Source organism: Lingula anatina, chromosome 5, assembly GCF_051362555.1.
Source record: "Lingula anatina isolate TDL-2025a chromosome 5, LinAna3.0, whole genome shotgun sequence".
In the NCBI taxonomy this organism is placed as follows: Eukaryota; Metazoa; Brachiopoda; class Lingulata; order Lingulida; family Lingulidae; genus Lingula; species Lingula anatina.
In genome coordinates this window covers 1,865,221-1,926,168 of record NC_141771.1, presented here as the reverse complement: position 1 = coordinate 1,926,168, position 60,948 = coordinate 1,865,221, and the positions used below count along the sequence as shown (strand labels likewise).

Below are 60,948 nucleotides of genomic sequence, written 5' to 3'. Positions count from 1 at the left end.
TGAAGATCACTTAATTGACTCCCAGTAATTGCATGGGCAGTGGCATACAGAAAAATGAGCAAAATACTAAGGTGCACTGTCAAGTTATGATCAGGGTAAATTGGTTTGTCACATGGGTCATCACAGGTATCTCCATTGAAATCATCATCACTGTCACTATAATCACCATCACAGTGCACTTCATTACTCAACTCTTCTTCGCTATAAGAGAAGTTAGGACCACAGTTTTCTTTGCCATTGTCATTTTCACAAACTTCTTTTAGTTGTTTTATTGTGTCAGGTATGTCACATATAGCTGTTGCTTTAATATTCTGTACATCCAACTCTTTGGCATTCTCAGGATAAGGTCTTTATCTTTTGGGTCTCACTCTACCAAGTTGGTCAGCCATCTTGTCTAAAAAAAATAAGAAAAAAAAAAAGAATTATGAAAAATATATGTCACAATAAGCCTAGATTGATCAATTTATTATAACAGGTCTCATTGATTAAAAAAAGATGTACATTTTCAGTCCCCATTTACTATAGATTACTAAGTAGCATTGTATTCAAAGCAGAAAGATTCTCATTTCATTATATAGCACCTACATAAACAAACTGATTTCTATCTAAGCAAAGAACAGTGGTCCTTCAATTGAAATGCATACTAGTAAGGGTGGAACTTCAAATTCAGTGTCCTTGACACATCTGGTCTTTCAAATTTTCATGGATAATTACAGTGCAGCAGAATTTGGTTCTTTTATGGAAACTACACACCTGAGAGATAATTAACTGTCTAAGCAGACCAACACATTACACACTGATTCTTATCTGAGAGGTCTTTCAATTCAATTTGTTAAATCTCTAAGCCCTGTGGTTCATCAGAATGAAACAATGAAAGAATTAAAAGCAAATTATTAAAACTTAAAAAAAAAAAAAAAAAAAAAAAAACAGCAAACCCATGCTTATTAAGTTCAGTTGGATCCTCGGTTTTCAGGATTTTTAGCGTACATAATTAGTGAAGTATGAATAAAGTTTTATTTACAGTTATTTGTGCATTGATTATTTAATTTTACTTGACTTTAACACCCCCCCTCCCCAATCCGACATTCTTAATAGTAAAAATGTATTTCTGCTTAAGCATGCTGTGGAATGGACATTTAAGAATAAAACCCTAGATGTCACTCAAATCATGTAATTCACAGGCTCTTAAACTCTAATTAGTGCCTGAATACCTTTAAATTTCTTCTGCTAGTTTGTACATTGATAGTCTTCATATAGCAATACATGTATATATTCCTTATGTCTGTGGTATTGGCTTGTTCGAATAGAATTGCACTGTAAAATGATCAAGTAAATGTTGATAGTCCTTAATGCTAGAAAATTATATTTTCCTTGGCACTTGTTATTATTTTCTGAATCTTTTCTTGTAGTTTTTTGTTCTTTTTTTTCACTTTTGACCTTCAAATTTTTGCAATGTATTAAACTTATTTTTTAAGAGACACCTGCCAGATTCCCCCACCATCCCCCCCATTCAAGTCTCTGACATGCTCATCTTGCAAGATGCTGAGAGAAAGGATGAAACCTGTTCACACCTGACTGTTAATAACTGATCTGTATCTAGGTAAAGATCATGGACCTTAAAATTCCTACTTGCTAATTAGAGAAGCATTTAACAACAAACAAGTATCTATCCCTTAAGGTACATACTGTCTTTCAACAAGCTTAGCTGAACAATTCCACTTCTAAGAGTATTTACAGGTCATCAAAGCTTAATGTGACTACAACTCAATTTTAAATTCTATATTATCTGACAGATATTTTAGGACTACCTAAGCTATTTAGCTTCACTGGATTATAATGGATTCAATTAAAAGCATTTCACTTCCTGACAAATAACCCAAATGACTGTAGAAGGGGTTCTAATAATGGAAAATTGCATTTTGTTATGCATATACCTAGAGACATCAAAATTTTATCAATTTTAGGATGCATAAATGGTAAATTTTTGCCACAAAAGCTCACCAATTGCTAGTAAAAATTTTAAATAGTACTAAGATAATTACCGCAAGACATCACTTAATACTGCCCGAAAAATGATATTTGAACAATATTTTCTGCTAGCTTGCTATGCCGATATAATCCAGGCAGATAAGTAAGATATGTACTTGTATGTTAAATTTTCAGCCAAAATTTAAAATAAGGAGCAGTTAAAAGCTCCTTTTTGCTGATCAAGTGATTTTTCCTTGTCATGTCTAATAAATTATTCTAGTTGTATACCAAACTAGTAGAAGTAGTTAATAAGCATTTACTGAGAATCCATGTTTCACCACACTCAGTTCAAAATGTACCTTTAACTATGGTAATATACACAGAAACCTACAGCTAATTTTATTAGATTTTGTTAAACTAGAATAAACTAAATAGGGAATAACAGTAGACAAGGGTAATATTTTATACACAGTTAAGTATCAAACTGTCATGTCTTAAGAAACACTAAAGGGAATCCTCCTTCCAAATTCTTAGTTGACACTCACTCTTATAAAGGTGACAATTTTCAATTGGACGACAACTATCTGAAATGCTCAGCCCACAAGATGTGCTGCTAGCAAGGAAGAGCCCTATTCACACCTGACTGTTAATTACTATAGCACTGATCTGTATCAAAGATTCGGGGACTATTGTAAAGTGAATAATTATTTGTTGTTTAGGACAAGCAAGTCCCCATCTCCTAAGACTCAAACTGTCTCTTAATAAGCTTTCCTAAACAATTCCACTTTGAAGAATACAGCACAGCAGAGCCTAATCTAACTGTAACTCAAAAATTTAAAGGACAACTCAGTGGGTTAGATTAATGTATAGAAGCAGGTTCTATGTAAAACTTTGATCAGATTTGTGTTTTGGGAGATTGTTTATTATTATATGAATAAGTCTGGGTCACAAAAGTCCTGTTAAGACAACTAGAATAAAGAATTAGAAAACGAAAACTATTTATCATGATTTCGGAGCACAGCCAGAAGTACTTCCGGCTCAAGGTCACGACCTCGATTTTCCCATGCTTACGACCAATCACAGCAGGCTTCAGTCAGAATGAGATAGACGTCACGACTACACAGCGAAACTTGTCAGACATGTAAGTGCCGCCTGTCCATCTTTTCGGTACATGTACCGATCAAAAACAGAAAAAGTAAAGCCCAAAAACGCTCTTATACACGTAACCAACTTTGTATGAGCACAAATATTGCCATTTATTGTGAACAGGATAATATGATAATGAGACACACTTGAGACCTGTGAAGCGCATACTCACGTGTCGAGGAGTAGTTTCGCCATTGCCTCGTATGTGAGTCCTAACTCAGCTTTAAGTGTCCTCCACCGCCCCACCTCCCTCCCAACATACACAGTCTGAGTGCTTCTTCGTCTGTCTCTAATTTCTTTCGTATCTTTTGAACAGGAGTGGCTATTTTCTTTCGCCCCCTTTTGTCGCTCTCCTCTTCAGACTTGACGCGCGTCTGAGCCATGTTTGCTGTTTTGGCGCCAAATAGTAACATCCGGGTCTCAGCCGTAGTACTTCATTCATAGTAAACCGCGAGACTTAGCGAGAAATTGCGCGTTCTGAAGCCGTACTGTGAGGTGGTAGCTGAGTATTTAAGACGAGTCGTCTTTTATTATTTAATGGAACTTAAAAACGGTATTAGGTAGCTTCATTTTCTGAACGGTTTTGGATAAGATATACCTTGGTCATTATGGGGAAATTGGTGAGTTTTCCAGGAAAATTCATTTTCGTGCTATTTTAAGGGTTTAACGCGCTGAGACTGTCTTTAATGTAACCTGACATATAAGTACATTTGGGCTATTTAACTTCACTGGATTGTTATAGACTTGATTTAAAATGTCATCATTATTTGACACAAAGCTAAAATGTAAGCAGAAAAGATGCTTTTAATGTAAAAATGCATTTTATATGGCATTTATCAGTTTTAAGACATTAAAATTATTTAACTTTTATCAATGTCAATTCATAAAAAATACACAAACCAAATGCTCCTTTTAATAAAACAATGTAAAGATAATATAAATCTGATGGTAACTTAGGAATGGAAAGAAAAAAAAGTAATATTTACTAACACTCACTATTAAACAATGTATCAAACTGTTTCGTGCTTTTTTTTTTTTTTCTGAAGAGACACCTGAGAGACCTCCAACATTCAAGTCTCTGTTGACACCCACTCAAATATTGCGATGATAATTTTCAATCATCTGATAACTATCTTGCTAGATAAGCTGCTACGTACCTTTCACTGCATGGTTTGCTAGTATTGCTGGGATTCATCTTCCGCGAAATAAAGACACGCGCAGCCTTGACGACTTTTCAACAATTCCACCCCAGTAAACAATAGTTGGTCTGGATGCAGGAGCAGATCTGTAGTGGTGTTGGCAGAATCTACCTTTTCTAATAGTTAGATCAAATTTAAGATTCTTGGTCCACGGAGCTCTCATGAACGGCGATTATCTGACAACCGGAAATGGTCATGAAAACGACTAATCGTGATAGGTTGATGCGCGATCTGATGCATCACGGGAAATTTTGAAGAAGAAGACGGTTTGAGATTTACCGGCAGCTGATTTTAAGTTGGTGTAACCAGTTAGAAATTATTATGCGTTGATTGCAAAGCCAGGTGAGTGCAAAGGTTAATCAGAACGTTTGGTTCAAGATAGGATTTTACTACACTCAGAGAATTCTCATCATGCCTGCGAGTAGAAAGTAGAAAGTAAACCGATTCTAAATACAGTTCTAGTATGGGGGCGCTAGTATGGTACTTGTTGGGAAGGCCATCTCGTTCTCTCTCTCTCTCTTTCTCTTCTTATTTTCCTCTCTTTCCCTCTCTCTCTCTCCTTTTTTTCTGCTCTCTCTCTCTCTCTCTCTCCTTCCCCCCCCCTCTCTCTCTCTCTCTCTCTCTCTGTTACGGTTGAATAAGTGTGTAACTATATTCTTTTTAAATTATAGAGACGTGGATTACTATTTGTTTTGACAAGGATGGAGTTGTATCAGTGGAAGACGTTTCGAAGTTTCAGAGGGAGGAAGAGTAAGAAGGGGAAGTCCCTACTGTTGGAGAGACACTCATGGCTCCTTGGGATGGTTGCATGTATTTGGCAAAAGTGATTTACATTTAGTGGTAAGTGTATTCTCAATTAGTATAGTTTGCTTAGGTGAAATAAATTCAAAGGGCAGAAGGGTTCATACGGCACTTAAGGTACATATTTACAGAGCATCGCTGTAACATGGATTTCCAGTAACATATATAAACTACTTCTTCAAATTTCCTAATTACTCAAATAAATTTAACATGACAAGGGGTAAACTGAATAAGTCACCAGATTGGTCATTAAAGAGCTTTAGACTGCTCCTTTCTTTAAATTTTTGGCCAGAAATTAAGCCTTTTTTCATGACCTATTATTATTATTATTATTTATTTATTTATTATTATTATTTATTTTTTTGCCCATTGATATACAGCATAGAGTGCTAGCAGAAAAATCTGTTCAAATATTTTTTCTTTTCTTTTTTTGGAGGGGGGGTTAATTAAACTATGCCTTTTGGTAATCCTCTAAATTATACTACTTGAAACTATATGCTGGCATTTTGTTGGCTTATGTGCATGGCCAAAATTTACTTCATATGCACCTTTAAACTTAGCCCCTTGAAATTACTTTTTATCTTGAAAAAAAAACTTGCACATTCAATCATATCTGCCACAGGAAAAAATTATAGTTTTAATAGTCTTGATGGTTTTAAAAGTCAGTTTTGGTCATTTCCACAGAAAGGAGAAATATCAAAGTGCAAATACATGTGTTTTAAAAGAATGCTTTGAAACCTATTCTCCTTTTATTTTAGATGACAGAAATGCATGTCAGAAAGAAAAGAAGGCATATGTGAAAGGTGAGTAAATGTATTTTCAGTGAGTGTCAAAGACTTCTGAACAAATCTAAGAATTTAAGTGTATCACCCTCATACTGACTTATCTCTTCTTTGTGAAACTAATATGTCTGATAATTCCATAATTATTGTTGTTTTTTTTTTTTTTTTAATAGTAACACAGAATCCAAAATGTTTCAGTGTTGCCTTGCTTCTGAATAACAGGAACCCCACTTTTTTTTTAGTTCAAACAACCATGCAACCTATGATAAACTGTTCATATATATAAATATATATTCTTAATGCATCACTTTTTTGGTAGAATAACATTTTATGTTTTAACTTTTTTAGATAAAAGGACAACCAGAGCAATGGTAGTAGTGTAAGTATATTGTTAATTGACCTGCAATTGCTGTTGCATATCTTTTCCACTAGATGCTGAAAAAAATGTAATTTCCTCTTTCAAATAATAAGTACATTTTACACACATGAATTCAAATTTAATAAAGCTTTCCCTGTGTTATTCAAGGAAAAAAATCAGAGCCAGCTTGTAATGCAGCAGTTGAAGAAAGTGTTTCAGTGCCTCGTGCATCATCTGTCCCCCGTCTTACTCCCACCATCTCCAACCCTGTGCCCTCCATATCTCCCCACACCCATACCATATCCAACCCTGTGCCCTCCATAACTCCCCACACGCATACCCTGTGCCCTCCATATCCATCCCCCCCCCCATCTGTCTCATTTAGTTTTTTAAATTAAGTCATGCTTTCTTTATTTATTGTTTAAATTCTCTTTCTTTCAGTGTATGTTATTAACAACTTGAAAATGGATGGGCCAGCAATTAAGCACACTATGAGTGCAAAAATTCACACTGCAAAGAGGGCCTTAAAAAAGGTAGGAAAAGTATTTTTAACTGTGATTAGATTATACCATGCCTGCTAAATTTAATTTAGTTTTACTTAACAACATAAATCATATATATGTATATATATAGGTGTTTTTATTAATGGAAACTACTAGAAGCTTACTTGACAAACTACCTGTGAGTGCAACAAATTTTACAAGAAATGTCAAGTTTTATTTTTCTTGTCTTTCAGATGTGATATGGTGCTTGTATCCCAGTCGAAATTTGGTCTGACTTCTCTAGCGAGTGAAACAACAGCGGTGATATGTTTTCCAGAGATCAACTACAACCTGCCTGATCTCTACGTTTATTTCTCTGGCTGACAGATTTGGAGTCTCCTAGGACAGCAGGGACTATCTAGCTATCAGTTCAACTGACCAAACTCACTCTGAGCTCTTATACTAAGTTCTACTCCTTATATACTTATACACACAAAATACATTACAGTGAATCATTAACAGGATTGAGATATTGAAGCCAGTTAACAGAATTAAGACATATTACTAAGGACTCAATAATTAAACTCTGACTTCTTTAAACTTGGATGTAAATAAAGTTGTTGAATCCTCTTAAAGATTAAAGCATCCTTTATAGCTTGGTTACTGTTCTTTCCAATGAATAAAATGCATAAGCAGATTCACGTTGTATCATTATATCAGAGACATCTGAACAATCTTTACCAAATGTTGATTTAATTTGATTTAAATGTGCAAGTTTCTAAAATAAAATATTGAAAAATGTTTATGGTGTTTCTTACTGATATTCTGTGTGTGCTATTTTTTCATTCATTTGATAATTTTCTGTATGTGTTCTGCCAGCTGCACTATATGGCTAAAATACAGTAATAATATTTTGCTACTCCATGATTTCAAATATGGCATACATGATTGAGATGTAATTTAAAAAAAAAACTGGCATAAATAAAAGCATAATCACTGGGTTAAATATTAGTTGTCAGTCTACTGCAATAGTGGTACTGCAGAAGAATGTTTTTTCGATTTTTTTTTTTTTTTTTTTTTTTTTTTGGGGGGGGGGGGGAGGGTTCCGGAAAAATTCGCGAGAACAGTTCTGGAGATTTTGCAGCAAATTTGCAAGAAGGATTTCTTATGAGTTTGCAGAGCATTCGCAAGAACAGTTCTGGAGGGTTTGCAGCAAATTTGCAAGAACTTCTAGTGAATTTGCAGAAAATTCGCAAGAACAGTTCTGGAGAGTTTGCAGCAAATTCGCAAGAACTGTAGTAGAGAGTTTGCAGCAAATTCGCATGAATGGTTCTTGAGAGTTTGCAGCAAATTTGCAAGAAACCTGTGACAGATTCCCTTTTGTCATGCTGATTAAGTTTGTGGGGAGTTTGCAGCAAATTTGCAAGAGACTTAATTTACATGGTAAATTTCCTCTTGCAAATTTGTTGCAAATTTGCAGCAACTGTTTGCAAGAAGCCTTAAATTTTGCTAAGGGAAGTGCCACATGTTCTGATAGTTATTTCTTAAGATCCTGCCATATTTATAAAATTCATTTTGAAAAAGATGAAAGATGTCATGTCATTGGATATTTCGCCATATAAAACTGTCATTTGAATTTACTTCAGAAACGTCAATTACATCAACATTATCTCGATAAATTTTGTTTTTTTCATTTCTTAAATTAATTTCCCTTTTTTCTTTTCTGTTTATACTAGCACAAATCGATATTGGCCACTGGAAACTTTCAATCTCGTCTCGCGGGAAATCTCTCAAATGTCAGAAGCCCGGATGTGAGACAATTCCAGGCTTGTCTTGTCGCCACTGTTTTCACTGGTTCATCTCACTCCACTTCAATTTACCGGAATCCAGGAGAATTTTCTTGGCATTTTTCAGGAGTTCTTCTTTGGACACCTGAAATGACAGAATTATTGATACTCTGATAAGAAGTACATAAAGCAGCTTTAAAAACATATTTAACAGTTTACGTAAACAGATCCAATGCCCCTTTGTTCTTTAAGAAAAGCTATCCAAGTGTGTGTGTGTGTGTGTGTGTGTGTGTGTAAAAAGTCTTCAGTTAAAATAAGTGGGTGGCAAATGGGCGTTAGTCAAGAAAAATGACGGGTAAATAATCATATATTTTATTTATGCATTAAGGTGTGAAAAACCTCTAGGCGAGATGACACACACAAACACGCTCACTATTTCAAATAATTAAAACTCACAGCCACTTTTAAACAACTTTCTCCGGCCTCACCTTCTGCCTGATCCCCACCCTGGGGAACGTCTCCATGACAACATAGACACACACACACACACACACACACACACACATTGAATAAGTTAAAACAGTGAATATAGTCACCTTCTGCCTGATCCCCATCCTGGGGAACGTCTCCATGACGACACACACACACACACACACACACACACACACACAGAATAAGTCAAAACAGTGAATATAGTCACCTTCTGCCTGATCCCCACCCTGGGGAACGTCTCCATGACGACATAGACACACACATACACACACACACACACAGAATAGGTCGAAACAGTGAATATAGTCACCTTCTGCCTGATCCCCACCCTGGGGAACGTCTCCATAACGACACACACACACACACACACACACACACAGAGAGAGAGAGAGAGAATAAGTCAAAACAGTGAAGATAGTCACCTTTTGCCTGATCCCCACCCTGGGGAACGTCTCCATGACGACATAGTGGTCCGGCCACATGTGATCCAACAGCTGAAATGAGGAATTGGCGGGCTGTTTTAATATCCATAGTACAGTAAGCAGAAAGCCCGAACACAAACCATATATACATGTAGACTAAATGACGTCATATGGCGACCGTTTCCTCTCACTGGGCCCTATTCTTTGATTTTTTAATAGGTAAATTGACATCTTTCGTAAAACCCCGCCACTACTTAATCTCAGCACTGCTCTCTGCCTTACAATGTTCTAGTAACAGAAAACAGTGCACTGCATACTGTAAGTGTACCTAACACGATGGACATTCACCTACCTCCCTCTCACAGTGAGCTCGTAGTTCGTCCTCTGTGATATCTTGGTTTTTGGCGGGTCTGGGAAAAAACAGAGCAACACAGTTAATTTCCTACATACACACGAACACTACCATACATACACGTCAGCGTACAGTCGTACACTGTACATAGATCCCATTAGTATTATCGAAATAAAAATGATTAAAAAGTACAGATAAAAAGTTGTGATCGTAATGAATACATTATACATTTCATTACTGATACAATATGAATTTGTTAAGAGGTTAAACAGTGTAAGTAAGAGAGTTAAAGAGTACATGTGTTGTTCAATAATAACAAAAGAAAAAGGGAGTATAGTTATCATTCCTTCAGGATGATACAATGAAAAATCTGTATTAATAGAAATTGCGACCTAAGGTCAAGTAACATACCATTGCCTAAGAAGAGAATGATTACATTTTGGTACTGACGTAATGATGGAAAGTTATGGAAAAAGGGATAATCATAGACATTGTGTAAGAGCTGAGGAATTATTACATTACCAAATAAGGTAATGTAGGAGAAAGACTTTGTGATACATCATGACATTGGAATGACGCTCTATAGGATAAAAGAGAATACATTGTATTACTGGAAAATAAGAATATACGAATAATTTTTTTAGGCTCCCAAAAAGATGTATGTTCTACATTAATAGTACTACCGAAAAAGCAGTACTTTAGTATTATATAAATTACATAAAGGCCACTCACATGACACACAAGATGATTGTATCTAAGTCCACCACCCCTGGCTCCTTAAAACCGACAGCCTGCAATACGAAATATGAAGTGGGTTTCTGTTAAAATGTATCATCTATCTCTCTCTCTCTCTCTCTCACTCTCTCTCTCTCTCTCTCTCACCTGTGTCTGGCTAACCTTGGGATGTTTCTCTGCCGCAGCTTCTATAGCAGCAGGATAAACCTTGTCACCCCAGCGGTTAAAATGAAGTACATTGGCTTTTCTGCCAGCGTAGTATGTAAACCCGTACTCGTCCATAGACCCAATGTCCCTAAAATGTAGTTCATTTTTACACTTCAGATAATGTGAGGTACAATATTATTACATCGCGGTATAAACCTAATGTTTTCCTAAGGCGTTCAACTTGTTATTTTACGTGTCGCGAATGAAAAGGATGAAAAAGTCATTCAAGATTTTCAAAAGTTACACTTCTTCTAATTCACAGCCACAACTATCATAACCATCCAGTGTGTTGTCCCAACTGTCAGAATCATCCAGTGTGTTCTATCACAATCATCCAGTGTGTTGTCCCAACTGTCACAATCATCCAGTGTGTTGTCCCAACTGTCACAATCATCCAGTGTGTTGTCACAACTGTCACAATTATCCAGTGTGTTGCCCAACTGTCACAATTATCCAGTGTGTTGTCACAACTGTCACAATCATCCAGTGTGTTGTCACAACTGTCACAATCATCCAGTGTGCTGTCCCAACTGTCACAATTATCCAGTGTTTTGTCACAACTATCACCTTCACCCAGTGTGTTGTCACAACTATCACAATCATCCAGTGTGTTGTCACAACTATCACAATCATCCAATGTGTTGTCACAACTATCACATTCTCCTTCCATGCGGTCAAATTTAACATACCCTGTGTAGTACCAGCCAGACGGGGACATCACTTTCCTGTATAAGTCTTCACAACCGTAATATGTACTGAACATCGAAAATCCCCTTACGCATATTTCCCCTTCAATGCCAATTGGCACGATCTTGTTGTTTTTATCAACAATTTTCACCTAAAAAAAATAATAGAATATTAACAGAAGTAGAATAACGTAACACAAGAGAATATAAATTATTTAGTGTATGATTAATGTGAAAAAATGATTCCGAGTGAATTTTACTGTACAAGATGTCTGCTCCATAGATATGAGCGAACTGTATATTTACCTCAGTATGAGCCATTGGAAATCCTACGCTACGGTATCTGTGGTCGTCATTGTCATCCCTTGGGTACGTTAAAATATTGTACCAGGATTCTGTACTGCCCAGTCCCACCTGAAAACGGATAAGTTAAAGAAGTGTACCAGTATTCTATAGTGCCCTGCCCTACCTGAAAACGGATAGGTTAAAGAAGTGTACCAGTATTCTATAGTGACCTGCCCTACCTGAAAACGGATAGGTTAAAGAAGTGTACCAGTATTCTATAGTGCCCTGCCCTACCTGAAAACGGATAGGTTAAACAAGTGAACCAGTATCCCATAGTGCCCGGTCCCATCTAAATGCCTGTTTCGTCATTCTATAGTTTTGGGAAACTGGCCAGTGTCCTTCAAGTGCAATACCGAGTAGGAGATACACTTACCCCAACTTCTGGAAATAGTTTCGAACAATCCTCCCGCATTTTCCTCGTTATGAGAGTGGATGTGAGGTTAACTGAAAGCGCAAAACATATAACATACACATACATTTGGATGTTTGTTCTGGACTATTGTATTCAAGGATTCACAATTTACAATATCTCGCCCAAAACCCTATAACAGGACCAGAATTTACCAGGTACAAACATTATTTTCTATACCGTTGCAAACGTCTGTTCGTGTTTTTTGTATATTCCATACCATTCATACACTTTGATTTAACACCAAGAAAAAATGCTCGTTTGGTGATTTAATTTCAGACAAACGCACCTCGTTTCGCAGACGATATGTCATATTTCTGCACGATGCCAGCGTCAAGCTCCAACGCCCTGAGTATGAATGTCGGATAGACCTCGAGGTTGGTGATCCTTTAACAACAGCGTACAGGTGAATTGTCTTGTGACAGATGATATTCTATAATGGCGCCTCCAATAAGGTTCAAGTGTAATGGTAATCATTACCTAACTTAATGAAAATAACGCTTTAATCTTCACAGAGTAAATAAATGCAAATATGTGAAAATAAATAGATGAAAGAAAAATACTGATAACGTAACACCTTGCACTATCAAACCTACTTGCACTCATGAATGCTCTTGAACAAATCCTCCGAATGGTAGCCCTCATCTTCGTTTTCCCCCTGGAATTCTGCGTCCCACAGTGTGGACGGTAATATGACCAGCTGGATGTCTTTCTCATACTCCACACTGACCCAGTAAACGTAGTCCACCGTCAACTCATCGTGGACTGGATTGACCACGCCCAATACCACCGGCTGGAGAAACACGACACGAGTATTTTAAGGGATAATAACTGCTCGTATGAGATTCACATTTCACAATAAATACATGGTAAACAACTCACAGAAATATACTAAATATCATTTAATCACTTAAAAAAGTGGTTATCGCAATTATTCTGGAATCTGGCCACGTGGACCTTCATAGATGGCGCTATCTCGGTAATAATCTCTTAAGAAATTATTTCAAAAAGTAAACTTAAAAAAACATGGTCTAGCTTTCAATGTCGGGATGATTTCATTAATCATTGGTTAGAATGGGAAAATCACCCTTTGTCCCAGGAAAATTCTTTTTTAGGGGGGCAAAATCTCTAAACCACCCAGAACACTTACTAATCTCAGACAATGAAGATGAAATTATTCTTATTTGAAAAAAAAACAAATAAATAACAATAATAAGATTTACCTCGTTAAAATTCCCACTTCGCAGCATGGTAAACTTGGTAGTATTCACGGCCTTAAACTGACTGTTGATGGAACATTTTGGTACACCAGTACTACCCTGTTATACCAACAAAAAGTTAAAGGTAATAATTTAGTCTTTGATTTTATTTACAGTCCTAGCAGTATTCTCTGATATAATAAATACCCGTTGTTATACCTTTTGATGCTATGAATGTCCGTCACAATCATCAGTGTTACGGTCACATGCTCAATGAATATCAAGGCGTCGTATTCATTTTTTAAAAACCAAGTACGTAAGCCAAATGTAAATTTAACAGCTAACAATTTGCCCATTTTACATAACTGGTGTAAGTGTGAAATCTAAGGTATCACTAACTTTTCAGTGATAATTGTCGATAAGATATTGTATTGCCAACAAACACTTCAGGGATTAATGGCGTCTTTAAACAAACTTAATCGAACGACCAAAAAAGATGGAATACTGTTATCTAAAAACGTGCCTTCAGATAAAGAAAAGTTAAAGGTTGGCAATATACTCACTGAGGAAAGACCCGTGTTAATTGGATCATCCCCGCCGAAAGCGTCTCGTGCTGCTTGTATTTCCTCTTCTGATACCACTTCTCCAAGTTTGGTGACGTCTTCAAGAGACAACCTGGAAATGTCACGCTTAGTACCATAATAGCTCAATAGGGGATGTAATGATGGTTTCGCGTCATTTGTACATGTACTTTCGCCAAAGAGGTTGCCGCATGTTATCAACGGCGTTGTCAGTTTTTTAGTGGACAAAATACATGTTTCTCACAAATTTTGGGAAAAATTGATGTAAAGTACAATAGTACAGGCAGTAATTCAGAAGGGAAAGAAGTGGTGAAGTTTTCAACTGAATCCGAATCTTCTACACCCTGAGCTTAAAGCACACCTTTACAATAGAGAAACCCCTTGCAATTTCAAGTTACGGAAACGTTAGAGGTTTGTTCTAAGTTATCTATGAAGCTCAAGGCGGGTCTTCTAATATTCTAAAGGGATTTTTGTTTCTGTTCTTCCTGTCAGTAATTGCCCTTGTTTCCCTTGGCGGAGGTCTGTGGTGAATATATTTCTTCCCGTCTGAGACGGTCTCACTCCATAAAAGTGGGTGTGGGAGTCAGCAGAGATTAGATTGATTCTTTGTGGTTAGAAATTAGTTGTCGCAATATGTGCTGAAATAGGACGGAAGTTAAACAGCCAGTAACCCGATTAATTACACATACGTACTATATTTTAAGAGCGACTGATATTAGAGGTTAATATATAGGTAAGGTCCCTTTTCCAACACCCACACCCACACCCACACACATCCCGTTCCTCAGTCTACCAGTGCCGTTATCTAAACTGAAAACAATCCAGAACAACACGACAACAACACTCACCCGTGTGCTGCACTGGACAGGTTTGGAATTACAACAGTCTTCAGGTGGGGTACCCTGAAATAAATGTGATAATATATTGTCATCAGACAATATTATAGTCATCAGAAGTTTAGTGCCGCGAGAGAAGTAGCTGACAAGTTAGCCCTACCATTTGTAAATCCATACACATTTCTGGTTTTCCAGGACGACACATATTGTCTAAAATTAAGCCTCGTTTTATACTATCTCGGATGGTATCCATTCTTTATTGATGCTGTAGGAGGGAGGGGCCCAGCAAACACGTAACGTGGGAAACACGTGGTTAATCCGTGGCTATGACGTTATAATGTGGTAGCAACGTGCTATCCACGTGATCCGAATGTGACGTGTTTGCTGGGGGGGGGGGGGGGGGGGCGGGCGGGGGTCTGCCAACAGATATACCTACCTTTCAGACTGTATGTTTCTTCCACCAAATGTCTCCAAGTCTGGAATAAGTTCCTTCAAAGCAGCGACATTTGTTCCGGCCTCATTTTCTATTATCACCAGTGTTTTTGACTTTAACTGAAATAAGGAATCGATGCCATGGGTTCTATGACAAACGATTTTTTTTTTCGAATTTTATACATTACTCAAAAAAATACAAGTTTGACTGTGTCAGTCGATAGTGTCAGAATCTTTCATGTCAATGCAAAATTGTCAGTTTTTGTGAACATATTCAAAACCTTAAAAATGTTGATTGCTTTGAAATAACACACCTTTTCATTGGAATTTACGTTTTAACAAATTTTGTCGCAATACATACTTGATTGAGAGCTATGTCTAGCAATTTTGAACGTGGTCGGTACGCATACGGCGGCTAAAATGAAAAGACATGAAGTTTCATCGATGTATAACGTCGGTGTATTATTTTGGAACATAAGGTCACATCGGCAGATCTTACATGATAAGATGAATGTATGACACACGTGTTCTATTTCATTTGTTTTTTAAAGACCTGAAGGTTCTACTGTTTCCCAACACAGGCTTCAAACAACTACGCATGCGCGAAAAGTGCGCTGTTTGAGAAGTTGGTGAAATTGACAAAGCCTGCCGGTGTTTACCGTCTGGTTGATTTAATTTCATTTGCTCTCTGGTGTCTTTTTGAAAATTTATATTAGAAATGTTCGAGTGATTTTATCTTGTAAAAAGTAAATCCGTCGAAATTCCTTAGAATAACATTTATTTTACCTTCATTTTAAAGGGATTCCCATTGTATTTATAGTGTTATACATGTATGTGGCCCCAATTGGGATTTTTCACCCCTCCCCCACTCTTGATTAATAAAATTCTTCATGGGCCAGATTGAAAATGATATTGCAAAATACATTCTAAATCGTAGGAAGCTTAATTGCAGATAATGCTGCAAGGACATTCTTGTGCAAGGGCGAACTTGGCCAATATAATTTCTTTTACTTTCTCCCGGTTTCTCCCGGTTTGGAGCGCCTGTTCTAATTTTTGAAAGCGAGGCAATGGAACCAAACAATACGATGCAATATGTAATCTCGTAAAATTTGCTATTTTTAAGTAAAGACCATAGCATGGAGTACATTGAAATGCGACTCGTTTATTATTATGATCTTCAATAATAGTTAATATAAAATATGCTATATAATAAGTTCTTGTTCCCAGCCTATTTATGAACTTAATTTAATCTTTTTAATATTTGGAGATTAAAAACACAAAAGTTGTCTGGTTTCATATCGAGGCACCACATATTGTTCGTTTGCTCTGTTTCCCTATTTTTTGTTTCAATGGAAAACCAATGGATCGCCAGAGGGGCTTTAACATGACAACAGAAACAACTGTCATATTTTTGTAATTCCTTTGAAAATGCATTTCAATATAATTTTCTATGCTTTGTGTTTTTGCTGCTAAAATTGCATATAATTTGAATATAACGTAATTACCGCGTTAAAGACAACGCCAATTTGTGCTGCAGCATATACCATATATGCATATGAAGCGTCCGGAACACTTGTAATGGTGAGAAAATCTCCCTTCTTCATCCCTAGTGCCAGCAGTCCTTTGGCGAGTTCTGTGCTCTGAAAACCAATCAGTTCAGGTTAGCTTTATTCTTGCCGGGTAAACACAGTGATTAAGCTCTGACTATTCCATAATGGCAACTGTGTGACACGCGTCGTCTACAATAGGTATTCATGTATCAGTTATTCTGATTTTGATTTCAGTACCTGTCAGTACCTACTGTGTATTAACAACTCACAGACCTGCCAGGCAGCGTCCGTAATACTTGTCATGGTCGTAAAACGACTCTTTTTCAAAACCTTGGACGAACATAATTTCATCAGTTACTCTAAGGGCTCTGACACTATCGTTCTACGTAGAAGGACCTAACTCTCGCTGAATTCAATCAGGTGTTCAGATTAGCTAACGTCCTCTCGTTTCCAACGTAAGACGTATAATCACCTGGTTTTCTGTTTCTTTTTTCAATTTAACTTTATTCACTCAGCGAAAAAAGAAAATCTACATAAATGAAATATTTAAACAAATAATCAAAAATTAAATGCATATAATAATGATGATAATTACGCTAATTAAATACAGATTATTTCACCAGCTTTTCTGTTTCATATACTCAGCGCCAGAATCTCGAGGATCCTTGCTTATCTGTTGCATTTAACGAGAGTTCCCGCAGAGTTGGTTTGCTCTACGGAGAACGATTGTTTCATGGGGGGTGAGCCCTAATCCTTGGAATACGTTGTCCGTGTAGTTTTCTGTGTAGCATTTCTTATAACAACTGATCTTAGACATGCAACTACATGCCTTGGTATTCCTTGAAAACGCATCTTCAGAAACAACGTCTGCCATACATAGATGGACATACATGTACGACAAATAATACATGTACGATACTATCTTATCAGGTTCACTGGCGGTTTTGTTTCATGTATATATTCATTTATATTCTAGGTGTTGCTGATGGTGCACACATGGGCTTCAACCCCAACTTTTTCGCAAAGTCATATTGCCAAAACAATAATCGCCCTTGTGCAAAGTTTGCATGCTTCTTTGAAAAGATAATCAGTGAAACAACCTTTTCATTGCATATAATGCTCGTTAGACATTTAAATATATAAACATTTTTTTACAAAAAGATCAACACTTAATCTACAATATATATAAACAGTGCATGTGCACTGCTTGTCCTTCCCCGGGGCAAACCTGCACTCCACTCTTATCTCTAACGTGACACGTATCTGACCCTCCCTCTGTCAATTGGAGAAGTCACGTTATGGGCTAGTCCGCCCCTTTTCGTGGTCCCCCGTTCCACCTTTAGACATATATATTTTTATATGTATGCTTGTATGAATGTATGTATGTATGTGTGTGTGCGTGTGTGTTTGTGTTTGTGAGTATGTGTGTGCTTGTGAGTGTGTGTATGTGTGTGCGCCTGTGTGTGTTTGTGAGAGTGTGTATGTGTGTGTGCGTGTGTGTGCGTTTGTGTGCGTTTGTGTGTGTGTGTGTGTTTGTGAGTGTGTGAATGTGCGTGCGCGTGTGTGCGTGTGTGTGTGTGTGTGTAACAACGGTGACTCTGATGGAGAAATCAACACTTTCATTCTAATGTAATTACTAAACCTCTGTCAAAATAACCAAAGGTAGATGAGATAGATTTTTTTTACTAATCGTGTAAGATCGCATTCACAACGAGTTGAGCTAGGCTTTACAAATCCTAGGTACTAAATATGGTGGACGTACATGAAAGAAAAACCGCCTAATCTTTTAATAGCTTCTCCGCCTCTCACACGCCTCCCCATGTGTCGTCCCAATGGAGCAGAAATTTAATGACTGTACCCCCGCAGGGACGACGCAAGTTTTCAGTTGTTTCTGTTACTCAGTTTATCGAGTAAAATGCACAAAAAAAGAAAAATATATACTTCTTTTGGATTTTAGTATGTGTGTCAACTTCCCCCTCGGGGTGCACAAACTTGACCCAGGGTGGTAATTTAAAAAAATGAATTAACTCTTAGATCGCTAACATCCCCCTTCCACCTAACTCGGTTCTGGAGCAGTCTTTTCACTATGCACGAACATACCTTGTCACATATCATTTTATAGGTGAGATCTTGGCCAAACTGCGGCAACCTGATGGCTACCCTGTCCGGCTTTTCCCTGGCCGCTTCCTGCAGGCATTCCCACACCGTGCGTCCCACTAGAGGCTCGCTGCTGGCCCCGTGGATGTAACTGTTCTTTAACGGTTCGTTTGGAGGCGAGGCATCGCTGGATACAGAGGTGAAAAAGAATAATATGAAGTATACTGCAAACACCGATTCTTAAGTAAATAAACAATTGAACCAACCGACAGACAGACCAACAGACAGACAGACAGACAAACAGACAGACAGACAGACGGACAAATACTATACCCTGGGTTTTCAACGATTGACTTCCACATCCTTCCTCTCGCTATGCCAGACAGACGTACTGAATAGACACTGACACAAATACACTCTATACACACCGATATAATAAATATAGTTTATAAATAAAAGTTATCTATGATCTCTCACTCCTGATTGGTGGATTCTTGTCTTTATCCAGAATGACCTGACAGTCGCTGGTTTATACTAATCCGCAGCCCTTGTTATTGGTCGATTTTTTTAAACCACATCCGTAATGTCACATAAATTTTAATGCAAACAGTATTTATGTCTCCTCATTAATAGCATATTCACAAAATTTGTATTCATATTGTCATTTTCATCCACACAAGTGGAAGCATATGTTACAGTGAAATAATTTAAACTAAACTAAACATTAACCCAAGCCAAAGGATAAGTAAATGACAAACACAGATATACATGTATAGTGTACGAAATTTGGCCGGTAGCGGCCGCTTTTATTGAAAGGTCCCTCTATTAAAGGATGGTGTTAGATATTATATAGCACTAAATAATGTTAATTAGTTAAAATAACGTAATGTTATGTCTTAAAAATAAATATCAAAACAAATAGTGCAAATATTTTCATTTGTGGGGTTGCAAAGAGGCCAACAATTGCAACCAGAAAAAATAATGGAAAATAAAAACCAAAATAGCATAAGCCGAAATACTGCAAGCCAAAATATATTCATGTTATTGTGCATGTATATATATACAAACAAAAGCCAAATGAGTTATGTGCCAAAATTATACAGCCGAAAAGAAGTCGAAAGATAGTTGAATGTAAACCAAATATATAATAACAACATGAGCCTAAATAAATATCTTGTCGAAATTGGGATAAGGATGCTAGTAGGCTGACAAAGTGAAACAAATTCCTTTATTTAAGGGCAACTCCTTGAGATCTTCCCTACAAATGGATTTTGCCGGGAAAATAACCAATTTTCTCTTACTCACGGATCTTATATCAACCCCTCTCTGCACTTGAATTCGATCTTAAATTTTAATTTTAATTTTAAAATATTATACAGGTTGATTTAATTTAGAATTTCTGACCAGTCATTATAACCAGCGAACATCTTCTTAAGCTCCCACAGAAGTATCAACATCAGGTACGCTCCAGAAAAACTGTTTAAGGGGTTTAATCGATTTTAAGGTTTATGTAAGGTTTTTACGAAAAACCGTGGAAGGCAAAAATAGACACTTGCGAGATTTTCAAACCCATGGAGTGCACCTTTCATGATCACCTAATAATATATATTTTCACTTGTTTGGTGGGCCTTAGCCTAAGATGACTGGATTTTAGAAAGCCAGATAGCCCCAGGTCTTGGAAAATGTCTGTTTTACGCACAAGCCCTGAGAGACTGTGTCATGTGAGTTGGGAGGATATTTTTGTACATGTGGGTTACAAAGATAAACATACACCCAACCGATCTTATCTCTGTCATTACGTCCCACTTAGGCTGCCTGTCACTGCCTTGTCTTTGACCTTATTTTGGACGGCATTTTTGTTCCATTTGTTTCTCTAACCTTATAATTTCAAAGCGATAAAAATGTCTCCAACTGTGGTTTATTTTATATATATATATATATATATATATATATATATATATATATATATATATATATATATATATATATATATATATATATTTGTAGTGGGTCGCCATATTTGACCCTTTGACAAGTTAGTCCCCTATTCTATGGTAATTGGGCCCAAGAAGCTCGTCCTATCTCGTTTGAGATGCTTTATCAAGTGTACAGTGTACAGTGATGCAACAAAACAGACTTATTTATATGCACCCTTATTTTCAACTTTGTAAATAACACAGGGCCTACAGAAAGGTTTTGGTTAATAATTCCAATAATATCATGTATTAATTGTTTCGCAAATGGTAGACTTAGTGTAGAAAATATTGTTCCGTTTGTTTAGGTTTGTTTTTTCTCCAACTGTTGGGGTGGCAAAGGGGTCAGAGTTAGTCCGCCTGTTGATTTGAAGATTATCACGCGTATATAAGTACATGCTGTATAATAGTATTACAGTAGATGGCGACAGTGTATAAATTGTGTCGAGTGGACAACAGCCCGGCAGCCATGACACATAACAATATGTGATTACGGTATACCCGAGTAAAAAAATATTCAACAAAATGAAATTGAAACATTATTTTCTTTCACAATAATGAACCCGTTAAAGGCAGCAACACAGAAACCTAAAGACCATTTAAAACCTTTACAATCACAGCAAGAATTTCATTTACGTTTTTTTACGTACACATTTTGGTTCATTAAACACAATAAGTGCCACATGTTCTGATAGTTCTTTCTTAAGATCCTGCCATTCTTATAAAATTCATTTTGAAAAAGGTGAAAGATGTCATGTCATTGGACATTTTAATCAATTAAAGCAAACACAATGTATCAAGAATTTTTACCCCTTTATGCAAATTCATCGAGGCCTTTCGCCATATAAAACTGTTATTTGTACTTCAGAAACGTCAATTACATCAACATTATCCCGATAAATGTTGTTGTTGTTGTTGTTGTTGTTGTTTATTATTATTATTATTATTATTATTATCCCTTTTTTCTTTTCTGTTTATATAAGCACAAATCGATATTGGTCACTGGAAACTTTCAATCTCGTCTCGCGAGAAATCTCGCAAATGTCAGAAGTCCCGGATGTGAGACAATTCCAGGCCTGTCTTGTCGCCACTGTTTTCACTGGTTCATCTCACTCAACTTCAATTTACCGGAATCCAGGAGGATACTCTTGGCACTTTTCAGGAGTTCTTCTTTGGAGACCTGAAGGAAGAGAATTATCGATACTCTGACACATGTAAGACGTACATAATAACATAATAACAGTTCACGTGAACAGATCCATTGCCCCTTTATTCTTTACGAAAAAACCATCCAAGGTCACAAATACCATATATATATATATATATACTGTACATATAAGTGGCAAATGGGCGTTAGGCAAGCAAAATGACGGTTAAATAATAATAATTTTTATTCATGCATTAATAAGGTGAGAAAAAACTCTTGACGAGTTGACACACACAAACACGCACACTTTTTTTAAATAACTAAAACTCACAGCCTCTTTTAAACATCATTCTCTGGCCTCACCTTCTGCCTGATCCCCACCCTGGGGAACGTCTCCATAACGACATAGTGGTCCGGCCACATGTGATCCAACAGCTGAAATGGGGAATTACGGGCTGTTATATCCATAGTATAGTAAGCAGAAAGCACGAACACAAACCATATATAGACTAAATGACGTCATATGGCGATCGTTACCTCTCACTTGTCCCTATTCTTCGATCTGTTTATTACGTTCGGCCACATTTAATCCAACAGTTAAAAACAACAGGAGAGAAGAATCATGAGTGTGGCGTCAAATATGGGGTGTTCACACCCAGCCTAACTTGATCCGAAATTAAATGACGTCACCACATGGGCAGATAACACGACAAATTATACAGTGTCGTACAGTGTTCAATCCCACGTTAAGCATCTGGGCCCGGTTGCACCAACAGGGCGTAAATTTACTCGGCTACGACTGTCTTAAACCGCAACGCCTGACGTCCGTGCGCCAGGTTTACTCTCCCTGCTTACGCCCGTTGCACCAAGACAAAAAGTAATCGTCGCAACTATGCCCGAATAACGCTAGATGTTGCATCACTGGCCAACAATACGTGGATGGTATAATTGGGCAAATGAGGAGTTCTCAGCTGCAGTCATAATGGAATGATGACATAAATAAACACAAAAGGAGCATTTCAGTGACGGAGAAATTCATGAGCTAAACTATTCCAATTTGATTTAGAAATAAGAACGTTAAAATACGTTAAAGTCATAATAACTCTTCGTTTTGGCCAAAAATTGGATTATCCTGAAAAAAACGACAATTTTCACGTACTTACCAATGGTCAACGACCCCATTCCTGCATTCAAAGTTAATCCAGGTTTTTTTTCCTAAACGTACGGTGCATTAGATGTTTAAAGATTCTTAAAGTATAATCAACATAGGGACAGACTAAGACCCCCTTCTCATAAAGGTCATAAAGACACCAGCGACCTACGTGCAAGGATAGACCCAACTCTGTGGGGGACTCTTGCTAAATGCAATCAGCACAATTGAATGACATGCCTCCTTTTGTTTCTTAAGTGCTCGCAAAATCACCAGCTTTTTTACTCTTACTGAGGTCATAATTCATTGGATTTTACGTAACTCACTGGATTTTCCACCATCATGGCTCATACTCACCTCGCTCTTGCAATGAGATCGCAGCTCACCTTCTGTTATATTTTGGCCCTGGATAGGTCTGGAGAAATAGAAGAGAAAACGTTTTAGAAATATATCAAGCATGCCTTTTCGCACAGGCACCCACGCACACATTCATTCATCTTCTTACATACGTTTTTACACATTTGAGCGCACCCATGCGCGCGCGCACACACACACACACACACACACACACATGCTCGCGTTAGCACGCACGCACACGCGAACATTCGATGTCATTCCTCCAAATATGTCTGTCCTATTAAACACTACAACACTGTCAATCTTGTTTATAATGATACCAGGACGGTGAGTGTGGAATGACTCAGCGTAAAATGTAAGGTTGCTTTATGGACTGCGGCAAAATAATTGTAGGCCCTACAGTTCGTATAGTAACTATAACTTTATGTTGATAACCGTCAAATTATGTTAAACTTACTAATGCACCTATGGATATCCAAATGTTGTCATAAATTCACGAGTCAAATAAGTCGCTGAAGAGCTCTTGTCATAGGCCCATTCAGAATAGGGGACTAATTGGTCTGAGGGTCAAATATGGCGGACCCACTTGAATACTTCCCCACGGGATATCTATTCAGTGCTTATTAGCGGATTAGACGGCAAGCTTTGTGGTAGGTCGCCATATTTGAACTTCGGACTAGTAAGACCGCTATTCTGAATGGGGCTATAGTCAACGGCATTTTCGCGAGAGGTTTGTATAGATATGCATGTACATGTAGTACTTAATCATTTTGGCAGATTTTGCAGCTAGATACGTACGCGTATTTTAAAGATTGAACATCCACTTCATACGGTTACTTACATAACACACAGAATGATGGTATCAAGGTCATCTTCGCCAGGTTTTCTAAACCCAACTGCCTAAACCAAGGAAAAAGATCATCATTATCATCATCATCATCATCATCATCTTCATCATCTTTATCATAATAAAAATAATTATAATGATTATAATAATAAAATATGCGTTCCGTTCCCAGAAAAGTGAGCCCTTTTGTCGATATATGTCATTGATTTCCGAGGCAATGGATATAATGAGCATCCTTGTGATGGTCGGGAGCACCTTTCAAGAACAATTACAACAGTAAGCGATATAGAGGTGCGTGCATTTTCAGAAACAGGGCCGTTTTTTCCTTTGATTATATTATAGCTATGATTATCACTGTTTCATGACAAAATGTCCTGTTTCAGAACACAAACGTTCGTAAACGACCACTCGACTCTTCCGATCATGCGTGTATTTCTATAATATATGTCGTGAGTCATACAGTTGTAAGTACTGATATCATATTATTAATGGAAATTTTCGTACAGGGGTATTAATGACGTTGCTTATACCAAAAGGAGTTAGTCGAGTTGTTTTAGAGAGTGTGCTCCAGACTTCCCCACAACCGTTCCCCTACAGGCCTTTCTTTCTCTCTTTCTCTCTCTCTCTCACCTGTGCCAGACTGATTTTAGGATGTTTTGCTGCTGCAGTCTCTATAGCAGCAGGATAAACCTTGTCGCCCCAGCGAGAAAAATGGAGTACATGAAATTTCCGTCCAGTGTAGTACATAAACCCGTATTCATTCATCGTACCAATGTCTCTGGGGTGTGGAATAGAAAATGATTAATTGGATCGGGATAAGCACACGCTTCGCAAACACCCCACTTGTCTTATTTCTTTCATCAAAGTTCATATAAACATTTTAAAACATATTTAGGGTGTTAGTTGCAGTTATATTATGCACTACGATATGTCACACATTTGACAACCTCACACTGCAAAGTCACAAACATCACTCCCTCCCAGTGTGTTGTCATAACTATCACACTCACCCAATGTGTTTTCACAACTATCACACTCACCCAATGTGTTGTCACAATTATCACACTCACCAATGTGTTGTCACAACTATCACATTCACCAAGTGTTTTTTCACAACCATCACGCTCACCAAGTGTGTTGTCACAACTATCACACTCACCAAGTGTGTTGTCACAACTATCACATTCACCCATTGTGCTGTTTCAACTCATTAAACGCGTTGTCCCATTTAACACATAACATACCCAGTGTGGTACCAACCAGACGGAGACACCACTTTCCTGTACAAGTCTTCAGAACCGTAATAACTACTGAACATGAACACCCCTCGCACACATATTTCCCCTTCCACGCCTGGAGGAACGATCTTGTTGTTTGCATCAACTATTTTCACCTGTAATACGAAGAAATAGACCAGCTTATTGAAACCAATATGGCTGAAGATTTTTTGACATATTGGTAACATTGTTTTTTCTAATAGACGCCCAGGAAATAACTTTATTGAAGGCAAAATCTTCATGGTCATCTTCAGGGTCACTGAACTCTATATAGAAGGAATATCATTTTACACAACTATAGTTATAATGAAGTTTGTTTGATTAACTTAGAAAGCTTTGGACAAGACTCCCTTTGTCTGTCTCCCTCTCTCTCTCATTCTCTCTCTCACACACACACACACACACACACACACACACACACACACACACACACCTCAGTGTGTGGCGGTGGAAAGCCTATACCGCGGTACCGGCGGTCAAAGTCGTCATCCAGTGGATAGGTGGCGCTGATGTTCCAGTATTCTGTAGTGCCGAGTGCGACCTGAAAACACCAAGAGTGAATTATACGTGATGAAGTTCATCAGCTCAAAACCAACAATCCACTTTCTACTTTCAAGAACAAGCAATGTATTCCCTTGGCAGTGCTGTATTCCCATTCACAGTACAAGAAAAACGCATTTGCAACATGTTGTGCGACTTTTTGTAAGCTTTTTTGTCGGAAAATAAATATACAACACCGTGCTCTTCTGCTCTATGTAAATGAAATAATTCAAGCTGTAGTTTCATAGTGTTCAAGGTCATAATAATTTATAGAATGTTTCTGAAAGTTGTGTGTTTGTGTGTTTGCATTGTTTCCTTTTACATCGAGGACCAGTTGAAGAAATCGTGTAATTCTATATTTCCTTTAAAGGTTAAAGATACACGTTAGCATACTGGTATTATATCAAAGGATACTGGAAAATTCTTAATAACAATCTTTAGGAAACAACCAAACCCTAACCTAAATATGGAAACACCTAGAATATCTTATATGGCTCAATTAAAGATATCGAAAGGCAAAACCTTACCACAAATTCTGGGATTAGTTTTGAGCACCGCTCTCTCAGTTTCTCCGTGATCACTGTGGATGTGAGAATACCTAAAGAAGACAAAAAAAAAACATCCTTGATTCAAACAGGTCTATAGTACACACAGGTGCTGGAGGAGAGAAAAAAGATGTATACATGGCCTAGGACAAACTTAAAACAAGAGTCCGGTGCAAGAATTGTCTGTAAGATTGTTTTTAGATTATTTTCAGTTCCGAAGGAGTACATTTATATATTTACACAGCATCTAAAGTGATAAAGTGAGCCCTGGTTTTAATGTTCATAATAAGCTACTACAAGGTACGCTTTTTTATTTTATCATTTTTATCATTATATTTATTATTTTTCCTCTAGTAAATCTGAAATGTTTTATCAAATAAGTACAAATTTATCGAAGAAGAAATGTACCTCGTTTAACAGAAGACGTGTCGTATTTCTGGACAATCTCGGCATCAAGCTCCAGACCCTTCATCAGAAATGTCGGGTACAGCTCCATGTGGGTGATCCTGAAAAAGTGGAGATTATGTTTTAATGAATGAATTTAATGAAGTACCATTGACATTAAAAGCTCGTGCTTCTTAAGTGAATTCCATTGAAATATATTTAACTAAAATCAAATTTTGCATTGGGCTTGAAAAATTGAAAATTTCAAAATTTCAATTAGAGGCGCACTTGGAAACGAACGATTTAAAGAAGGAATCGAGATTTAATGTTGTCCGGGAGAAAATTCGTTCGCCAGTTGGTTTTGAACGTCACAAAGCGTGGTAACATTTATAAGAACGTCTGCACAGACCACGTCAAAAAATACAACCGCTGTTTTCCTCCTAGAACAACAAAAATATCTACAAATGTTTTAATTTGGCTAGTATCCATAATCAATATTTCATTATTAAAAAAACGAATTACGTTTTTTACTTAAAAGAAAACTTAAAACGAGAACCCAGATTATACACCATACATGTACGTGTGAACCGTGACGTCTAACTTAACCGGATGTTGCCCAAATAATTTAAACCTTCGAAAGTCTCTAACCTCGTTTCAAAACAACAAAACTCCTGTTACACTGGGTTTGCGACGCTTTGGACGACAAAGTTTGCCCATTACCAATTCCTTTAAAGTTGGAGTTTTGACAAAATATGATAGTCGCCTTCAAAATCAAAGTCGTACGTACATGTACATTATCAGTGTTAATGTACTATTACAGATTGTCATATTACACATTTGTAAGAGCGGGTTCAAATTTGTTCTCCAAGAGGTGACAAGCCCAATGTCACAGGGGCTTAAAGTGACTACCCAGCAGGCAAACGACAATGATTCTACGTTGATTCAACGTTGATCCACCAAAATTAAACTTGATTCAACGGTGAATCAATGTCGTTTGTCTGCTGGGTAACCCAATACAACATACCTGCACTCTTGTATTGATTTGTACAAATCCTCCATGTGGTAGCCCTCATCTTCGTTCTCCCCCTGGAATTCTACGTCCCATAGTGTGGACGGTAATATCACAAGCTGGATGTCTTTCTCATACTCTACACTGACCCAGTAGACGTAATCTGCTACCAGTTCGTCGTTAACGGGATTACCCACTCCAACTACCACCGGCTGGTATCACAATAGATAGATAAATAGATCAATAGCTAGTACAGATAGATCAACAGATAAATCAATAGATTAGCCTATAGATCAATAGGTAGATTGCTGAACACTATAAGTCTATCAGAAAACAAGAGGATTTCCAACATCTGAGAGCTAATTGGATCTGATATTTCTGTTGGGTCATCCATTGTTCACCAAGATGACCAGAGGAGTTCCGTTGTAAAACTGGTTGTATTTTGTCGTATAAAGCAAAGTCAAGTACTATCGTTTGACAAAAAGCGTTAATTACTGTAACATATACTACAGGAATTATATAGTTGCATTTGAAAGTCCTTGTAAGAAATGTCATAGGATAGAAGGTTACATTTTTTCTAGTTTTCTAAAGATTTCACGATACAGGAATTACATTATTTGAAAATGGTCTTTATTACCTTCTTATAGTCAGCGTATCGTAGTAAGGAAAACTTGAGCAAGTTGACCGCCTTAAAATGACTATTGACGGAACATTTAGGAACGCCGGTGCTGCCCTGGAGTCAAAAAGGATGGTTAACGGTGTTAATGTGATGTTTTCCACAGACAGCAGTACGTTCAATCAAGTAAACATTTCCACTCCAATGATCTCCGTGCGAGAAAGTATCTAAATTATTATTATTATTTTTTTTTTTTTTTTGATAAACTCATTCTCTACCATGTTTTAGAAAATTTATTTAAAAGCGGTTCGTTTCGTACCGAGGAGAGTCCCGTGTTTATAGGATCATCCCCAGTGAAAGCATCTCTGGCTGCTTGGATGACGTCCTCTGAAATATCTTTACCAAGCTTTGTGACATCTTCGAAGGACAGGCTGAAAAATTTAGACTTCCATTTTCGATAGCAGATTTCTTTAATCAAAAGTCAGACATCAGCAGTCCACAAAATGAGATAAATCTGCCCATGTAACAAAACGCCGAGGAACACAGTATTTAACTAGTAAGTTATTTAACTAGACAGCTACAGATTTATCTTAAATTATTTTATTGAAATTTATATCAAAAGGTCGGTCTTAAAGATCTTCTTGAAATATATTAATTTTTAGTACTTTTGTCTTGACATCTGTCATGGTTGTTTCTCTGGGATATAAGTAATTATAAACTTTCTCAGTATGCCTATAATGTGTCTACTACACGTATATAAGTTTATAATTGAACAGCAGGATAAACAAAGATAAAGATGGCGCTCACCCGTAAGCTGCTTTCGACACATTTGGAATAATGATATTCTTAAGGTGGGGTACCCTGAAATAAATACACTTGAGTTGAATACTTAAAAGTACTTAAAAGTACCGATGATGTTCAAAACATGGTAATTAGAAACTGAATTAGCAAGCAACTTTAGAACTTCGTAAGTCAATCCCGCACGAAAATGCAGTAGTATCGAAGTAGCAAAAAAGCATTAACGCAGTAGTGGTGTGGAGCATATATGCAGTAGAAATGCAGCATAGCCTACTGCAATTCTACTCCAAAAAGTACATAGGTTTGTAAAGAGAGGAGCATTAACGCAGTAGATTAACAGCATGATAGAAGCATGTTTCAATTATGCTAATTAGCTCCCAAATCGAAGCAGATTTGAAGCATGTTTGCAGTATGATTGCAGTAGTCTACTGCGGTTTGCAGTATGAGTGCAGTAGTCTACTGCGCTGGAGTATCTACTGCGTTTTCTTGCGGGAATATTACAAGTATGTGTCGCGTCTACAATTGCGCTTCTAATTGTGCCTCTAAGGATACAGTTATTGAAAGGGGGTCAGACAGATTTCTGGCAGAGGTCAGACAGAGGTCAGAAAGAGGTCAAGAAAAGGTCAGACAGAGGTCAGGAAGAGGTCAAGTAGAGTTCAGGAAGAGGCCCAGGAGCACCTGTACACCCTTTTGGTTTCCCTATTTGCCACCGATTTGCAATTACTTTGACACGAGATAAGGCATTTTTCGGATCAGATGTGACACATTGACTTGGTGCAACTAGACTGCTTATCACAGCAATCAGCTCGCCATAGAGATCGAGACAATCTGGTTTCCTTAATACCAGATGTACAGGAGCGTGGTGGTTAGAGTGTGGAGTGATTAGAATTCACGTCCACATTGCCTGTTATAACAGCAGGGTGCTACGTTTAACCGTCACAGCTGGGATAAGACTACACCCCAGGTTCTACCTCTCAGACTGTATGTTTCTTCCACCAAATGTCTCCAAGTCTGGTATAAGTTCCTTCAAAGCAGCGACATTTTCTCCGTCCTGATTCTCTATTATCACCAGTGTTTTGGACTTTAACTGAAAAAAGAAATCGATGCCATGGGTACCTTGACAAATGCCTTTTTTTCCAATTTTATACTTTAACTCAACAAAAATACAATTTTGACTGTCTCAGACTATAGTGTCAGAATCATTCATATCAGAAATTCTCAGTTTTTGACAAACATTTTAAACATTTTCAAAACCTTTAAAATATCAATTGCTTTGGAATAACACACCTTTTCATTGGAATTTACGTTTTAACAAATTTTGTCGCTATACATACTTGATTAAGAGCTATGTCTAGGAATTTTGAACGTGGTCGGTACGCATACGCCGGCTAAAATGAAAAGACATGAATTTGCATCGATGTATAACGTTGGTGTATTATTTTGGAACATAAGGTCACCTCGGCAGATCTAACGTGATAAGATGAATGTATGACACACGTGTTCTATTTCATTTGTTGTTTTAAAGACCTGCAGGCTCTACTGTTTCCCTATTTTTGTTTCAATGGAAACCAATGGATCGACAGAGGAGCTTTAACATGAGAACAGAAACAACTGTCATACTTTTGTAATTTCTTTGAAAATGAATTTGAATATAATTTTCTATGCTTTTTGTTTTTGCTTCTAAAATTACATATAATTTGAGAATATAACGTAATTACCGCGTTTATGACAACGCCAATTTGTGCTGCAGCATATACCATATATACATATGAAGCGTCCGTAACACTTGTAATGGTGAGAAAATCTCCCTTCTTCAACCCTAGTGCCAGCAGTCCTTTGGCGAGTTCTGTGCTCTGAAAACCATAAGTATGCATGTATCAATTATTCCGATTATGATTTCAGTACCTGTCAGTACCTATTGAGGCTATTGTGTATTAAAAACTCAGAGACCAGCTAGGCAGCGTCCGTAATACTTGCCATGGTCGTAAAACGACCCTTTTTCAAAACCTTGGACGTGCGTGCGTATGTGCGTGTGTGTGTGTGTATAACAACGGTGACTCTGATGGAGAATAGAGAACACAACACTTTCATTCTTATGTACACACACTGGACAATAGAAGTGTCACCCCCTAAATCAGAGTAATAAAAGTAGGCAGATCTTGGGTAGTTATAATGCCTGGTCTACTTATAATGTGACTAATGAGTATAAAAGCGCTATACCATGGAATTGTATTGTTGGTCTTGTGCATGTACAGCAAATTTTATTCCTGTCTTCCTCCAATATGGCAAGATACAGGCAATTATCTAACGGATTATAGGCGTCAAGTTATTATCCTGAAGAGACGGAATATGAGCAATGTCAGAATATCGATACAATTGAATTGTTCAGTCAGAACCGTGCAGAGGGTCTGGTCTCGGTATAGAAACACTGGATCAAGAGACAAATTGCCTCTGGTGGGTCGTCCAAGAAAAACTACTGGCCGTGAAGACCGACGACTGATTTTGATGTCCAGGTTGTCAAAGTTCGAAACTGCTTGTCAGTTGATAACACAGTGGAACAATTTCTCGCATAAGAATGTGTCTGTGAAAATTGCTCGGTGTCGGTTACATGCTCAGAGAGTTTACAGCAGGGTAGCAAGACTGAAACCTCTTATATCGTTACAAAACAGGCAACGTAGAGTGAACTAGGGTCAACAGGATCTGGAACTGGACAGTCCATGACAATTGGTCCTTTATATTTTTTTCTGATGAGTGTCGCTTTGGTCTGACCTCTGATGACAGACGGGTACGATGCTGGCGAACTGCTGGTAAAGCATTTGAACCACATGCACTGAATTTTCGAACCCGGAGCAGCATATTCATCATGGTGTGGGGCTGCATCAGCATCCGTGGCGTGGGCGAATTGATAGTGGTTAATGGAAACATGAATCACTAGAAATATATCGATGTTTTGGAGTCAGACTTGCTACCATCTATTACTAACATGTTTAGTGACAGGAATTATCCATTTGTTCACCAGGATGACAATGCTCCTTGTCACAGGCCCAGAGCAGTTGATGATTGGTTTGACCAACAGGACATTCGCAAGGTGATGTGGCCTGCCCATAGTCCGGATGCAAACACAATAGAAAATGTGTGGAATGCTATGTCAAAACATTTGACAAATGCCCGTCTAACCAGCAGAGAAACTCTGTTATGTTCAGTGTTTCATGCTTGGGCCAGCATAAGCCCTGAACGCATCAGACAATTATATGAATCCTTGCCTCGTAGACTGGCACCTATTATTAGGTCACGTGGCTATGCCACTAAGTACTAATTTTGGACTTGAAACTGCATATTTTGGTAGCATGTATATTTTGTTCTCATTTTGTGATTTTTTGTGAAATTTGATGTTAATAAAATGATACCAGGAGCATATCATTCCACAGTCATTTATCTCCCCCATAGTATTGGTTCAGTAGGGGTGACACTTCTATTGTCCAGTGTGTGTAATTACTAAATCTCTGTCCGAATAACCAGAGGTAGATGAGATAGATTTTTTTTACTGGTCGTGTATTTGTTTGGTTATTGTTGTTAAATTCGGTTTTATTTTAAGGCCACTTATAGTAAAAGGACCAAAGTCATAGAAACAAAGCCCTGGGCTTATAAGTTTTTATAAAAAATTAAAACAAACTTCCCAAAAGGCCAATTAAAGACGGGGATTAAGTGAAGTGTCCAACGGATGACGCTCTGGCGCCAATTTGAGGGGAAAAATGCCGTTTTCGGTATTGGGATTTTCTCTATAACCAAGACAGCTATTCAAGTGATTCAAAAGGCCTCATAAAGCTGGGTGAAAGCACTACAGCGGGGTACCAGGGAATTGTCTTAAACTATTTACTTTTGATTTTATCATCTTTTACGTTAAATCAGCCCATATTTCAATGGGTTATTCACTTCAAAAGGCGATAACTTTCAAACAAACAATTTCCTCTTAAACCCCTGATATCATGCTGTAGTCCACATTCCTAAAAACAATAGGTGCAACTTTTGTAACGATCGGTTGCTCAGATAGTGAGATATACTTGGCAGCGATTCACTTATCTCGTCAATATAGAAAGCTGTTAAAACAGCCAAAAACGTTCACAGGTTGGTTAACAAGGCTTATTAGTCAAATGCTTAGCTGGCAAATTTACCTGTTATCGGTTATACGATCAGATGGAACCATTGCTTATTGTCATCTAAAAATATTTTGTTTGGGTGCTTTGAAGGGGCAGAAAATCGTGCTTTTGTTACATTTTCCGACCACTCGTTAGGCATGTAAGCGTGCCGCCATTTTGATTGACAGCTCTGGAGAGGACCCTAGCCTAGTGATGCCCAGTAGGGTGTCAAGGATATGTAGAAGGAAGCGCTAACAAAGGCGATTAAGTTTAACCGCATTTAAGAGGTGTGAAGTTGCATTTGAACGTTTCAATGGCTCTTCCTCAGCAAACGAGTTATTTTACCTGAGAGATTACTTCTTTGTTATCGGCAAAGTGATCAGATAAAACTGTCTGTCGAGAGCAAGTGGCCGTCACTTGTGTTAATAAGAGTTTTTTGACGGGTAACGCTGCAGGATTATTTTGCACGGCACTTGGTAATCGTCAGATCAACGGAAAAATCCAGTGATTACTTCAGAGCGGTCTCTCTCAAAATGCCAGCTAAGATAAAGGGGAGACGCTCAGCTGCACAAGATTCAGCGGTAAAAGTGGCTGAGAGAAGGCTTTTGAATAAATATTTTATTTTTACACACATGACACTAAGACCCTATTTGCTTTTTACCTGCTAGTCTTGACTATTTTCGGGGTCTTTTTGTGATTTTCATTTTTGGATACATTTTGAACTCTTTCTTCCCGCTTGATCAGTGATTTTGAAATTGTTTTTCTCCAAACATCGCAAAATGCAAAGCCGCTAACATGCGTTTTTATTTTTATTGTTTTAATCGTGCTGTCAACCCTTGCTTGGATTTCTCTCGTTTGGCCATTCACATCACAATTTTTCGCGTGTCTCTCAAGCTCCATGATATCATATCTTTGAGAATAAAATCTTATTTTGTCAACATTAAATTTACCTTTTGCAAACGGCGACCAACAATCATTTCCGGTTTCGTAACGTGTCGCAGATACGCTCGCCGATATATATCGCAAAAATTAAGAGGTAGGCTAAAAGTATCCTTTTTAGCGTTTTTTTTTATTTATTTATCGATTTTTCTTTCATTTGTCAATTAATTTAGGCGATTCGATTAACTCTTTCACCCATTTATTAGGTATACAGAAATCAGTTATCCGACTGAACAAATAGGGCCGGTTTTCCCCAACCGCCACGCATAGTCCCTACTCTCTTTCAAAATTTTCTTTCTTTCCTCTGGAAATGGACTTTTAACACGAACTTTTCTCTTCCCCATAGTGTACTAGCTAGACTAAGTGTACTAGCTGCTAAGCTGATGTAAGACTTATGACCTATTACCGCACACGTAATCGGCTTATAACTCATTAACTGTGCTCCGACCCCCCTCATGGCAACGGCCCTTAGTAACAGAGGCGTGGCTTAGTTGTCAGCCTGACTGGGGCGCGTGCCGGTTGAAAAACTCATTAAAAGACACATTTTGCGATGCAAATTCATAAAAATTATAACATCCAACGTTAGATACTTTTTTGATTAATATAAACACACAAAAAACTCAAAAACCTGATTTTAAGCGTATTTGACCCTATCACCGGCCTTAAGAAGTTTTCAGTTGTTTCTGTCACTCAGTTTATCGAGTAAAATGCATAAAAATGAATAAAATGATATTGTTCTTTTGGATTTTAGTATGTGAGTCAACTTCCCCCTCGGGGCGTGCAAACTTGCCCCAGGGTGGCAATTTAAAAACTAAATTAACTCTGAAGAAAATTACAATAGATATCTACTACTTAAACCACACTTATCTTCCTTCTGCAAAAAAATGTAGAAGCCTGAAGGTAACAGCATTCCTTTCATCTCAATATCTATCAAAATGGGTCGAACTAACGCTGACTAATCTCCCGTGGAATCAGATGGTCAGTTATATCATATGTTGGCGTCAAATGAGCTGCCCGCTGCTTTGAAGGAAAAGGGAGCGAAATACTGGTGGGAGAATGCTGTTTTTTCTTTCTGTTTTTACGGGCATTTGGTGCATTTCCTTTATTTTCTTCTATGTCCAACATTAACTTCACATCCATTCTCATAACTGCAGTTTAATTAACTTCATTACCATATTCGACTGTCATTTCACACACCCCGCCCCCCGAAATCGTACATTTAGACCGCTAACAACCTTCTACCACCTCAACTCACCTTGTCACATATCATTTTATAGGTGAGATCCTGGCCAAACTGCGGCAACCTGATGGCTACCCTGTCCGGCTTTTCCCTGGCCGCTTCCTGCAGGCATTCCCACACCGTGCGTCCCACTAGAGGCTCGCTGCTGGCCCCGTGGATGTAACTGTTCTTTAACGGTTCGTTTGGAGGCGTGGCATCGCTGGATACAGAGGTGAAAAAGAGTAATGTGTAGTTTACTCCAAACATCGATTCTTAGTAGGTAAACAATTGAACCAACCGACAGACAGACCGACAGACAGACAGACAAACAGACAGACGGAAAAATACGATACCTTGGGTTTTCAACGATTGACTTCCACATCCTTCCTCTCGCAATGCCAGACAGACGTACTCGTGAATAGACACTGACACATATACACTCTATACACACCGCTGTAATAAATATAGTTTATAAATAAACGTTATCTTTGACCTCTCACTCCTGATTGGTGGATCCTTGTCTTTATCCGGAATGACTTGACAGTCACTGGTTTATACTAATCCGCAGCCTTTGATAATGGTCGATTTTCTTTTAATAACATACGTAATGTCAGATAAATTTTAATGCAAAGAGTATTTATTTAAGGGCAACACCTTGGAATCTTCCCTCCAAATGGATTTTGCCGGGAAAATAACCAATTTTCTCTTACTCACGAATCTTATATCCATCCCTCTCTGCACTTGAATTCGATCTTAAATTAAATTTATAAAGGTTGATTTAGTTTAAAATAACTGGCCAGTCTTTATAACCATCGAGCACCTTCTTAAGATGTATAAACATCAGGTACGCCCCAGAAAATTTGTTTAAGGGGTTTAATTGTTTTTTAAGGTTTTTACTAAAAGCCGTGGAAGGCAAAAATAAACACTTGCGAGATTTTCAAACCCATGGAGTGCACCTTTCATGATCACCTGTTAATAAATATATATTTTCACTTGTTTGGTGGGCCTTAGCCTAAGACGACTGGATTTTAGAAAGCCAGATAGCCCCAGGTCTTGGAAAATGTCTGTTTTGCGCACAGGCCCTGAGAGACTGTTTCATGTGAGTTGGGGTATATTTTTGTGCATGTGGGTTACAAAGATAAACATATACACCCAACCGATCTTATCTCTGTCATAACTTCCTACTTAAGCTGCCTGTCACCGCCTTGTCTTTGTCCTTATTTTGGACGGCAGTTTTTTCATTTGTTTCTCTAACCTGGATTTCAAAGCGATAAAAAACGTCTACCATTGCGGTTTACTATATATTTCGTTCGACTGTGAAGATCCGGTTTTTGTCAACACCAGAGATTTTGTTTGCCTTGTGGTGTTCATATACAGTATGTAAACTATTTCCACAAATGAAATAAAGACTCCATTTTCATGGACATCATCGGTCTAAATGGATCGACCCAACTATGCGGGACTCTCACTAATACCCCATTCCCACAGATTTTAGATCGATCTTTCCCCGTGGGGAGTCTAACTAGATTACTGTCAGCTTAGCCAGCTTAAATGTCTGTCCCGCCCACTACAAGCTGTAAGGGGGTAATTGACTACCGTGCGCGCTCGGCTGACATCAATTTAGCGTGAACCCCCAGGGAGTTAGATCGATCTAGTTTGGATCAATCTAATCTCTGGGAATGGGGTCCAAGGGCGTATTCCCAAACATTTAGATCGATCTATCCCCGTGGGGAGTCTCACTAGATTGCTGTCAGATAATCCGGCTTAAATGTCCGTCCCGCCTACATGTACTACAAGCTGTATGGGTTTAGTTAACTTTCGTGCCCGCTCGGCTGACAGCTATTTAGCGTGAACCCCCAGGGAGTTAGGTCGATCTAGTTTGGATCGATCTAATCTCTTGGAATGGGGTCTAAGAACAATCAGCTACGCTGAATGACACTCCTCCTCTTGTTTCATATGTACTCGAATAATCACCAGCATTTCTGTATTCTACTTAACGCCGAGAGGGGGCATGTTAATCTGTTAAGCTAATTTCAGGCAATGTGAGTCCCCGCAGAATTGCTTTGTAGACCGATGGTGACTATGGCCACATAAAGAACAGTGGACTAATTTGTCCAAGGGTAAAAAATGGCCGACCCACTTGAATACTTCCCCACGGGATATCTATTCAGCGTCTATTAGCGGATTAGACGGCAAGCTTTGTAGTGGGTCGCCATATTTGACAAGTTAGCCCCCTATTCTATGGAAATGGGGGCTGAGAAGCTCATCCTATCTCGTTTGAGATGTTTTATCAAGTGTGCAAGTGCAACAAAACAGACAGATGTGCACCCTTATTTTCAACTTTGTGAAAAACACAGGGCCTACAGAAAGAATTTGTTGAATAATTCCAATAATAGCATATATTAAAAATGGGAGACTAAGTGTAGAAAATATTGTTCCGTTTGTTTAGGTTTGTTTTCTCTCCAACTGTTGGGGTGGCAAAGGGGCCAGAGTTAGTCCGCCTGTTGATTTGAAGATTATCACGCGTATACAAGTACATGCTGTATATAGAATTACAGAAGATGGCGACAGCGCAAAAATTGTGTCGAGTGGACAACAGCCCGGCAGCCATGACACATAACAATCTGTGATTACGGTATACCCGAGCAAAAAAATATTCAACAAAATGAAATTCAGGCCTTCCCAACTACCAGACTCGGCACCTACGGGTCCAGTTTAAACCGGTTAATCAGACCACACTACCCGTTTTCAAGGTGTGTGTCAGATCGCATTACAGAGTATCAGCCACCACACCGATTTTGCCTGGTGGGCGATGTGATAGCAATGATCCTAAGCGGGGTTGGAAAGTAGTGCATCTCATCTAGATTCATGCGCTGCTGCAATTTTCTCTGTTTATGCTAAAATCTGACAGTAGGCCTACCGCAATTTTTAACATAAAATTTAGGTTCGGACATAGCCAATGATGTTTTGTAAATAAGAACTTGCAAACTTATATATTAATTTAGAAAAGTAGACCTAATTTTGATAGCGGAAGCATATTCTGTCGGGGGTTAAATATTTTCATGACTACCGGGATGGACGAGATTGAGGGCAGGGGTAATCCTAGAGAGGGGTGAGAAACGTCCATTGTTCTCGTCAGCGAGGCTGTCCTTTTTCAGGGTTTGTACGCACGGACAGAAAACTTAAGTATTGTGGGAACGTTACTAATGAAGCCACTGGTAGTACTAGTAGATATCAGCCTGTAGTCTTGAACAAGCGCCTCGATGACGAGTGAACAGTTGTCAAAAACAAAAGACCCAGGTGTGGTAGTTCAACTACTGTTCATGCGTGCCGCAACGACCAAACCTAATTGCTCCTCAAGGTCACAAAATAATAACCGGTACTGACGGCTAGGCTCGTCTTAATCACATAGGCTAAGTAGCGCGTTTCCACCCCCTGATTGAGGGAGTCGTCTGTTGTATTCATACGACTCCTACTTGACGAAAACGAGGCGCGATACCCGGATGACAGGTAGGCTTACAGAATTTGTGATAGGGTATGATACTCTTTTATGCGATCTGACACACACCTTGAAAACGGGTAGTATGGTCAGATATGCCGGTTTATTCTGGACCCGTAGGTGCCGAGTCTGGTAGTTGGGAAGGCCTGAAATTGAAACATTATTTTCTTTCACAATAATGAACCCGTTAAAGGCAGCAACACAGAAACCTAAAGACCATTTAAAACCTTTACAATCACAGCAAGAATTTCATTTACGATTTTTTACGTACACATCTTGGTTCATTTAACAAAATAAGTGCCACATGTTCTAATAGTTTTTTTCTTGAGATCCTGCCATTCTTATAAAATTCATTTTGAAAAAGATGAAAGATGTCATGTCATTGGATATTTCGCCATATAAAACTGTCATTTGAATTTACTTCAGAAACGTCAATTACATCAACATTATCTCGATAAATTTTGTTTTTTTCATTTCTTAAATTAACTTCCCTTTTTTCTTTTCTGTTTATACTAGCACAAATCGATATTGGTCACTGGAAAGTTTCAATCTCGTCTCGCGAGAAATCTCGCAAATGTCAGAAGTCCCGGATGTGAGACAATTCCAGGCCTGTCAGTAGTTACATCCGTACTATACGGGAGAAAAGAATTCCATTTTTTTCTTTTGTTATGTTACATCATTTGAACAATGGAAAACCTATACCGGACAATGGGGATGTTTACAAAATAAACAAACAATTTTTTTAATGTAAACAAACGAGACTCCCTATTTTTGTTTACGTTTCACTATGGTAACGGATGACGTCACAGAACGGGCCTGGGCATGTAGGAGATTTTAAAGAATTACTAAGGAAAAAGGCACAATGTAGTAGTAAACAAGTAAATTTGTAAATAAAACATGATTTTATTGAAATACATAATTGCATTGTAAGTTGATCATAGTGAACAGTTGTATATACACATTAAAACATTAAAACAATGTACATAAATGTCTAATTTACTAAAAGATAATAATTAAGCATAATGCAGTGCAAAGTGAGTATAGTGAATCTATCAATTACATGTACAGATTAAAACAGCAAAACAATGTATGTACAACAAAATGAAAAATGATAAATATATAAACAACACTACTCGGCAATTTATGAAAGTTAATAGCCGTATGGTAGTGTATCAAATGAGTCTTGCTGAATGACACGTTTAGTGTACACAACCCGGTAAACTTTATCCTCCCTTTTAGAGAGCAGTTCTTTATTCAGAGTGTCTCGCACAATTTTATGATGTGTAGTTGTTGACACCTCTTTCGGACCTATACCGTGTACCATGTTACGTAAAGTCTCATAGTTCACTATTTGTGAGGTTTCATAATTCAGTGAGATACCCCTCACTTTACAAATTGTCTTTCCCTTTGCGGTAACGTATGCGTAGTTTTTCGGCCCGCCCGACACGAAGGTGGTGATGTGGTCCCCCTCATCTAGCTCATCGGTGAAGTCGCCGAGGTAGCTGCCCATGATGGTATTTAGGTAGGCGTTGGTTTGTGCACTGCCATCGTCCAGGAAGATGATTGAGTCCGTGTCAAAGTAAAGAACGTTTCGATCCAGGACCTCTATGGCGCTGTAAAGAACCATACGAGCGTGGGCGGTGGTGTACGCGGCTATGACGACGTTGGTCTTATCGGAGCATTCATTAAACTCAGATTGGTGTTTGTAGTGTACCTCCACCATATCATCGGTTAAAAACATCACGTTGGTGACATCGACGGATTTGTTCAACAGCAGTGCAAAGTACTCGTCCACCTCGGTGACGTATTCGGACTGTGTCATGTTCATTCGTTGACCGAATTTGCCTGAAATAACAAACATAAAAAATAATAACATAACTATGCGAGTAAGGATAGTGAAAATGCACGGATGAGAAGTACTGTAATATTGTATGATGTGAATAAACAAGGTGTAAACATAATAAAGCATCAAGGACAGATGTAATATGCAAATGTACGTACGATGTTATTACCATTATTTACGGTGAATGACAAATACAAATATTGGAATCATGCGTGAACCTCAGACATAGTGTATGTAATAAATGAATGCTACCTCTGTTTATACGTACCCCAAAAGCTGTTAAGCATCAGTTTAGACAAAGCCCTCAGACCTGGGTTCTTCTTAATTTGGTTAGGGTCTAGTCGAATGCCCTCTTTGGTGAAGTAGGAAGCAATGTAGTCTCTTTTGAGCTGTGGTGTCGTGCACTCTGGTGGATAGCCGCTGGCCTCTTGTTTGAGCTTGAGAAATGTATTGATATAGTCAGAGAAAAGACCCCCCGTTTTGGTGATTGGGTTGTATTCGCTAACATGATCATAATGCCAGACCTCGTGCATTTGTTTAATCACATAGCCCTTGGAAACGGCCTTTTTTAACTCGACCGTAACCCATGTACCTGTCATACAACGCTCTTCGTCATTATGCTCACACCGTGACTGCTGCAGTGTGTCAGCGCATGTGCGACAAAGAGGAAATGTTAGTTTCCCTTGTGATCTATAGGGAAGGACAGGATGGTAAAGGCCGTGAGGAGGAAGAATAGTACATTTGACTAAACCTTCATACTCGCTAAGAGGACCAAAGTTTTCGGTTATGATGGTGGGGTGACAGAGGGGGTATGGTTTGTATTTGTTGACATAGGGATATAGACTACACACGTCAATGTAACGTATTTTCTGTCCCTGATCTGCCTGACAAAAAAGCTTGACTGCGTTCGTCCTGCCCCCGTAAAAGGCTTCACGAGGATCAATACAATCGACAACGTTCACGCTATCCACTATTTCTTTCACGCCAGCATCCTCCCGTATGACCCTGTCAAACTCACACTCCCATACCTCTATGTAGTTGAAACCTAAAGACTGAAGCGCATGCTTCTTATCCACCGTCCTTTCTAACAACTCACCCATTGTCATCAAATTGACATTGTTGATATTGTAACTGTTGTAACATTTTGGACACCCATGCCAAAAACACCCCTGATACTCGTAGACAGTGTTAGTTGTTGACGCCCAACCATCAACGACAAACTTTCCTATTTTCTTTTCTCCCTGATTATGAGCATGCTGTATAAAGACATTGTCACGCTCCGCCCTATACCGCAACCATTTAGCTGCTTTCACGGACGTTTTGTTTTTCGGCTTATACCCCTGTGCTGGAATAATGCCGATCGTGTTTTGCATAAGAAATAAAGATCTGAACACAACATTGCATGCGCTGGCTATAGTGATAGATCTGTAAAAAACATCAATTTCCACACCATTCGCAACTGTTATATCAAGCATCAATTTCCTGAATCGGAGACATGCTTGCCGAAGAATGGTGACGTCCATGCGGCAGTATATGAGTATTTCCTTTTGGAAATCAAATATATAGTTTTGACTAACCTGATCATTGTACCATGCCAAAAATTTTTCTCTCGCACCGGTAGACATTGAATCAGAGCCATAGAAATTAGTGGCGGGCATTTTACCCCTATAGTCTTGGTTTTCAGGGGTATTAAAGAAGTGGGGGAAGTAGCCCTTTGACAGGGATTCATCTAGACCAAATGCAGCGGGAAGTTTGTTGAGTGCCATGGGGAGGAAGCTGTAAGAATCAATAACGGTTATATCGCCCACCTTAATAGAAAGCACCTTGGCGCCCCGTAATATCACCTCAGGAACGATACATTGGTCTTTGAGCCATTTTAAGAGGAAAAAACCATCATAACCAGACATGTTGTGTGCCAACAATATAGCCCCATTATGTATGATCATATCCTCCTCGTCATTCTCACATTCATAATCAGCACCATCAAAACATAACGATGCTCCAGGATTCATTCGTTTACTGCGACCTCCTTTGTTTTTTCCTTTCCTTTTCCTTTTACCTTGTGCACGTTCAAAACTCTGATCTTCAAATACCCATTTGCAAAATTCATCAACACACGACGGCCCCTTAAACACATGTTCATTTTTGCCACATAGCTCACATGTACTAGTGGGGGTTACGTCTAAATTTAGACAGTGATGACATACCCTGTGAGCAACCACTAGATTAGGGGTATGAACATGCGATGGCTGCGCTTCAAAATCAAAAAATATGAAAGGGCGTTTTGAACCAGGTTTAAACTTACCAATGAAATTGGCAGCAGGATTCTCATCGATATACATAAGTAAATCGTCATCATCCTCACCAAGGTCATCTCTATCAATTTGCATGTAACATAAGTGACCGTCTTTGACGTACTTATTACATGACTTGCACTTGTAAGTGTAACACACATGTTTTTCTTCCCTTTTATGATCGACAAATTTAGTGCACTTTTTACAAAGAGTAAATCGTCGGCAGGTTGACCATTTACCTTGTTCGGGTACAAGTGTATGATTTCTAAAACAGCTGTCAGAGAGGAAATTTCTGCTACACTGATCGCAATGACGCCAATTTTCAAACTTGCATGACGAATCCTTTTTACACCTCTCGCAATATTTTTCGCACGAATGGTCACCCATGTGATCAAAACCTATATTGCATTCCGTACAATAGTACGCTCTACCCATGAAACCTGTTATCGAAGTTATGACATCATAATGCCCCTTATGATAAAATAAAAACAGCTCCTTCAAAGCTGAAGGTCCTTTATGAATTAAACTCATAAAGTGATCTCCAGAAAACACAGATATTTGATAATTACTCAAATATGACTGAAACTGTTTAATTTCAGGGACACCACAAGGACCTAACGGTACTCCAGCTCTTGTATGCAAGTCTTGGGCTCTTTCTAATTGTTCACGACAACGGTTATCAACGATTGTTGCATATTCGGGGTCATTATCTGCTTTGGCCATAGCTACAACCAATGCACGCGCTAAACACAACTGATCTCCCGCCCCGTTACGTATTTGAATGACTGAACGCTTTGCGTGGAGAAAGCTCTGCAGACCCATAGACCCTCTTTTTAATCTTGCTCCACCAGGGCGTGGCATACTGACATGACACACAGTTAAAATAATAGATGCGTCAAGTCTAAACTCCTCGTGAGACTGTAATACTCTTATCAATTCGTCCAAAAAGAGATCCACTGTAAATTCAGATACCCTCGTGAACGCTATTGATATGGGATACTCTAACGTGTCAGATTGCAAGACAATTCTGACCAAATCATGAGGAAGCATGTTCTGCACTAAGTCGTCAAATATGTTTTGGAAAAGCTCACGTAGGAACGGGATCATAGAATTTAAACTTCTATTTTCTAAATGGGAGAATGTGAGCTGATAGTCCGTGTTTACAGTTGAAAATTTTTTCATGCGCCGTTCATTGACCCGTCGCAGATTATAAAACCTTCTATAATCTAACCCCATCCCGAGTTCACCTTCGAACTGATCTACATGATTTACCAGCTGATCGTCTGTTACATTTGAATCAGCCCATAACTCATCACCACTCTCATGCTCCGCATTCAATAAATCATCCTCATTACTCATGTCTTCCCACAAATTAGAAACCGATCCCTCAGACTCTGTGTCACCCATGATAAAATAGTGTTAAAGGCACATGTAATAAAAGGAGGGGTAATGTAAGGGGTGAGGGTAAGGAAATCTCAAGCTCAAGCAATAGCCACTGTGCGTGATATCTATAAAGATCAAAAAATCAAATCAGTCCCCCGTTTTCAGACAGCTAAACATTTTAGACACAATGTTAACGATATATACAAAAATTTTAACGTGAATTAAATTGACTGAATGTTCAGTAACTTACATTTTGTGTGCTCCTACACTGGCTCTCCATGGGACCTTCTACAATGTATTGCCGCGACATGCCTCCACAGACGCTAATGCTCAAATGACGCCGAAGCCAGGATGTTTAATATTAAGAATAATGAAATAAAACTTTTAACCAATAAAAATATCCCACGTCACATAAAATTACGTATACCATTGTGTTGTTCGCGGGAAAATGTAGGGTGACAACCGTGAGAAAATGCTGTTGATTATTCATATGCCCTGGCCTTATATTGTCCTCCCTGTTCACAGAATCAACACCAGCCTCTTATAATTTCAATGCCACTCTCTTGATGTAATCCCTTACAACAACACGCATGGGTGTGACTACAGTTGTTCTATTGTATCGATTGATACGCGTTTAAATTTCATTACATAGTCACACAGCGTTGCACTCAATAAAATGTAGTAGTACATAACACAAATCAAATACTATCAATAATATCGTCTTCGTGGGAAATGTTGTTAATAATGTACCTGCCGTACAAATCGAATACTATCAATAATATCGTCTTCGGGGGAAAACGTTGTTAATAATGTACGTGCTGTGGTCTTCTATTGTACCCCCCGTGTACAGAAACAACACCAGTCTCTTTAGTACTTTCAATGTCGCTCTCAACGTAATCTCTTCACAAAAGAATGTGCACAAGCACAATCACACGCTATTGAATGGCCCATAGAGACGAAACAGCACACATTAATATTAATGGCGATTGCCTCTTTGTGTACGATGCATGAGAACTGAATGCACCGTGTCACTAAGTACCCTCCCCCGAACTTACGAACTTTAGCTTGAAAATGAAAAACGGTTATCAATGTTACTGCAATTTTTATCACTTTTCGCCATAGGAAATAATATATCATTTGTGTATAACACGTGATAAAAGTTATAAAGTAAACCCGTCAAGCCGATAAATGCCAATTACGTTTTTGGACATGTACGATACACATCTAAAACACCCTTTCACTGCTCTTTTAGCAGGGCCCACTGGTTCAGGAAAAACAGTATGGATTAAAAGGCTATTATCAAATGCCGATACAATGATTTCACCGTCGCCACAAAAGATAATATATTGTTACGATATTTGGCAGCCCTTGTTTGATGAAATGCAGAGTGAGCACCCTGACACAGTAACATTCTTTAAAGGTATTCCGACCGACTTAACCGACGCCACCTTTTTTGATTCTCAATTAAATAATCTAATAGTACTCGATGATCTTTTTGCCGAATGTAGCGACGATGCCCGGATCCGTGACCTATTCACAAAAGGCTCTCACCATCGTAACATCAGTGTAGTATTGATTGTACAAAATTTATTTCCCAAAGAAAAGCACGCGCGAACCATATCGTTGAACTGTCATTATTTGGTTCTTTTTAAAAACCCCCGTGACTCCCTGCAAGTCAAAACACTAGGAATGCAAATGTATCCCAACGATCTAAAATCGTTTATAAATGTTTATAAAGACGCCACATCCAGTGCCCATAGCTATTTACTCATAGACCTCAGACAGAACACTGCGGATTGCATTCGTCTGCGCACCAATATCTTTCCCGGAGAAACGCATTACGCATACACATGTAAATGACTGAACATATTTTCATCGCTGCGGTGTATCATGAAAGTTGAGACAGAAAAGTTATTCAATGCTCATGTCAGTTTGCTTTCCATAGCCGACAAGAAATTGATAACTGCCGTTGTTAAGAATTCACCCTACGATCTTGTTAGAATTATCTGTAACTACGCATCTAATCTATTATATAATACAAATATTACCCTGACTGCGACAGAAAAATCGGCATTACGGAGGGTTAAACGCGTCATCGTTCAGCTGGCTTCCAAACAAGTGTCCATTCAGCGGAAAAAAATAATTTTGATACGGAATCCGGGTGCAGTTAAGGCAATTCTAAAACCGATAACAAGAAATGGCAGGCTTCAATAAAATGGTCTTAATCAACGAGAACGAACTGAATGCTTTGAAACAGAGAGTAAGCGCTAATTATTCCCCCTTTGTCGAAGAAACACTACGTTTAGAAAATGAAATGAAGAAAACCTTGCAAAGGACCGATGTACCATTCGATGAAAAAATGAGTATCTACAACGATCTTCAAAGTCAATATCTGAGTAAAGCGAGGAAACGCGAACCGGTTGCAGTTGTTGTGCACAATTCGTCACAACCATTAGAAGCACAACTTGGAGTTGACACCGCTGACGCAACCGCAACCCCCACCGTCAAGTCAGAGGCTGGATCTGTATTACATCTTAAAGCCGAGATATTAGATGCAATACCACAGCGTGTGCGTCGCAAAGCTAACGTAATTTTGAGATACATGTCTAACCAACCTAATGTGCTGTCGTATAATGATCAAGGGGAGTTGAAATACAATGGTAGAGTGTACGAAGGAAGCAATGTAGTAGATTTGTTTAACGATCTGTATGTACCCCGTAGGAATTACGAACCGCCAGGGCTTACTGTATTTTTAAAGGGTTTGAAACGTCTTAATGTACCACTAAATAACATCTCAAACGTAAAGCGGCGCAACCAGATTATGTCGTTGGACACTTCTTCCAGTTCAACTCAGATGGGCTCGGGACATGTAGCAAAAACTAAACTAGCTCCCCGGCCAACTCAGAGGAATTCGGGAAATGTAGTAAAATCTAAACTATCTTTATTCAACATATATTGAAATAAAATAATAACATAAAACATATTTGCACAGCTGTATTTTTATTATTACTCGAATAAATGTGTTTAATACAATATTCCTAGTGACTTCTTTGATCTACAAACTTGAAAACACGCGTTTACACAGTAGGGTATGTTGCAATGTGCATTAACATAATCATACACTAATATATCATTAAACTGTTTGTCGCTGGTGAATTTACTAAGTATCTGTTCTAATTTTTTTCCACGAGACCTATTCATCAAGTAATATATACAGTATTGTCCACACACTTTGGTATACAGGCTCTGTAATGTCCTAGTGTTACAATTCCACCCAGATAAAGAGTTTTCATCTAAAAAACGTTTAAAAGCTGCGTTGTAATAATAAGGTGATTTCGCATAAGAGTCAAAGAACTCTCCGTGTCCCTGTTCATCAAAGTAAAAAGCAACCCAGTGCACGCCCGGTTTATCGTGAGGATCCGTATTAGCCACGAGGCATGCTGGATAAGTCCATATCTTTTTGGGCAACGCGTCTGATGCAAACACCCCTTGAAAACATGTTCTCGTAACCGGATCAGTCTGAAGAATGCATTCTATTTGCTTCGTATTCATATTTTAATATTCTACAAAAACGCTCCTACGTTGGTCAATTTTGATAACTGAATCAAATTCTGCCATGACAAGCAACACGATATTGTTAATCTGTTGTCCAAACTCCAGATCGATGTTAAGCGAACCCTGCTTTGTTGGAGTTATATAATTGTCAAAGGTTTGATCAGGGGTTAGATCGTGAGCGAATAAAACATATCCATTCAGGTATTGAGTTCTATCAATATCGATGCTGTGCTCTCCGTCTGCCGCTCCAACTGCTGACAAAAGATCATAATACGCCCTTAAGTAGTTTAACCCCCCTTGAACACTAAAATCAAAATTGTAAGGTTTGAATGGTATTTGTTCCCCCGCCACCATTAATCGAAGTTGCCTTAAATCGTTGTGTTTGAAATTAAACGGATTCTTAGTATAATCTCCCGAAAAAGCATCATCTTCCAACAAAGCCAAAAGAATACGTTTAGGCATGCGTCCAAAATACGCATTGTCAATATGAGCCGTTCTTACACCATTGGGTAAATTGATAACTTTGACTTCCCTTCTAGTCATGGGATAACATGCTACGTGTTTGGCTAATATGTTCTCATGAGCCAGTTTCAACCGATCAGATACTTTGACTCTCCTTACAAAAAGGGATATGTTTTTGATCAGAAATTGTTCTTGTGCATCCGTGTCCGACATAAGGCAAAATGCATGCGACGTCCTTCGCAACTTGATTCGTACGTCCACTTGATTCAGAAGAAGCTTGTTTTGAGTGGCTAAGTCAATTTTTAACGGTCCATACATTTCAACCCTCCTGCTCCTTTGAAACCAAGAATTACGAGCCTTAAATCCTTCATTCCCTGGGTCTCCGTCTACATCAACGTCATCCATCAGTCCATCGGTATCTTGGTAATACATTTCCGAAGTTAAAAGCGATTCTTTAGCATTTTTCCCATAATACAATAAATTTTCCAAGTATGCGCGGTAGGCATATGTATTCTGTCCCACAGTTATTAAATGGTCATTCAACTCTACGTCGACCGCTGTAAATAGGGAGTGTAGCGTGTTATTCACAACTGACGTGTTTTGTCCTGCATCGATGTCAGTTCCATCTGCTTTAACAATTTGACCTTCAACGTATAGGTTGATTTGCGTCGTATCGATATATTCGTCGGGTGTTCCTTTAATGACAAATTCTATTACGGGGCTCACATCTGCAACCGCAGTGAGAGGTCTCACTTCTTCAAAATAGCTCGATAACAGATCGGTCTGCATATGATCGCGTATATTCGAAAATATATCCAGTTCAGTTCTGACGATGGGATCATTTTCAGTGTTATTCATGTCTAAAAATTCGTTTCTTGTGCCTTGAATGAACGTGACTGTTTTGGTCGTCTACCTTTTACTCTTCTGGTTGCTTTAGGTGTGTTGTTCTTTTTTATAGTCATGGCGTTTAACGTTTTCCTTATGACGTCACCATTAACATAAAGTTTTGACTTCGGAGTACGACTTCTTTTACGTTTCTTCTTTACTGCGGGTTGTTCTGTGCGTTTCGGGTTATTCTGTCTATCTACATGCAATATTTCAGCGTGTCTAGGTTGAAATAACCTACCATTGCCTCTTTGCATTCGTGATTGTACCCTTGTACCTCTAAATTTATGAATGGACCCTCCGCCCACCTGTGCTTCGTATCTTTTTACTAACGCTACGTATACAGGATCCATTTTTATAATAAACTCTTTCTGCGAAAATGAAGTGTCGCTATAGCCTTCCCGCTATCAAACTGCACAAGTTCACCCGTGTCACGACTTATATCTATTCGAATTGTGTCAATATGACGACGATTTAGAGGGATGTAAATGGGATTGTCAAATGTTTTTGTGACCACTTGTCCGTAAACACCATTAATATCAACAATCCTCAGTAAATTTGCCGAAGCGTCCCCTACCATCTGATTTTGTATAATATCTGTATACACGTAGAGGGAATTGAACCCTAACGTCATGTTTGGAGGGTAAGGGGCTATTGTATCTGCATTAACTCTGACATTCGGTTTAAACCCTAGCATTGTCGCCATGTCTCCCGCAACATCGATGTAGGCCCCCGATTTCAAGTGAACTGTAACTCGTCTGCTGATAATGTTATAACCCAACGTTATGTTTGTTTTTCCAATAGCTGTTAACTGATCGTGAATTGCAGTTATTAGATCGCCAACTGTCGGATAATACCCTGCAGTAATGTTTAACGTATTTGTTTTTACCCCGTCGTAATATGTCAAGACACCGTTCTGAATATTGTTCCACGAATATGGGTACTGTAGTTCAACCAATGCGACTTCAAAATCCCCTTCTAGATTAAGTGACGATGACAGTTTTGTTTGGAATGTCTCGGGTCTGTTGTTAGGGAAATACTTAAAGCTGCTGTTTGACGGTAAGATAACATGAAAAGACGACGCCATCCTTTCAAATGAGGTGTTTTGTCTGGTACCGGTTACATTTATGTTTTTTGTACATCCTTCGAATCTACCCAAGTATTGAAACGATCATCATAACCTACCCATTTTACAAAAAGCTGCCTAGTTTTCCCCTTTCCACGGGTCTTTAAAATTTTCTCGATACGATACACGTCGTCAGTTTTAATAACTTTAATCATTTCTGGTTCGTACAAGACACCTTCGATTTGCTCTCCATTGTAATCTTTCACCTTATACACAGGAGGTGTTCTGTTTAATCTTTCTGATATTGTAAATATTTCCTGTGTCCATCCCTGTTCGTATCCTTTTGCAAAAGGGGTGCGTGTTTTGCTTAATCTTACAGTATCTCCTACTTGAAATTTAAACCCCGACTTCCCTATTTTTACTTTTCCATACAAGTTTTTCCACACAATGTTTGCATTTCGTGGATTCACATCGATTGGGGCCATCTTTATGCTTCGATGTTTTGCATGGTTGTATCCTGTCATCAAGTCGTTTAGGACTGTCACATACGTTAACGTACTGTTTGCTGTGAAATATCTGTACAAACGGGTCTTTATGCTTCTGTTAAAACGCTCAACCACAGAGCTTTTTCTTTCCGATTTTGTTGTGAAAAAAGCTATGCCTTGACTCTTGAGGTACGCTTGAAATTTTCTATTTGTAAATTCTGTCCCTGCATCAGTTTGAAGTACCAGTGGCTTTCTGCCTTCGGAAACAATGCCTTTAAACGCATCTAATACATTGTCCGCTGATTTTGATTTGATTGGAACTGCCCATGCGTATTTTGAAAATATATCAATCACGGTTAACAAGAATTTCATTCCTTTATTGTATTTTGCTATCTTACTGAGGTCTGCCAGATCACCCTGCCATTGATCATCAATATAATTCACCATGACGCGATTTGTACTGAATTGTTTCCTAACCGGTGCATGTAATGTATACACATCTTGGGCGGCTAGAAAATCTTTGATTTGCTGACGACTGATTTTCATACCATCTTTTCGTGCGGCATTATACAGTTTTAACATACCACCAAAGCTTACAGGGTTTGACGGGTTGGTATACAAACTATGCAGATATGCATCTGTTTTGTTCTGCCCTTTCTTGGTTTTTTTCTTACGCGGCATTTTCTCATACAGTTATGGATCAATTCCAACAAGCTAAATGTTTTCTTTCTTTATCCTATCTCTATTTATAGTTCCCACCAGTTTCATCGTAATGGGTATTTAGTAGCGACATCACTGTACTGGCGGTATGTACAACGGGCAGTGTGTCATCTACCACAAAAAGCCTAACCATTTGAAATCGCTTTTTAGGTGTAAGTGGTACATTAAATCGTTGATTTATTCTTTTTCCAACCGTACTCATCGTGCATTGAGGAGAGTGTCGTTCGTGTTCGACATCTGGGGCATCTCTCAGCGGGTCCCAATTCTTTAGATACAAATCGCAGTAAAAACAACGAACCACATCATCGTGTCTAGACGCTCGTGGGTCTCGGTAAAATCCACTAATGGCTAAAGGGATTGGGTTGATAAGTAGTTTGCCCGGCCAATTAAGAAAACTCAAAATTCGGTCTTCTTCTTTTGCGTATGGCATGACCGGTCCATATAGCACACCCCCCAACTCGGAATCGGTTTCCGGATGATCATCATCCATTCTGTCTACTCAGTATAAAGAAAAATGATCGCAAACACATTTTTGTAATTTTTCGGGTAAGCGGTGTGTTTATTTCAACCAATCATGTATTACATTTTTTCTAACCAATCACGTTACAGCTAACAACAAATAACATTTTTTCAACCAATCAAATCGCATATTATTTTAATCAATGAAATGTTTGTAAACAACTCTTTACTATCAAATTGTCTTCATCACATCAAATTAACGTTCCATATATAAATCTATTTTTAGATATGATGTCATAATCAACCAATCAAATGTCTTCTTTCATCGCACACTTCTAGCTAATGTCCATGCAAACTTTGTTAATTCTACACAGATTATACGGCGTCTTTTTCTGTTCAATTCAAAGTTTATTCTGATTTTTTTATCGCCTTATACAAATGTTCGCCATATACAATCTTGCACACATCGTAGACCATACTAGCGAGGACGGTATCAGGGGATAACGCATGGCTCGGTTCCTCCACGTCTTTCCGAAAATCTTCCAGCAGCGATGCAGTCATGATGACGGAAAGTATGTATGGGTTTTCTTGTTGTCTCAGTTTTTTCTTCATTAACTTGTAGGCCTTCAGTATTACCTCATGACTTACAGCAGCTTTTGCCCTGGTGAAGTACACATGTACCGAAACTGACCAGTCGGCCATACACCCATCCATGTGATGCTTTTGGGAACCGTGCGCGGCTATACACCCAGTACAGTACCTGTAACGCATGGCCTCTATTTCCTGCACGATCAACTTCACGTAAATGAGATGAATTAATACTACGTCTGCTTCTACATCGTTTTCGGCTCCAAACATTCTTTCATCACTTTCTTCCGGCTCCTCGCTGACTGTTGTCGGTGGGATTTCACCCAGCGCTGCATTGATTTCAGGCATTTTGGTCAGCAACGTCTCCAATGTGCGTTTGTCAAATTGTACATCGTACATCGCTTCATACGACGCACTTACCGGTGCGTAGGCTAGCTTCATCACAGATTCCTCCTTACCAATGTCGTACAGCACACGGACATTATAGTTTTCCCCCAGCTGATCATCTATTTCAGTATCGGTAGACATAGCAGTTTGGACGGAAGGCAGGGTGTTTTTAAAATCTTCCCATGCTTCTCGAGGCATCCGGATCTTGTTCAACGTTTTCAAATCGCTGAAGACGACCAACTGGACCCCCTGTTTGCTTCTGCATATCGACAACAGACTATCTTCACCAAGTTTGAAGAACTGCGACATTTTGATGTTCGAACGTACAACTTAGGTCAGTGAATTGGAGTTTGATTTGACCATTCCAACATATATAGCCTTCAAATTGCACGCCTGAACATGCAACACGCCTAACAAAAGAATTGCGCTTGACGTCATCCGTCGCTATGACAAAACGTAAACATTACTCCTACATGCCCAGGCCCGTTCTGTGACGTCATCCGTTACCATAGTGAAACGTAAACAAAAATAGGGAGTCTCGTTTGTTTACATTAAAAAAATTGTTTGTTTATTTTGTAAACATCCCCATTGTCCGGTATAGGTTTTTCATTGTTCAAATGATGTAACATAACAAAAGAAAAAAGTGGAATTCTTTTCTCCCGTATAGTACGGATGTAACTACTCCTGTCTTGTCGCCACTGTTTTCACTGGTTCATCTCACTCCACTTCAATTTACCGGAATCCACGAGAATTTTCTTGGCATTTTTCAGGAGTTCTTCTTTGGATACCTGACATGACAGAATTATTGATACTCTGATAAGAAGTACATAAAGCAGCTTTAAAAACATATTTAACAGTTTACGTAAACAGATCCAATGCCCCTTTGTTCTTTAAGAAAAGCTATCCAAGTGTGTGTGTGTGTGTGTGTGTGTGTGTGTGTGTGTGTAAAAAGTCTTCAGTTAAAATAAGTGGGTGGCAAATGGGCGTTAGTCAAGAAAAATGACGGGTAAATAATCATATATTTTATTCATGCATTAAGGTGTGGAAAAACCTCTAGGCGAGATGACACACATAAACACGCTCACTATTTCAAATAATTAAAACTCACAGCCACTTTTAAACAACTTTCTCCGGCCTCACCTTCTGCCTGATCCCCACCCTGGGGAACGTCTCCATGACGACACACACACACACACACACACACACACACACACACACACACAGAATAGGTCAAAACATAGTCACCTTTTGCCTGATCCCCACCCTGGGGAACGTCTCCATGACGACATAGTGGTCCGGCCACATGTGATCCAACAGCTGAAATGGGGAATTAGAGGGATGTTATATCCATAGTACAGTAAGCAGAAAGCCCGAACACAAACCATATATACATGTAGTCTAAATGACGTCATATGGCGACCGTTTCCTCTCACTGGGCCCTATTCTTTGATTTTTTTAATAGGTCATTTGGCATCTTTCGTAAATCCCCACCATTACTTATAGTCTCAGAACTGCTCTCTGCATTACAATGATCTGGTAACGGAAAACAGTGCACTGCATACTGTATGTGTACCTAACACGATGGACTTTCACCTACCTCCCTCTCACAGTGAGCTCGCAGTTCGTCCTCTGCGATATCTTGGTTTTTGGTGGGCCTGGGAAAAAACAGAGCAACGCAGTTAATTTCCTACATACACACGAACACTACCATACATAACGCCAGCATACAGTCGTACACTGTGCATAGATTCCATTAGTATTATCGAAATAAAAATGATTAAAAAGTACAGATAAAAAGTTGTGATCGTAATGAATACCCCTTAGCAAAATTTAAGGCTTCTTGCAAACAGTTGCTGCAAATTTGCAACAAATTTGCAAGAGGAAATTTACCATGTAAATTAAGTCTCTTGCAAATTTGCTGCAAACTCCCCACAAACTTAATCAGCATGACAAAAGGGAATCTGTCACAGGTTTCTTGCAAATTTGCTGCAAACTCTCAAGAACCATTCATGCGAATTTGCTGCAAACTCTCTACTACAGTTCTTGCGAATTTGCTGCAAACTCTCCAGAACTGTTCTTGCGAATTTTCTGCAAATTCACTAGAAGTTCTTGCAAATTTGCTGCAAACCCTCCAGAACTGTTCTTGCGAATGCTCTGCAAACTCATAAGAAATCCTTCTTGCAAATTTGCTGCAAAATCTCCAGAACTGTTCTCGCGAATTTTTCCGGAACCCTCCCCCCCCCCCCCCCCCAAAAAAAAAAAAAAAAAAATCGAAAAAACATTCTTCTGCAGTACCACTATTGCAGTAGACTGACAACTAATATTTAACCCAGTGATTATGCTTTTATTTATGCCAGTTTTTTTTTTAAATTACATCTCAATCATGTATGCCATATTTGAAATCATGGAGTAGCAAAATATTATTACTGTATTTTAGCCATATAGTGCAGCTGGCAGAACACATACAGAAAATTATCAAATGAATGAAAAAATAGCACACACAGAATATCAGTAAGAAACACCATAAACATTTTTCAATATTTTATTTTAGAAACTTGCACATTTAAATCAAATTAAATCAACATTTGGTAAAGATTGTTCAGATGTCTCTGATATAATGATACAACGTGAATCTGCTTATGCATTTTATTCATTGGAAAGAACAGTAACCAAGCTATAAAGGATGCTTTAATCTTTAAGAGGATTCAACAACTTTATTTACATCCAAGTTTAAAGAAGTCCGAGTTTAATTATTGAGTCCTTAGTAATATGTCTTAATTCTGTTAACTGGCTTCAATATCTCAATCCTGTTAATGATTCACTGTAATGTATTTTGTGTGTATAAGTATATAAGGAGTAGAACTTAGTATAAGAGCTCAGAGTGAGTTTGGTCAGTTGAACTGATAGCTAGATAGTCCCTGCTGTCCTAGGAGACTCCAAATCTGTCAGCCAGAGAAATAAACGTAGAGATCAGGCAGGTTGTAGTTGATCTCTGGAAAACATATCACCGCTGTTGTTTCACTCGCTAGAGAAGTCAGACCAAATTTCGACTGGGATACAAGCACCATATCACATCTGAAAGACAAGAAAAATAAAACTTGACATTTCTTGTAAAATTTGTTGCACTCACAGGTAGTTTGTCAAGTAAGCTTCTAGTAGTTTCCATTAATAAAAACACCTATATATATACATATATATGATTTATGTTGTTAAGTAAAACTAAATTAAATTTAGCAGGCATGGTATAATCTAATCACAGTTAAAAATACTTTTCCTACCTTTTTTAAGGCCCTCTTTGCAGTGTGAATTTTTGCACTCATAGTGTGCTTAATTGCTGGCCCATCCATTTTCAAGTTGTTAATAACATACACTGAAAGAAAGAGAATTTAAACAATAAATAAAGAAAGCATGACTTAATTTAAAAAACTAAATGAGACAGATGGGGGGGGGGGGATGGATATGGAGGGCACAGGGTATGCGTGTGGGGAGTTATGGAGGGCACAGGGTTGGATATGGTATGGGTGTGGGGAGATATGGAGGGCACAGGGTTGGAGATGGTGGGAGTAAGACGGGGGACAGATGATGCACGAGGCACTGAAACACTTTCTTCAACTGCTGCATTACAAGCTGGCTCTGATTTTTTTCCTTGAATAACACAGGGAAAGCTTTATTAAATTTGAATTCATGTGTGTAAAATGTACTTATTATTTGAAAGAGGAAATTACATTTTTTTCAGCATCTAGTGGAAAAGATATGCAACAGCAATTGCAGGTCAATTAACAATATACTTACACTACTACCATTGCTCTGGTTGTCCTTTTATCTAAAAAAGTTAAAACATAAAATGTTATTCTACCAAAAAAGTGATGCATTAAGAATATATATTTATATATATGAACAGTTTATCATAGGTTGCATGGTTGTTTGAACTAAAAAAAAAGTGGGGTTCCTGTTATTCAGAAGCAAGGCAACACTGAAACATTTTGGATTCTGTGTTACTATTAAAAAAAAAAAAAAAAAAAACAATAATTATGGAATTATCAGACATATTAGTTTCACAAAGAAGAGATAAGTCAGTATGAGGGTGATACACTTAAATTCTTAGATTTGTTCAGAAGTCTTTGACACTCACTGAAAATACATTTACTCACCTTTCACATATGCCTTCTTTTCTTTCTGACATGCATTTCTGTCATCTAAAATAAAAGGAGAATAGGTTTCAAAGCATTCTTTTAAAACACATGTATTTGCACTTTGATATTTCTCCTTTCTGTGGAAATGACCAAAACTGACTTTTAAAACCATCAAGACTATTAAAACTATAATTTTTTCCTGTGGCAGATATGATTGAATGTGCAAGTTTTTTTTTCAAGATAAAAAGTAATTTCAAGGGGCTAAGTTTAAAGGTGCATATGAAGTAAATTTTGGCCATGCACATAAGCCAACAAAATGCCAGCATATAGTTTCAAGTAGTATAATTTAGAGGATTACCAAAAGGCATAGTTTAATTAACCCCCCCTCCAAAAAAAGAAAAGAAAAAATATTTGAACAGATTTTTCTGCTAGCACTCTATGCTGTATATCAATGGGCAAAAAAATAAATAATAATAATAAATAAATAAATAATAATAATAATAATAGGTCATGAAAAAAGGCTTAATTTCTGGCCAAAAATTTAAAGAAAGGAGCAGTCTAAAGCTCTTTAATGACCAATCTGGTGACTTATTCAGTTTACCCCTTGTCATGTTAAATTTATTTGAGTAATTAGGAAATTTGAAGAAGTAGTTTATATATGTTACTGGAAATCCATGTTACAGCGATGCTCTGTAAATATGTACCTTAAGTGCCGTATGAACCCTTCTGCCCTTTGAATTTATTTCACCTAAGCAAACTATACTAATTGAGAATACACTTACCACTAAATGTAAATCACTTTTGCCAAATACATGCAACCATCCCAAGGAGCCATGAGTGTCTCTCCAACAGTAGGGACTTCCCCTTCTTACTCTTCCTCCCTCTGAAACTTCGAAACGTCTTCCACTGATACAACTCCATCCTTGTCAAAACAAATAGTAATCCACGTCTCTATAATTTAAAAAGAATATAGTTACACACTTATTCAACCGTAACAGAGAGAGAGAGAGAGAGAGAGAGGGGGGGGGAAGGAGAGAGAGAGAGAGAGAGAGCAGAAAAAAAGGAGAGAGAGAGAGGGAAAGAGAGGAAAATAAGAAGAGAAAGAGAGAGAGAGAGAACGAGATGGCCTTCCCAACAAGTACCATACTAGCGCCCCCATACTAGAACTGTATTTAGAATCGGTTTACTTTCTACTTTCTACTCGCAGGCATGATGAGAATTCTCTGAGTGTAGTAAAATCCTATCTTGAACCAAACGTTCTGATTAACCTTTGCACTCACCTGGCTTTGCAATCAACGCATAATAATTTCTAACTGGTTACACCAACTTAAAATCAGCTGCCGGTAAATCTCAAACCGTCTTCTTCTTCAAAATTTCCCGTGATGCATCAGATCGCGCATCAACCTATCACGATTAGTCGTTTTCATGACCATTTCCGGTTGTCAGATAATCGCCGTTCATGAGAGCTCCGTGGACCAAGAATCTTAAATTTGATCTAACTATTAGAAAAGGTAGATTCTGCCAACACCACTACAGATCTGCTCCTGCATCCAGACCAACTATTGTTTACTGGGGTGGAATTGTTGAAAAGTCGTCAAGGCTGCGCGTGTCTTTATTTCGCGGAAGATGAATCCCAGCAATACTAGCAAACCATGCAGTGAAAGGTACGTAGCAGCTTATCTAGCAAGATAGTTATCAGATGATTGAAAATTATCATCGCAATATTTGAGTGGGTGTCAACAGAGACTTGAATGTTGGAGGTCTCTCAGGTGTCTCTTCAGAAAAAAAAAAAAAAGCACGAAACAGTTTGATACATTGTTTAATAGTGAGTGTTAGTAAATATTACTTTTTTTTCTTTCCATTCCTAAGTTACCATCAGATTTATATTATCTTTACATTGTTTTATTAAAAGGAGCATTTGGTTTGTGTATTTTTTATGAATTGACATTGATAAAAGTTAAATAATTTTAATGTCTTAAAACTGATAAATGCCATATAAAATGCATTTTTACATTAAAAGCATCTTTTCTGCTTACATTTTAGCTTTGTGTCAAATAATGATGACATTTTAAATCAAGTCTATAACAATCCAGTGAAGTTAAATAGCCCAAATGTACTTATATGTCAGGTTACATTAAAGACAGTCTCAGCGCGTTAAACCCTTAAAATAGCACGAAAATGAATTTTCCTGGAAAACTCACCAATTTCCCCATAATGACCAAGGTATATCTTATCCAAAACCGTTCAGAAAATGAAGCTACCTAATACCGTTTTTAAGTTCCATTAAATAATAAAAGACGACTCGTCTTAAATACTCAGCTACCACCTCACAGTACGGCTTCAGAACGCGCAATTTCTCGCTAAGTCTCGCGGTTTACTATGAATGAAGTACTACGGCTGAGACCCGGATGTTACTATTTGGCGCCAAAACAGCAAACATGGCTCAGACGCGCGTCAAGTCTGAAGAGGAGAGCGACAAAAGGGGGCGAAAGAAAATAGCCACTCCTGTTCAAAAGATACGAAAGAAATTAGAGACAGACGAAGAAGCACTCAGACTGTGTATGTTGGGAGGGAGGTGGGGCGGTGGAGGACACTTAAAGCTGAGTTAGGACTCACATACGAGGCAATGGCGAAACTACTCCTCGACACGTGAGTATGCGCTTCACAGGTCTCAAGTGTGTCTCATTATCATATTATCCTGTTCACAATAAATGGCAATATTTGTGCTCATACAAAGTTGGTTACGTGTATAAGAGCGTTTTTGGGCTTTACTTTTTCTGTTTTTGATCGGTACATGTACCGAAAAGATGGACAGGCGGCACTTACATGTCTGACAAGTTTCGCTGTGTAGTCGTGACGTCTATCTCATTCTGACTGAAGCCTGCTGTGATTGGTCGTAAGCATGGGAAAATCGAGGTCGTGACCTTGAGCCGGAAGTACTTCTGGCTGTGCTCCGAAATCATGATAAATAGTTTTCGTTTTCTAATTCTTTATTCTAGTTGTCTTAACAGGACTTTTGTGACCCAGACTTATTCATATAATAATAAACAATCTCCCAAAACACAAATCTGATCAAAGTTTTACATAGAACCTGCTTCTATACATTAATCTAACCCACTGAGTTGTCCTTTAAATTTTTGAGTTACAGTTAGATTAGGCTCTGCTGTGCTGTATTCTTCAAAGTGGAATTGTTTAGGAAAGCTTATTAAGAGACAGTTTGAGTCTTAGGAGATGGGGACTTGCTTGTCCTAAACAACAAATAATTATTCACTTTACAATAGTCCCCGAATCTTTGATACAGATCAGTGCTATAGTAATTAACAGTCAGGTGTGAATAGGGCTCTTCCTTGCTAGCAGCACATCTTGTGGGCTGAGCATTTCAGATA

General features: G+C 38.3%; 3 protein-coding genes and 2 long non-coding RNA genes across 8 annotated transcripts; 1 reads left to right on the top strand and 4 right to left on the bottom strand.

Annotated features, from left to right (window-relative positions):
* Positions 1-4,521: 4,521 nt before the first annotated feature.
* Positions 4,522-7,537, top strand: LOC147761459 (uncharacterized). 2 transcript variants are annotated; one of them, XR_015334831.1, is made up of 6 exons: positions 4,522-4,655; positions 4,985-5,153; positions 5,873-5,917; positions 6,245-6,275; positions 6,696-6,787; positions 6,991-7,537. It is a non-coding gene; the product is annotated as an uncharacterized LOC147761459 (long non-coding RNA). The 2 variants fall into 2 exon arrangements; XR_015334832.1 differs by having other exon boundaries at positions 4,641-4,655; positions 5,014-5,153.
* Positions 7,538-8,288: 751 nt separating this feature from the next.
* Positions 8,289-19,061, bottom strand: LOC147761458 (medium-chain acyl-CoA ligase ACSF2, mitochondrial-like). 2 transcript variants are annotated; one of them, XM_087014199.1, is made up of 17 exons: positions 18,870-19,059; positions 16,725-16,859; positions 15,581-15,634; positions 15,224-15,339; positions 14,800-14,853; positions 13,934-14,045; positions 13,395-13,490; positions 12,768-12,964; positions 12,461-12,558; positions 12,136-12,206; positions 11,724-11,831; positions 11,421-11,569; positions 10,672-10,819; positions 10,522-10,580; positions 9,790-9,847; positions 9,438-9,509; positions 8,294-8,668 (listed from the first exon to the last, which is right to left on the bottom strand). In XM_087014199.1, the coding sequence occupies exons 1-17, from the start codon at positions 18,882-18,884 to the stop codon at positions 8,585-8,587; spliced, it is 1,626 nt and encodes a 541-aa protein (XP_086870325.1). In that variant the 5' UTR covers positions 18,885-19,059; the 3' UTR covers positions 8,294-8,584. The 2 variants fall into 2 exon arrangements, with proteins under 2 accessions (XP_086870326.1, XP_086870325.1); XM_087014200.1 differs by lacking the exon at positions 15,581-15,634 and having other exon boundaries at positions 8,289-8,668; positions 18,870-19,061.
* A 2,572-nt stretch (positions 19,062-21,633) lies between these two features.
* On the bottom strand, positions 21,634-36,288 carry LOC147761457 (medium-chain acyl-CoA ligase ACSF2, mitochondrial-like). Its single transcript, XM_087014194.1, has 18 exons — positions 36,157-36,288; positions 35,840-36,023; positions 31,228-31,362; positions 30,844-30,897; positions 30,481-30,596; positions 29,519-29,572; positions 29,031-29,142; positions 28,733-28,828; positions 28,111-28,307; positions 27,111-27,208; positions 26,685-26,755; positions 26,051-26,158; positions 25,585-25,733; positions 24,971-25,118; positions 24,335-24,393; positions 23,494-23,551; positions 22,350-22,421; positions 21,634-22,019 (listed from the first exon to the last, which is right to left on the bottom strand). The coding sequence occupies exons 1-18, from the start codon at positions 36,183-36,185 to the stop codon at positions 21,936-21,938; spliced, it is 1,824 nt and encodes a 607-aa protein (XP_086870320.1). The 5' UTR covers positions 36,186-36,288; the 3' UTR covers positions 21,634-21,935.
* Positions 36,289-40,181: 3,893 nt separating this feature from the next.
* On the bottom strand, positions 40,182-45,164 carry LOC106174630 (uncharacterized). Its single transcript, XM_087014193.1, has 3 exons — positions 45,073-45,164; positions 41,414-44,947; positions 40,182-41,147 (listed from the first exon to the last, which is right to left on the bottom strand). Exons 2-3 carry the CDS (start codon positions 44,844-44,846, stop codon positions 40,453-40,455), a joined length of 4,128 nt encoding a protein of 1,375 aa, XP_086870319.1. The 5' UTR covers positions 44,847-44,947; positions 45,073-45,164; the 3' UTR covers positions 40,182-40,452.
* Positions 45,165-55,957: 10,793 nt separating this feature from the next.
* LOC147761456 (uncharacterized) lies at positions 55,958-58,976 on the bottom strand. 2 transcript variants are annotated; one of them, XR_015334584.1, is made up of 6 exons: positions 58,843-58,976; positions 58,345-58,513; positions 57,581-57,625; positions 57,222-57,252; positions 56,708-56,799; positions 55,958-56,504 (listed from the first exon to the last, which is right to left on the bottom strand). It is a non-coding gene; the product is annotated as an uncharacterized LOC147761456 (long non-coding RNA). The 2 variants fall into 2 exon arrangements; XR_015334585.1 differs by having other exon boundaries at positions 58,345-58,484; positions 58,843-58,973.
* Positions 58,977-60,948: the final 1,972 nt, after the last annotated feature.

Bases quoted from the DNA above. Each gene is read 5' to 3' on its own strand.
- LOC147761458 (XM_087014199.1), bottom strand. The intron at 14,046-14,799 runs GTGAGTGTTGTT...TGACATTTCCAG, and splicing joins CTGTCCAGTGCAGCACACGG to GTTGTCTCTTGAAGACGTCA. The intron at 10,820-11,420 runs GTATGTTAAATT...ACTACATTTTAG, and splicing joins TCTGGCTGGTACTACACAGG to GGACATTGGGTCTATGGACG.
- LOC147761457 (XM_087014194.1), bottom strand. From the start codon at position 36,185: ATGTGGAAGTCAATCGTTGAAAACCCAAG. The intron at 36,024-36,156 runs GTATCGTATTTT...CTCTGTATCCAG, and splicing joins TCAATCGTTGAAAACCCAAG to CGATGCCACGCCTCCAAACG. The intron at 31,363-35,839 runs GTGAGTTGAGGT...TATGGTTTTCAG, and splicing joins ATAAAATGATATGTGACAAG to AGCACAGAACTCGCCAAAGG.
- LOC106174630 (XM_087014193.1), bottom strand. From the start codon at position 44,846: ATGGGTGACACAGAGTCTGAGGGATCGGTTTCTAATTTGTGGGAAGAC. The intron at 41,148-41,413 runs GTACGTATAAAC...TTGTTATTTCAG, and splicing joins GATGCTTAACAGCTTTTGGG to GCAAATTCGGTCAACGAATG.